Here is a 72,089-nt window from a genome sequence, read left to right as displayed (position 1 = left end):
AAGAAAAGAAAGATGACAACTGCCATGGCCTTGGAGATGCTTCACAACTTGGACAGCAACGATTCTGATGGAGGGGATCTGTCAGAGGTGGAAAGTGACAGCGACCTTTCCTAGGTGAATGAAAATACTTCATCCTCAGAGAGTGAGTCAGAGTCAATACCGAGGGAAAGGAGTCAGCTTTCATCGGAGACTATGGATCCAGATGTTCCATTCACTGACGTACCAGGTGAGCGCCGCTGTCCTGCTCTCCAGCTGTGCTGCGTAATTCTCCACTGTTGTGTCCTGTGCTGCATTCCTCTCCACCGTTATGTGCTGCATCATGCTCCACCAGCGTCGGAAATTAATGGGGGGCAAGGGCAAAAAGAAATCTCCCCAAAGAAATCTCAGAATGCCCCCAAAATAATGATCGAGGGGCAAAAATTGCCCCCAATATTTTGAAAAAAAATAATTTTATATTTACCAGTTTAGGTCAATATCCTAATTCTACATGAAGCCATCATTTATTTATTCATTTATTTTCATTCAAATAGTTTAATTTAAATTTCTGTTTCAATTTCAACGCACAAACAGCGCTTTTGTTCACACTACGATACCTGACAGAGGCGCTGCACCTGCAGTGAAGTACGCTCGGCACCAAGCCAGCAAACGTCATCGATTTGCTTATGGTAAGTAACATTAACGCTAACGTTAGTCTCTCTTGTTTTTGTTATATTCTCGTGTTTTTACACAGAGATATATATATATATATATATATATACTTTTAATTGTAATTGAACAATTAAAAATACGATACTTTTAATTGTTCATGTTCTGAGTTATGTTCAATGAATTCTCTACGGAAAAATACTGGTGTGAATATATGCAATAATTACGATTTACGATGTTATGAAAATTGATGAATGTGTAATTAAACTTGTTAAAATATACATCTTGGTGTTATTTTGTTTTTTAAAAGATATCATAACACATTAAATGCATTTACGTTTCAATGGGGTATTTGTCATGAGAGAGTATAGGGTTTGGAATGAAGCGGTCATTTTGACCGCTTACGGCAGTTCTAGTAGCTATGGAATTCCGGTACTTCTAGTGTTAACCGTTATCTATCAGATATTAGATATCATGAAATATCATGAAATGCTTGGACATGAAAAAGAATGTACTTAAAACAGAGGAAAATGGACCCAAAGCCTAAAAACACACTTTGGGTCGTGGTTATGCATGAGCTGTTACGTGAAATGTGTAGACAGCTGTATTAATTAACATAGAAGCTGTTCACAGGCACATGTGACACAGATGACTGAAAAACGTGGCTGAGATGCTTTCAGCATAGGCGTTAGAGGGGTATACCTAACCAGCATATTAGAAATATGATCTGATGCTGATCCATTAGATGTTAATAGAGATTAACAAAACTAAGTGTCCCTATGTAGCCGGTCTGGCCTAACACTTCATGGATGGAGTAAAATGAGACGAGGATAACTGCTGTCTCGCCAGCTGGAGGGGTTTATTCTCTCAAGCGATCTGCAAAAACACACTGCATGCTCCGGTAGCCTTCAAAAAGTGCTGTACTCGATAAAAAATGGCAACATATAACAAGAAAATTCTATAACATAAAGTCTATGACTTTAATGAAGAGATTTGCACCTCTGTTTAGCATTTTTACAGCCTTTCAACAGACACACTGATGGGAGCACTCGCATAGACTCACCTGTCCTCAGTAGGGCCTCCAGCCAAGTGAGGAGAACAGCACAAATTTTGCAACTTGCCAGATACGTACATTCACTAACATCATTTCCTCATGTTGATATGAAAATCTATTTGCTGTTGCTAAATTGAAGTATATACTGAAACATAATTTCTAGGGGACAGGGTTGGATATGTTCCAGAGTATAGGGGCAATGCTTACAAACCTTAGATTTGGGTTTAGTTTGAGGGATAGGCACTGTTCTGGTGACCGCAGACATCATGGTGGATAGTATGGTTTTAACAGTTCAGTGTACTCTGGGGGCTTTTCTATATGATGCCTTACATAATTTTAAAATCAATACTTAAATGAATTCGAGCCAATGTAACAAAGCTACAATTGCAGTAATGTTAGGGGGCGGTTTAGTGTTTGTTTGAAGTCTGGCAGCAGAATTTTGAAAGGAGCTAGTGTTGATTAATTACAGACTGAGATAAGCCAGAGAAAAATGTGTTTTAGTACTCTAACTGGGAAAATGTGACTTTCTCAGTGTGTTGAGATGAAAGGATGGATCTAATTCTTGCAATATGTCTGAGCTGAAGAAAGCATGACTGGGCCAGTTTTGTGATATGGCTGTTAAAACACAGACATGAGTCAAAATTGAATATTAAATTCTTGCACACCAGCATTACATGGCTAGATAAGGAACCAACTATTTCAGCAATAGGAGTAGGAACACTGATTAATATCTCAGTTTTGTCATTCACAGACATTCAACTGCATCTATTGATATCATGACTATAGCCACGAAGAATCATTAGTCTGCCGAGATTATTAGGATTAAAACACTGGTTCAGATAACTGCATAGTGATCGACTTGGCAAAACAAAACCTCCATGATATGTATGCATGACTCCACCACCTGACAGGAACTCATGTTAGTGTTTTCCTCAAAGGTCAGTGACTGCATGTTGCCATGACTAATATTCCCAATAAAATACCCACTAATAATAGTAATAATTGGATGGATCAAACACTCGCTGGGAAGTAACCATGACAACACAGGGGTTAGGTTTCTGACAGCCCTATGCTACGGGAGCCCAGAGGCTATTTTCACCCTCCATGGAAACTATTAAACACAATCTAGCAGGGCCACTTGCTGCACAGCAACACATTATGAAAGATAGGCAGGTTTGCACAAAGCATCCCAGAGGAGGAGGACACAGAGACTGCTGGACTCCACTTTTCACTACACATACATACAACACCCTGTTGATTACTGTAGCACCGTAGGATAGAAATCACTGACAGAAGAAATACATTTGATGGAAGGTTGTTCACATCCACATGTAACACTACTGTGTCTGATTAAAGGCCTTACTTTTAGAATTCAGCCCATTGTTCAGTCACTTATGATGATTATTATCCATAGTATATAAGTACCTCTTTTAGTTCTGCAAAGTTTTCAACAGTTTTATAGTCAATGGCCTGTACATCTAGAAGCTCTTAAAAAGAGAACTTCTTCTCTAGTTTTAATTCCTCTGTGCTTTAATGAATTTAGGATCCTTAACCTCAGCTACAGCCTTTTGAAATACACTGATGACATGTCTGTGGTGGGACTGTAACCAAAAGGGTGATATACAAGATGCAGAAGATAATATGAAATATGCTGTAGCCCTGCAGAATGTTAGAAAAGTTGTGTCCTAGACATCATGTTCCCAAATTCATATTTGTGTTATGTGGCTCTCTGATCCGCTGGTATACATGAAAACAAGACAAGACGTCCTGTCAGTGGAGTCAGACCTGCAGGTTGTTCTCTCTCCACATCAACAGCAGCTCACACGTCACATTAAAATGCCTGCAGACTTTTTGAGGTTTTGTTTGTTTTTCCTAGGCTGCATCATAATTTTAAGTTAATTTTAATTGAAGAAAATGAAAATATAATTTATTCAATTAAATAACATACATTCTTCAGTTAAATGAAATGCATTTAACATATTCACTTATTTAATTGTATTCATTACTTATTCAAAGTAGAATTATTTATCTATAAATGTGCACAGCAGCTGTTGGCTTTTATTTTGAGTCATTTAGAATGAGTCTATATTATTTAAAGCTATAATATGTTATTATTCCCCATTAAAATGTCAACTGTCAAAAAACAACTAGACCTAAGTTATATATTTTGTTGAGTTGTGTACTCACATTATCCCAAATGTTTCCATCAATCTTCAAACTCAGAGAAATCTGTAATTTAATCAAAGTAACGGACCGTTTCATTTGGTTACCTGTCAATGGCGTCATACCTCCTCTACCAAAGAGTAAACACGCACAAGATGCATACGGCGGCGCTGTGTTTGTCCGCTACAATGGCGTCTACCAAAGAGTAACTTACACACATACAAGATAATACACCGGCGTTGTGGTTGTTCCACAGAAACATGATAAATTGACTTTTATTCAGTTTTAAGCCACATTTTCATGATAAATTTAGGTGGTTTTTAACTATATCTTTTAGCCGGAAGAAGGATTTTAGTCATTGGACGTCTGGATCTTAAATTATCAGAGAAATAAACTGGGCAAATGTTAGCAGCAGCTCGGCTAACAGCCCCTCCAGGAAGTCTGGTGGTCACCAAACATTGTTGGAGAAATATTGATTTTTTAGGTGAAACAGCTTTAATTAGTATTTTTAACGATTTTAATCCGCATGTGCGTTTATTTTTGGAGAGGAGGAGACCTCTGCAGATAATTCGGCTCCTGGGAGAAACCGACAGAACGTCTGGATCGTACGTTGTAAGAGAAATAAACTGAACAAGTGTTAGCAGCAGCTTGGCTAACAGCCCGTGCTGGACCTCTGGTGGTCGCTGTACATTGTCAGAGAAACACTGATTTTTTTATGTAAATGTATTTTCAAATTTATGTAACTCTGTTAAAATAAAACCCCTACACCTCTCAGTTCATGGTTTATTAATCATCTAGAGAATTTCAGGGGGTGTGGGATAAAAAGAAAAAAAAATATGATCATTTATACCTAGAACCACTGAGGAGTCATTTTTACCCCTCATAGAAACCGCTGTATAACGCTGTGCTCAACGCGCCAGTGTGCGTCTTTTGACAAGTAAGCTGCCATATCACAAGCTAAAGCTAGCTAGATTTGATAAACAGAGACAGAGATAACGAGATAGAAATAGATAGATAGATAGATAAATAGATATAAATAGACAGATAGATAAATTTATTTATTTAGGCCATTTATTTGGATTTGGACAAATGGACCGGAGCAGAAGATAGATGACTGTCCATGAAGTTCTGGAAATGCTCCGGGACATGAGTGACGGGGAGGAGGGGAGAGAAATCAATGTCCCGTCATTTTCCTCTGAAGAGGAATCTTCATCTGAAAATGAAGAGCCATCCTGAAAAAGGCCCAGGCTGGTGACAGGAGAGGGACCATCCACCTTGTCCGTCATCACAGCTGCCCTTCGGACGCTGTGGGCCGCATAGGCCTATAACAGGTAAGCTTACAGTCTAGCGAAACACATTCTTCTAGTCAGACCTATTCTATCCTATAATCAGTTTACCTATGTTAGCTAAACTAATTATAAATATTTATATTATTTAGCGTTGGCGCAACCATCACCGGATCCGTGCATGAGACTGGCAAGGACGGGACTGTCTGGACACTTGTACAGCCAGAACCACACCACAAAATATCATGAAAGGAGGACCTGGCCCAACTGCACACTTACCCTCTGAGCGCATTCATGTGCCTGATGGATCGTGTAATGCTGCAGTTGAAGGCTTTCATTGCACTCCTCTTAGCCAGGGGAGTGCATAACAGGGGGAGCATGGACGTGGAGCACTTGTGGTCAAAAGAGTTGGGTCTTCCCTTCTTTAACACCTCCATGTCAAGGAACAGGTACAGAGAAATCATGCGCTCCCTACGGTTTGACAGAAAGGACACAAGGCACATCTGACTGTCAAGTGACAACTTTGCTCTGGTCAGTGAGGTGTGGGATAGGCAAATTGAAAACAGCATCGCTTCATATGAACCAGGGTCAGAAATTACTATTCACTCAATATGCCATATAAACCTGACAAATTCAGCATAAAGTTCTGGCTCGCTGCTGATGTGGAAACTAAATACATGTTGAATGGATATCCCACAACCCAGAGCCTTGGGGAGAGTGTGCTTCTAAAACTGATGGAGCCTTTTTTAGGGAAGTGGAGAAATATAACCACAGATAACTTTTACCTCACTCCCCCTTGCCCACAAACTCCTGGCAAAAAACACCAGCCTGGTTGGCACCATCAACAAAAATAAAAAGGTCACTGTCTCCATCTGCGCACCAGAAAGCTGGACTATACGAGACCAAAGTGATGCAGAGCGACAGGGCAACACTTACTATTTATCAAGAAAAAGAATGTCTGCATCCTTAGCACCATGCACCAATCAGTAGAGATACTTGGTGATGCAAAAAAGAAGCCAGAGACAGTTCACTACGACAACAGGATGAAGGTGTGAAATATTTATATTTATTGATAGACTGTACACATATTCACTCATTCAGAGATCCAGTGTGTATATTTTATTTTATCTTTATTTATTACTAATATTTTTATTCTTTATTCTTATTATTGTGCTTTGATACCACACATTTTTTGTGTGGTATAGTATTTTTCAAAATATCGTATTTTTGTCATTTGAATTAATATTAAATTTGCATGTCACGAGCTTCATATTAAAATTCGTGTGTGCGTGAGAGAGAGACAGAGAGATAGAGAGAGAGAGAGAGCGGTCCGTTTCTTTGTTCCAGGCAAGCAACGTGTTATTCGTTCAAAATGAGTTCTCTTCTTCTGCAATAATTCAAGTATTTAAACGTGTTAATTATTTTGTTGTTGTTATTTGCTTGTCATAGCATAGTTTATTGATGACTTTGTGAATTGTGAACATGTATTTGGACTTTTCGATGTTAAAATAAAGTAATTGTAAATAGTGAGCGCTCCTCCTCCTTTATTCCCAGCAGCATAACTGGAACACATTATCCAAAATTTTTAACTTTTACTTTATGTTCTTCTATAATAATTAAATTATTTAAATGTGTTCATTATTTTGTTATTTGTTTGTTATTCAAAGATATCGTACAATCTAGGCAGGATGGCATTTTCTCCAGAACATATTTGGCAAAGAACATTGGTACATTGCTCAAAATACAGAATGAGTATCAGTATGCATTAGGGTTTAACACAATAGAGGAGATTCATTTTCCTTTTTAATGGTCAACTGCTACAAAATCAGATCATTATAGCTACCAACTGTCAGGGAAGAAACTGGCTGTCATAGTGGGTTTTATATCTTCCCATTCTGCCCTGTCTTACCATTTGTCTTCCCCTCAGCAACACACATTGCCATGCCTAACTCTCAACACCCTTTGCTCTGTTAAAATGTAGCATAATTTAGCCTTTTTACTCACTCAGTGGTGATAATATAATTAACTGTGAGAGGTGGTACACTTTTGTTGTTTGTTCAAATATATTAGGGTTGATTACAAGAAAAGAAAAACAGCTTAATACAAGAGTTCGAAAGGCACATCATGGCTACCTTAAGGATGAGCGTACATGAAGAAATATTGCAATCACTCATCAGTTGCTGCTGTTACAACCAGTAAACAAAACAAAAAAAACAAACAGTAAAAGGCAGGAAAGCTCAGCTCAGGATGATATAGGCAGCTATTTTGAAAGATGACTCACAAAGAGCTCTGTCCATAACAGAAAGGCTGGAAAACATAATTGCTGCTGACTTCCATTGTCTCTGCTGCACAAAAAGAAGGCTGGACTCATTATCCATGTTTTGCGCTCACCTTGGATTTGGTTGTGAAAGATTTCCTTAAAAATGTGACTGATTTACCTGACAACCAGTGGAAATGGAATGCTGCTGGAGCATTCTGTCACAAGAGAGAAAATGGAAAAGCAGCTAAAGATAGCAGAAGGTAGGAACAAGGTGGAACTATGTTTTACATGTTTGAGGGACTCTCTGAACAGAGAGGAGCTGCAACCACTGTCTTCTGTGTTCTAGGAGGGACCTGAATGTGCCTGAGCGCTGATGAATATCCATGCTCGGTCTCGCTATTAATGCTCTCAGAAACCTTGAAGATTTTGTGAAGGGGAGAGCGTGTTTCAGTGTCAGAGTTGAATCCCCAGCTGAAACAGCAACTGCATCCTCTGAGCAAAAAGGCAGCTCTTGCAGCTACCTTCTTGGTTTTTAAATCTTTTATGATCTTACCATAGGTGTAGATTTTGGTATGGACAGGAAGGACACAGATGTTGCTGAATTGTCCTTACTTTTTTTTTTACCAATCTCAAATGATTTCTCTATTTTAACTCCACATATTAACAGTAAGATTAATGTCCAGTTGCCAGGTGTGTGTGTTTTCTGCAAAACATGGGTAATTATGATAAAGAGTGACAGAGCAGGATATGTAGGATAGCTGACCTGATGATCTGGTAACTCTCAAAATCAAGCTGTTTAATCCACTGACGACTAGCTGCAGCTGGGCAGTAGCAGTAGTGGAGCTGGTGATGAATGAACTGTGGTGAATCTGAAGCAATTAGTATTTCCAGTTTAAATGTTTCAAATGTCAAAGAATTGAAAACAACTTCTAGTTAATAAGAATGTTCTGTAATCAATGCAAATATTTACATTTGAAATTAGTGTGAAAAATATTTATTATTTAATTTTATGGTTCTGTCCCATTCTGGCTCTATATTCCTTAGTTGCCATTGTCCACCAGTCCACCAAATGCCCTCAGACTTTTTCCCTGTTTGTTATACTGGACTGAGTGGGAGACGGTCCTTGTGCAGGACATTGAAGTTTACTTTCACACTACAGGTGAAATGTGACTGGGAGTTTAACTTTTGTTTCTGTAGATTTGAGTAATCTGCATTTACAGCCTCTGTGTGCCACTTTTGAACTACATCATTAAATTGTAAATAAGAGGGTTTGCAGGTTATAGTGTACCTGTGTATTTAGGTTATATTCATGTATATTCTTAGATGGTTTATGTATGTTGGTTAATCATGAGGAGGGTTTCTTGGTTTTCTGCTGCTCTGGGTTTTTCTTCCCGTGTCTGTTCTGTCTTTCCCTCCACACCTGCCCTGCATGGGCCTCGTTATCACTGCACTTTTCCCATTGTTTTCCCAAACCTATCAGCTTCTTTCTCATTCTCCTGTTTCATCTCCTCATTCCCCTTGAGTTTCTCCACCCCTTTCACCCTTTTCTCCCACAGTTCACCTAAACTCGTTAGTTTAGTTAGTATTTCAGTCTTGTGTTTCAGTTCAGTCTTGTTGGATCCTTTTTGTTCTGCTCTGCATTGTTTTGTTTGTTCAGTTTTGCCGTGCCTGCATATCCTAAATAAAGAATTATTCTTCAGTTCCTGCTGCTCCTGTGGGTGTCATTAAGACATGAACATTATTTATAAGCTAAATTAGTCATAGCTTGTCCAACTGATCTGTTAGTGAATGTCAGGCATCATTTTGTTATGGAAATCCTATCAGCAGCCGCCTGAGCAGCACAGAGACACACTGGGCTCTTCTTGTTTCTCTATTTTGTGCCTCCTCATCTCCTCTCTCTTCCGTCCTCCTGCCTTCCTCCCATGACCCGGAAATCGATCTCAGCGCATCATTTTTAAGGATGTCTCAATTCCTAAAATGCATCTCAAGGAGAGAGGAGGCTTGCTGGTGAAGCTATGGGCGATGACACACAAGTGTATCCTTTGTGGAGGGTTTTCGACACCAGTGCGGTATAAAAGAGACACGCAGCTGGAATATACAAACCATGGCAGGAGCAGGACTCTACAAATGTAAGTGTTCCTTTTGTGTTCATAAGTTGTATTAGTTGGTAGAGCTGAAATAGATTTTTGTTATTGTGATTTTGTAAATATGTAAATATAATCATTGCATTTCTTATTGAATGACAGTGTGGACAGGTAGAGCCACAGATGCTGTTAGATGGCGCCCCTTTAATAAAGATTTGTGCCTGCCTTTGTTTGTGGCATACATGATACATGACTAGCAGCAACAATAGCAGGAACAGCTGGTGAAGGACAGAAGAAGGACGTCAACACGTGAGCATGGTTCATGGGGTTTCCTGCGGATGAGAAAACACAAAGAACTCCGGGGAAGAAGTCAAGTTAGAAACATGCATTAATGGTAAAAGAATACATACAGATGGAGAAGACGAGAGAGGAGCTCAGTGCATCACTGGAAGTCCCTCGGCAGTCTAGGCCTATAGCAGCATAACTAAGGGCTGGTCCAAGGCGAGCTTGGTCGGTCCTAACTATAAGTTTTATCAAAAAGGAAAGTTTTAAGCCTACTCTTAAACGTTCATGTTGTCATATAGTCAATTGCCCATTATGTAATCTGCAAATGTCATTCCAAAAGTATAGTCTTGTGACCAGATTTTACTTTCTCATTTCTTACAGGGACTGATGATGAAACGCTGAACCTTATCAGGCTAAGGGCAGAAAATGATCACCTGTTTACAGGCAGAAGGCACACAGCCAAAAAAAGCCTAGGAGTGAGTTACTGAATTTCTATGTAGTGCACGATACTGTAATTTGTAACTGTTGTGCTTTCAGCATATGCTATTAATGTTCATTGCAACCTTGAACTGTTTCTATATGTCAGTGTTGACACAGACATTTTTCTGGACTGTAAAAATATGATCTATAGCCTTTATGTATTGGTGCCGACAATTGGTATCTTAATGATGTCTACTGAAACTCGTAAATTCAATAGCAATTGCTATTTACATGTGAGTTGACACCTGTTGTGGCTGTAAACCTATTACTAACCTAAACTACTTGCTGACACATCTCTTGTATCACACAGGGAAATTCTTCAGAAGATGGCCCTTGCACGTCACCCCCACACAAGTGGCAAAAAGTGGGACAACCTAAAACATAAATATAAGGTATGGTTAAAATGTTATTGGTAAATGCTCACTGATATGTGATGTTTCCCCTTGGATTCATGTTTGTCTGTGCAGTATTTTTATGTCTGCTCATTGAACTGTTGGATAACTTTAACCTTGCTTGTGTTCCTGTAGGAGTTGAGATGCCCCGCAGTGGGGACGGGGACTGACAGGGGAGAGGCCACAGCAGCTACATGGCCATATTTTTCCGCTATGCATGAGGCCATCGGTGGGAGGCCATCTATTGATCCTCCCATTGTCATGGACCCAGCAGACACTTTGTCAAGTATGGATGCTGTGGCCTCTGGCAGTGGCTCAACATCCAGTGAGGCTGCCCAGAGCCAGGAGACAGTGGAGGATGAGGAGGCCCTTGAGTCTGACTCAGACAGCCGTTTAGAGGATATTGAGCCATCCACCTCTGCCAGTCGCCCTCCCCGCAAAAAAAGGCGCTTCCAGGTCCTGCAGTTTTTAGAGGAGGAGGCAGCAAAGGAGGAGGAGCGCTTCAACTGAAATCACCAGGCCATGCAAGAAAATACAGAGGTTCATAGACCTTTTTGAAAAGATAGTGAGAAAAAGCTAGTGTTTTGTTCTTTGTGCTTTTTTATTTATTTTTTTTAAAGCTCGATGACTTACTTTGGTTTATGTTCACTTTTCTTCTTGTGATTAAAATCAAGCATGTTGCAAACAAATCAAGCAGCTTTTTTTGGAATTCAAGTCCAGACAAAAAAAATATGTTTAATACCTAAATTCACACTGACATCAGAGGTGATCATGGTCATATTAAAACTGAACATCAGCACATTGACACATTTTCGGATTCTTGAGTCTAATCTCAAATAGTTCTGCCCATAAGAAAAACCTTTACCCTGTGCACAGTAATGCAACATGACTCAATATCAACACTGAACGTAAAACTGCTCATCACAAGACGATGTGATAGCCTATTTTAACATCCCATACAATTTTTAATAATAACCTGTGGGTCTATAAAGGCCTTTGATATTGTAACAGTAAAAAAGGGCTCTAAATAAACTTGCACATGGTTTAATGGGAAATTACATTAATGAAAAAAAGTTATGCATGTGGCCAGTGCTCAGAAGTTCTTTTCTGTCAAAAGAAACATAACATCCAAAGGAAAATAACTGGCCATAAATTAACTAAATCTCACAAATCATGTTCATTCAACTCTACAGGGTTATGGTCAGGACCAGAGAGTTGGTTTGCCAGTCTATCTCGCCGGCCATGTCTACTTCGTTTGCCCCTCACTGGATGGGGTTGAGGCACATCAATCTCCTCAACCTCTTCAGTGGGCTCAAGGATATCTCCTGCAGTGAGACAAATGTTGTGGAGGGGACAGCAAGCAGTGATGACCACAGGAGCAAATGTATGGTTCACCTCCAAGGCCTTAAATAGTAGGCACCTCCATCGCACCATCATTATGCCAAAGGCCCGCTCTATTATGTTGTGGGCTTTGGCATGGTGTTGACTGAAGCGGCTCTGTACCTTCCCATGCACCTGCTCCCGATACGGGGTGATGATGGCTATAGGCTGGTCAGTACAAGGGTAGCCACCATCCCCCACAATGAAATACCCTGAGGGAGGGTACAGAGCCTCTTTGAATAGTCCACTGTTCTTCAGGACACGGGTGTCACGCACCGACCCAGGATATCCCACAAAGGTATTGAGGAACCGGCCCTTCCTATCACACACCACCTACAATTGAATAGTTGGGAAGAGCTTGCAGTTGATGTAATCCTGGACACTGGGTCCAGAAGGGGGTCTTCACACGTATGTGGCACCCGTCAATGGCATCCACATACTTCAGAAAGACAGGGCTGTTTGCCAAGTGCTGGAAGCACTGCCTGATCTCCTCCAGTTCTGAAGCAGCAGGCAGTACAAACAACTCATGGCGGAGAGCAGCAATCTTCCCAGCCCCCTTTTGCACCTGCCTGCAGACAGTCACTTTAGGAACTTGAAAGGCCCAGGACACCACACTGTATGATAAACCGTGTGTGAGCCAGTACACGGTTATCAGTATAGTTATATGGTGTCCCCAGGCCTGTCTCCTCCCAGGTGGCAGACGCCATGTCAAGGCCTCCAGTGATTCACAGCTGAGACGGTAATCATGTAGGAGGTCTTGTTCCCTGTCAAAGTGTATTTGGAGCACGGGAACAGTGCTGTTTAGGCGTTTGTAAATGGGTGCTGATTGATTTTCAGCCTACAGAAAGAAAAAACATTAAAGCATACATGGGTTATATCCTCAAGCCAGCAAACTTTGCATAATAAAATGTGTTGTCAAGATTTAAAATACAATTTTCTATCCTTTAAGGCAAACATGTTGTATGGCTGAGACCTAAATAAAAGTATGTGTCCATATGTGCATTACCTTCCTACCTGTGGTTGGTTATCTTTAATACAAACCAAATAAGCTCCCTCTTTTACAACTAGGCTACATTAAAAAGAAGCAGTCATAAATGCATCATGTTGGAGCAGGGTGGCATAATGCGGTTTTGCCTTCCATTGCTGTGAATAGCGTCTTTCTTTCTCTCTCTCTGTTGTAGCCATAAACATTAATTGTTGGTGTGACGGAAATGGGAGGTATACCTTCTCCTCTATCCTCATGTCTCTCCCTCACCTCCTCCGCTCGCATCTGGGGTAGGAGGGACTAAGACGTGGGGAGAGGAGGCAAGGAAAGGAATCAAGGATGTACAAACTGAGAAATGAGAAGAGGGGACAGACAGGACCGGCTCCAGCCATTTGGTGCCCTAGGCAATATCAGGATTTGGTGCCTCCCCCCCAACATATTACCCCACCAGTATTGCCTCATCCCCACCTGCTCATTCTACGTTAAAATATGGACAACAAACATCACACACCACAATGGTTTCAAGAAAAATATATATTTTTATTTTTATAAATTAAAATTACTTGTCAAACAAATGAATCATGTATCAAAGAATGAATAAATTGTTAAATATTACCAACTACCTTTACCTGTAATATCCAAGACACTGGCACTCGGTTATTCATACATTACACTCAGTAGATGACTCCTTCCATGATGTTATGTGCCTAGAATGTTCTGGACTGTTCTCATGGGTTTTGAGTATTTAACTGCAATTTTTCCAGTCACTGAGTCCATTACTGATTAGTTTGTAGTTTTTTTGTGAGAACAGCCTGCAGCAGAAGCAGTCAAGCCTATTTTTTTTCTTAGAATATACCACCCAGCTTCTCTTGACTTTCTCTCCCTTCACTAATTTTCTGTAAAAGTGGTGGTGATGGGAACTACTCCCATCCTCTCATTTTGTAAATGTAGTCTTATTTTACCTGACATGGCCCTCTGCTGACTGTCTCTGTCCTCACCATATCAGACAGGGCTGCCAGTCAGCAGGATCTACAGGTGCTGCCTTGATAGACTCACATACTTCAGGATATGTTCCAGTTGATGGTGTCTGCAGGTTGTAGAGTAGTGGCAGTGTATGTTGTGTCTGTTGTTCCTTCATCTGCAGGCAAATCTAGTTATTAATCCTTTAGTAAAGACACACAATGATTCATAAATTACAACGCATCAGGCAATAAACACATCTGAAACATAAATTGCAGATAACGGTTGACAGTACTGTTCAATTACATGAGTGAAAAAAGGTCAAGAATCTAGTTTTAAATTATTTTTCATGGGAATAAGTTATTCTAGTTTTAATGTGTCCTGTAGACAACTTGAATAAATATAGATGGTTGCAGTCTAATATTGATTAGTATTTAAGTAAGCTATGTTCTCTTTCTTAATATAGAAATGATATTTATGATTCAATGTATTTTATTGCGCTAGTGTTACCATCATAATGCGTAAAGTATGTAAGAAACCATTTAATAATAAATAATATTGGTATTTGACTTGAAACTTTCTTAAATGGACCCATAGTTCAGTGTAGGTCTACCTCATTTGAGCACTTCCCATGGCTTTCTGTCATTGTGAAGGGTTAGAAAATGGTTAAAGGTTTGGCCGAAGTACTGGCATATAAAAATAGATTCCCTAGCATCATACAGTGCATCCATACTGTTACACCACTCTACTAAGTCCTTTGTGTCATTCTACTGCATATAAAGTAGCACTGTACAAATAAACTTTATTTAATTTGATACCAGTGTGTAACTGTAACACTCAACAACAATAATAAGAATAAGAATAATGATAATAACAACATAGCGGTGTATTATCAATTACACAGAGACCACAAATAATTGGCTGAACTTACCTGCTTCAGAAAGTGGAGTAGATAGGAGATCAGATGTTACTTCTCCAACAGCTGCAAATGTTTCCTGAGTGCATCTGGACAGTTAGCTTACTATGATGTGCTACAGTGCTAAGTGGTGCTGATATTGGTCAGTGAAATTAAAAAAACGCCTTACGTTCTAGGAAAGAGCAGTTATCCAGATAGCTAGCCACCTGCTTACCATACAGATTCATATCCTTCATTCTGTAACGTTATCCGAGTCCAGCAGATACATCATTATCTTACATTAGCTTTATTGCTACTTAGCTAGCAAGCCACTACAAATGAAATGTCTACACACAAAACGTCATTTTATTGCTAACATTAAACAACATACCTCTATATTGGGTTTACTTTTACTTCTCTTTTCTCTGTTTTCTTCCTTACACACCTGAAGGCTTGGACCTTTTTATTATGAAATAAAATGTGAATATTTGCCTCTTAACATCTTCTCACAGACTTAGCCTGTCTGTGACATACATCATTCCTCTTTTTCAGTGTGCACAGTACAAGTGCAGATTAAAGATTGTGAAGAACAGGGGGGCAAAGTGTATTTGTTTCCTTCTTTTTTAACTCAAGGCAGAAAATGAGGAAGGATGCCCAGTGGCGAATTTTTATTTATTTCATTTTTTTCTTTCCTTTTATGGTGGTAACCAAGGTAGTGCCCTAGGCAACTGCCTATATGGCCTATGCCTTTAGCCAGCCCTGCACAGAGCTCTGATGTCAAAGAGACACACAGACAGGTGAGCTGCAGCCTCTCAGGTCAGCTCTGATGTCATAGTGAAAGATCTAACCAGAAGTTCAGGAAAAATACAAATAGAGTTTTTTGAGATTATTTAAAGATAGGTTTGAACATCACTGTGGCTCTGTCAATAAATTCTTCAGTTGTTACCCAAATCAACATACTGAAAGAAGCACAGAGCTGCAGAATCTCAGGTAAGGTTTGAAGATCTTACAACAGATAATTGTTTTAAACAGAATAACACATTACATACATGCTCTTATATATTTATTTTGGTAACTTTTATTGTGAGTCTATGAAATGTCAATTTTAAATCCTAATTTTGGTCTCAGTATTATATCAATACTATAAAATCAAATGGTTAATGTTAATGGGACCCTTTCAGAGTCAAGAATCATGGGGTTTGGGGTACCACAGGGTAGTATCCTGGGTGCACTATTCTTTTTTTAAATTGCTAAATGTACGATAGCTTCTCCTTGATGGGGCAAACTATCCGGGAACCTTTGCAGAACCTTGTGTGGCAAACTGCAGAACATACCTCACCTTCACTGGTGCTAGTTACCTCTCAGCTACCATTATGGTTGTCATGCAGCTCTGACAGTAGAAGCCTGTAGAATAAGCAGATGATGCAAGTCATAAGTTTTTCATCATGTGAAAAATGTCGTTTTGAGGTGGATGTGCCCAGTAGGGAAATGAAGGTGTGTCGAGTTCATGGGTGTCCTGAACATGGTTCACCACTCGGCCTCCATCACATCAGAATCTCCTTTACAGTACAGGTGGTTGATGATGGCTGGCTGCCACAGCTTCAGGTCCTCCACTCCTGCTCCTTCATGCCTGCATCCAAAGCCTCCCTGGATCTGTTTCAGAACAGAAACAATATGTTGAAAGAAAATGTTAGACATAAAAAAACAGCCAACTAAACTACAAACATCAGGATACAAACTTTTACCAATATGCCAGACATTTAAGAAATGGTGTGTTCCTTCTTGACACACTATGACAAAAGATGTGGGATATCAAAGGAACTGAAGGTGTTTACATGATGTTGAGACATCATCAGATGCTGCTGAGCAATCAGCTGGCACACCCGGCATTTATTAGCTATTTCCTGACACCTCTAGCTGCTCCTGAGGATGGTTTCAAAGTTACACAGAAAGCTTGAAACTACCTGTGTCTGTCCTTTTTGAGAGTAACTCTTACTTTAAATAACAGTGCAACGTCATACATACACTATTATGCTGGAGAACATGGTGAAGGTCAATCATTAATAACTGTGTGATATGGAACAAATGCAGCTAACGTTAGATATGAGAGGCCCTCAGAGACACCACCACTCATTACTACAACATCTCCCAAAACCTTATATCACAGCTACATAACACAAATGTTTCAGCTGAGCAAACAGAAAGTCACAAAGTTATGTAACTAGATACCAGGATCCTGCGTTAGATAACAGAACTTAATTAACGTCATGCTGTGTCAAATGGTAACCGCGTTTACAAAATAGGATGCTAACAATGTTAGCCAGCTGTTAACTAACGTTAGCATTATCCCTCGTCAGCTAGCAGGTTAGGTGTGCTGCCTAACAACAATCAAAACTCCACATATCAAAACAGGAGGAAGCTCTGCATGGTTCTGATGGCTCATGTGACAGGTGCTCTTCAGTAGGGCAGGTGAAAACACACAAAAAAGCAGAATCCAGGAAGTCTTGCTGAATATTAGGCCTTAAGTTGCGCAGACAGCCATGGAAAAAAAAAACGAAACTCCATCTTCAAGTGAAATAATGCATTTATTCTTTGAGCATAGGCAATCAAACAGACCAATGCGTTACCGACTCTACATCTTCATCAGGGTCTGATGACCTGAAAAACTTCCTGGGTTCTGCTTTTTTAACAATAAAAACTCGTCAGACATAACTTCTTAATTCAAGCCAGCGTCCTGACTGATTTGGAGGTTAAAAATATTAGAAACAAGAACTTACCAGAACAGTTCATGTCTTCTTGAGCTGAGTCTCTCCGGTCGGCACTGAGCTGCTGCTTAAGGCGGAGCTGATGAGGCAGCTGTGTTTACCGGAGGAACCGCACTGGCTATCAGCCTCACACAGTCCTGGTTTGACGTCCCATCATGAACTTCATCATATCACAAATAACATAACCCTCCTGTCTAAAATGGGCCTGCACACAACTGTGTTCTTCCGTTACAGAGGCAGCAGTGAAGACTTCACCTGCACAAAACTCAGCCGGGCACAAAGACTAGCTGCTGCTTTTCTTGCTAGGAAAGTGGACATCAGGTCCCGAAAGGCTGGATTTTGTGCATCCTGAACAACCACAATTATTCACAGTGATGAAAAATGATAAAATGCAAAACAAAACTAGAAACAAACAAAAAAAAGAAATACAAATTCACTTAATGACGACTGCTCAGACTCATTCGTACTTAGTACAGCACAGTGTACTGCAGCTGGGACAGGGAGAGGGATTCCCTCTAGTGACGTAATATGACGCATTGTTGAAAAAAAGCTTGTTTTAAGGGTGCTGCTCAAAGTGCTAACTTTTCAGACTGAATTTCTACCTTTATGTTTCGTTAAACTAATCAAATCACACATTAACCTTTCACTGGATAATTTTCATGATAAATATACTGTAAATCCAGTAAAAACTCCAACCTGCAAGTTGCTCTTTAAGTCTGGGCAGAGACAGTGTTAGATTGTGTGTTGTTAGTTTTAGCTTTATAAGCTTTATTGCTCTTGTGTTGTTGTGAATTGACGGACCACCGAGTCCCTTTGCTCTGCTATATTCCGAGGAGTTTTGAAGTTTCCTGCCTGTTTAGTTGTGTTCACCACGCTATACTGTTTTTGTGTTTGGCCCACTTGGGACTGCTGTGTTTGTGCCACCGGGAGTGAGAAAGTAAGTTGCTTTATCGATCAGAAATCAGACAACGCACATTACAGAACGCCACCCGTACACATGCTCTCTGTGGACAAAGCAACCGTTTCTCCCCCCAACGCCTGAGACACACAGCCTGCATGAACCTCAGCAGTGCGTTTGCGTCGCTGAACTGCTGCGTCATGCACGCTTGCAGCGTTCACACAGACAGCGTTGCTGCTGCAGCGCTTCTGCTGCCAGCTCTATCTTTCTACATAGAGTTTGCCTTTGATAATGGCCATCAATTATAGAATATTTCATATCATTTAATGATAAATTTCATTTATGGTGGGGTTTGGTTGGGGATACTTCTGTGTCAACCACATACACTCCTCAAAAAGGATGTTTTTAAAAATTTTTTTTATTGATTATAGTGCTGAAGCTCCGTGTGTCACTGACTCTCCATACTGGAGTTCCCCGTCAGAGAGGCTCCCTGCCCTGGCGTGCACCACGCAGGCTGACCCGCAGTGGTGACACTTCATGTCTGTGACATATTCTACAGATATAGACATTGAAACTACAGTGAAGGGTGTAATGTTGCTAGTATGATATCATATGACTGTCAACAGATGGTTTTCCCTGTTTATTTCTGCTGAGAACCGCGCACGTCACGCGGAGAAAATAGGTGAGACCTTGAATCTCTAGATGACGTGATGTCATCTCGTGACGCAGCAGCCTGTGTGGCTGCTCTAACCTGTTCATATAGGGGTTGCAAATCAGGTTATATTAAGATGTTCACACCAAACACTGAGACCAGAGAGATGAGCAGACAACCAACAGGAGTTTATTTCATTACACACGAACATACAGAACTCAGAAAGTCATCAATGCAGCAGCCCCTTTCAGCTCACACCCAACCCCTATTTATACCAAAATGGACGTGACTTTTGGCATTTTCGTGAACCAAATGATCACTTGGACCTTGACCAATGGGAGTAGATGTCTCTGGACCATTTAGACATTTCCTAATTTCTGCTGTGTGTGTGTGTGTGTGTGTGTGTGTGTGTGGTGTACTTTGCTCCCCCCTTACCTAATATTTCCAGATGTCTCCTGTTTGTCTGGTGGCCTAACGCTTTTTGGGTGGGTCAATGACCGGCATAGGTCAAGTCGATCTGGTAAGAGTTTTCTTTTCCCAGGGATTGCAACCAGAACTTTCGAAAACAATCTCCTTTAAAGGAGTTGTTTTCACCTATCCATTGGTGTTGTGCAACCCTTATTGTTTTATATATTACTTAGTACAATTCCACAAGCTCATCATATTTTCGCTCCTACATTAACATGGGCACCGAAATGAAAAGCAAAAGGTTCCGCAATGCACACGCGCTGCTCACGCAGCCTGTGTGTCCCAGGCGTAATGCATGAGAACTGCAAGGAGAAGGAGAGGGAGTGAGGAAGATGCAGGTGAGAGATATGGCCCACAACCAGGTTAGTATAGTTTACATTAATACAGAGAGAATGAGGATACAGCCATTTCATACAGGAGAGCAGCATGGCTTTACCTATGTACGCAGAGGTTCATATGAGGCAGTTGTCACTGTATAGAGACTCCAATCTGCAGTGTAGTTCATACACTTCACTGATAAACTGAAAATTAGACAGAGTTACCATCATATTATATGATGTAGGCCTGCTAGGATAATTTATATCTAATGACTTTGGCCAAAGAACCTCACACAAGGCAGAAAGCCAAAACAAAAGAAAGGGGCGGCGCTGGCCCAAAAAAGACTGAGAACCACTGTTCTAAGCTCACCTTGTTTTTGCTGACTCTCTCTGGCTTTGGGCATATGATGTGGAGGTACATTCTTGCAGGGATGTCAGACTGACACCTGTGCTTCTGGCATACTGGCATCATCTGGGTACTGAAAAAAAGTTTCTTCAAATATAGAAGACAGATATATCTAATTAAAATATGATGTAGCTATCAGTAAAGCTGGCTGGATTAGGATCTTTATCATGCATAATTTTTCTTGTCATTGTGACAGCAATCAATTTGCAGTGATCAAGAGTATAGATTTTATAAAATAATATAATATAGTATATGGTATGTGTGTCTCTCAAAGATGAGCAACAACAGTTTAGAGTAATTTCATATTGTTTCCATAGTTCTACAATATAGCGATAGAAAGCACAGGTTTAAATCCCCCCCCCCCCTTCATACAGAACAAGATTTGCATTCACATGGGTAGCAAATCACCTGGAGACAATGTTGCACACTCCTCCATTGCAATAGACAGCAAATCTTAAATATGGAAACTATGATTTGAAACTAAAAGATTCTATTAAAGCAACAACCAAATATTTGAAAAGCCCTAAAGGTTGTGTGATAAGACATCAACATTTGACATGTCTTGTTTTTTCAGTTGCTAAACTTTGTGTGTGCTGTGTCTAACGCTGTGGTATGTGTGCTTACAGCACATGATTGAACCACACAGAGGAATATATCCTATAGTCCTATATCAGTTGTCTGTAACATGTAAACAGAGTGTGTGAGTAGCATGAACATTTGGCAATGTCCCTTTTCTCCATTTTGCACTATACACAAACACATGGGGTTTCTCCATTAGGGCTTTCACAGATTTGGTTGCTTTAGCAGAATCTTTTAGTTTGAAATTATAGTTACTGTATTTTAGACTTGCCGTATATTGCAATGGAGAAGTGTGCGAGATTGTCTCCAGGTGATGTACTACCGTTGTGAGTGCTGGTCTGGTTCTGCATGGAGGGGTTGGATTTAAACCTGCGCTGTCTGTCTACCCCTTTATTGTAGAATTATGGAAACAATATGTAACTACCCGTTTTTCCCCTTTAATTTTTGAACAGTGGATTGACATTTATTTCAGTTGACAGGGAGTACCTGACAGTTTTCCATTGTTGAAAACCTGATGAGGACACTCGAGTTAACAGAATTCTCATCTATACTGATTGACATTGAATACAAAATAGAGGCTGGCTTGAAAAATCGCGGAATTATCCTCTCAACCAATTGTGTATTCCCGAAACTGGTCAATAAGTAGGGAAACCTGCAATGGCCCAAACAAAAACCACATGCAGTGGTCATAAATATTTATATCCAATGACAGATCATTCATAACCATTTAAAAAACAATCATACACACATACCTTCCATGTCCTCTTGTGAACACTCCTCCGTGTCAACAGTCTCTAAAATGGTAATTGACACAATATGAATGAGTTGGAAAGCTGAAACTGTTGTGATCAATCTGACAATTAAGAGTATACAACAGTACTACATAAAGAGCTGGACTGATTATGTAAATAACTATCGTAAAACTATTACCACTACACAACTTGCCGTCTTCATCGGTATTTTAATTACGGTCAAATGGGTCAATGATGTGATGCTAATTTTTTTGTGTGTCCATATGGTTAAGTTAAATTTAAAAGGCTTAAAATTTGAACACGTGAACTCACATGAACGCACATGAACGCGCAACCAGACCAGCTATCAAAACAGAGAACAGAGAGGCTCAGATAACATAGAGGGAGTGTGATGTAATTCTCTGCTTTGGTCGCCATTAAGGCCTTTACACACTGGGGGTGTGACAAATAAACAACACGAAAATGTGAGATGCTCACCTGTGAATAGTTCACATCAAAACTATTCACACTGGCAGCGATATGAATTTGCGACAGAAACACAAATTTGTGAGAGAATTTGTGACAGCTCATTCTGCTGTCAGTCAGCCCGGTGAAGACAGTTTGTCTGGTCGCTGTGCTCTAAGCTCCCCAGGAGCTGCAGCTGACAGACAGCTGCTTCTGTGGACAGAGTCACTGAACGCAGGTCGGAGTCAGAGTGGATTGAATGGATATAATGCTCTCCTCTTCTTTTGTCGAGTGACGAGAAGGAGGACAAGGACAAGATGATGTTGACATCATTCAGTGATGAAGATGATGATCTCTGACCTGTGTTCTGGGGAGCTGAGAGCACAGCGGCCGGACAAACTGCCTTCACCAGACTGACTCACAGCAGAAAGTTACTGAACCAAAATAGTTTGCATGTCGGCTCCACGGGAAGAAATCCACAGTGTATATGTATAAATACATGATGATGATGCATATGATACATGAATCAATGTATTGATTCCCACTATAGCGAGTGAGCATACCTGCCTGCCTGCAGTGAAACAGGCAAGCTCACAGACAGACTGGGAGGTGATGAATCAATGTAGATACAGTAAATATGTTCAAAACACATACAGCGGGATATTCAACACCCCATGTGGGCCTTCACAAGAAACAGCTGTCTGTGTAGATTACGCTTCGTGATTGGTTGATGCTTTATTCACTGGGTGAAAACTCAAAATTATACTTTTTTCACCTTGTAATATTCACATTCTATATGAAAGTACACATCAAAAACAAGTTTAAAAAAACATTGCACAAAAAAACTGCCCCCGGTGTGTAAAGGCCTTTACTCTCCTATATCTTTATATGACAAATTAGTTGTTTGCTGACATGTCATATATTGCACCAATATAATAAGACTTAATACCCCTTACATATTTCATCCAGGCTCTTCCCTTTGTATTCTCCTAGCCATCCCTGTCCCAACGCCAGGACAACTTTGCTTATTTTAGCTAGCTGGAGGGTGCCCTCTGGAAGGCGGTACTGCTTTTTGTGGTCACTGATGTTATGCGCAAAGAAATCTGCCAACTGGTCAAGTTCTGTAGTCTTGAGATTCAGAACGGTTGAGAGGGTAGCGATGTGTTTCCTGAGTTTCGTTGAGGTTAGTGCTTTGGGATTTTTGATGTCATGACATTCATTCACAAACTGCTTTATGCAGTTGGAACCCCTGAGGTAATGGACAGAATGCGGCAATGCAAACAAGTATCCATTTTCATTCAGCAACCCACATTCTTCTCACTTCTCAGTCAGAGTATCAAGCGATTCCCTCATGAGAGGGGTGAGGAGAACAGTAACTTTCCTTCCTCTCTTTCTTACTATGGCTATCCATACAAAATGTTTGCAAAGCATCTGCTCAAGTGCTGTAAGGGCCGAGTTGACATCTTCATGCATTTCTGACGTGTCCTTTGATAAGTACGCAAACAAGATCCGTTCTGGATACCTCTCCTGCTCTCCCGTGGTTAAAGAGAATTATTTGCATCAGGTTCACTTTAGCAAGGTTTTTCTACTTTAAAGGCAAAGGCTTTTCTTTTAGGACATTCAAGTGTTGCTGCTGTTCCTCAGACAAATAGCAGTGAAGATTTTGGACATCGTGCGTGAATGGAAGGAGTTGAGGAGAATTCCATTTGGTCTGGTCAAGTTAAGTTAGCACTTGGCTTGCAATGTCAAATTTCCAACTTTCTTGATATAGCTCTGTAAATTCCTCAGCATCTTGGGCAACTGGCATCTTTAATCTTCAATCCTTCGGACTTAATGAACATGGCCAAAGAATGCAAACTGTGTCCCACTTTACGAGCAAGAGATGGATGTTGATATTTGCCAGTTTCATCACTGAATCCAGCTAGGCATCTTGCAGCAGTGACAACATGACTGTACTTTTCAGGTTTTATGAGTTCTTTGATAGTCTTCACAGGTGTAACTTTTGTTGCTTCCAGTGCCAGTCTGCCAAGCTCTCTCAGTTTTTTTCGAATATATTGCAGTGTTCAATGCTTACTTTTTTCCCAAGGAGTACATGTGCTCCTAAATGAAAAAATTTAGGAGCACACAAAGAAATTTAAGAGCACACTGAAAAATATCCAAGTAACAGTTTATTAAAGAAAACAATTCATTACATACATATTTACAATTTATTACATACATATTTAAGCTCTGTGTGTGTGTGTAAATCAAAATTTATGTTGTCTTATTCTTCAAGATACATCATTCAGTCTGACTTGATGTTGGCAATGGATTCATTTTTAGCAGGACAATGAGCTTACAAAAGTAGGCCCATGCCTACTACACGCAAAGGATATCGGTCGTCCAGCTGCTTTTATAGTTTGGCCGTCGTTAGCGTTGTTAGCATCACTAGCATTAGCCGCCGTGTTAGCGTGAGCCACCTCAGTTGAACCTTGCAAATCAACTTCGCCAGATTCCTCTTTCACCTCTTCTCTTTTTCGCCCAAAATAAAAATTAAGGGGCTTCATTTTTAGTGATGATGTTAATTATTGTACCAAATACTTCTTCAGCACGAGCACAAGTCTGTCCCTGACTGACTGAGTTACTGTGGTTACTGCCTTGTCGGCCAAGCGTCTCCACCTCCTGTATCCGTTGTTTCAACGTAAAAGTCCTCTAGCGTTTCATATAGTCTTATGGTTGTAATTTGTACTCGCACAGTGTGTGAGTAAATTATTTTTCCAGTTGGCACATATCTATTTTTAGGGGCAAATGTGAATGAAATACTCGCACAGTGGAGCCCTGCATTGGTGTTGGCTGATTAGCTTCTCATTCAACCAAACTCTAGAATACAGCGGTTTTCCTTAATAGCAACTGTAACCTTGTCTTGATTCATAACACTTAAGAACTTCCAGTATGCTTCGCTAATCCAACTGGAGCAGGTTCAGCAAAAGCACACAATGCTTGGACTCTTTTTTTTTTTCACCTGCTTTAGATGTATTACTCTGAGGCTTGAATTTGCAGACCTGAAAATGTCGCCACATAACTCTTTTTGTGAACAATCCATAGCAGTAAAAACAATGCATAAATTCTTGTCCATCAGTTTTTTTCTTCGGTTCCACTTCCATGGGATGAGTTTGCCTCTCGCTCTGCAAAACTTCAGTGTTATGTTCAAAGTCCTACCTCCAAAAATCAATACCAGACTCACTAACAAGAGCACCAGACAAACACAAACATTGAAAAAAAAAGTAACACTTCCTGATCATCATCAAATACTAAACTATACCAATCAAGTTGACTACAAAATTAGAATAAGAATTTTATTCACAAATCAAAATTCCAGTGAAAATGCAAATGCCTACACTCGTAGGATTCATAATCTAACCCCAGGATAAACAAATGGAAATTTTGTAAAAGTATTTTTTTCTTTAAAAGTGCAAATAACGTTTGAATAGTGCAAATGTACCTATAACGGTACAATATTGATGGTATGAAAATTTCAGCCTTAATGCATCGTCTATATGCATGTCTGGCACTCTAGTTAGTGAACATGGTGTTGAGTTTGGCTGGTGCTATCCTGTAAGTGATGACATGAAGGAGGTAAAAAGAGGCTTACAGGATGGCTACAGCTTCTCCTCAGCCTTTGTGAAGCCATTTCAGACATAGAAGTGGAAGGGCCCTTTGTGCTGTCATCACTTGAATCGCAGAGAGCATCAGAAAACTGTCGAGGTTATGATTATCCATTTTTGTTCACAGTCTATTAAAACCAATTACAGGGGAAAGATTTGGAGTGAAATTGCCCATCAACTAGATATTGGTATTAAGAGTGTCTTAGGCATACCAGAATGCTTTTTGTCCTTCTCAGCCTTGGAACTACTTCATCATCTGATTGCACACTGGAATGGTCTTTTACAGAATCCTCATCATCGGTTTGGTCCACTATACTTGCATGTGAATTGTGCAGAGGATCAGAAAAATCTGATGCTCTATTCATCTGCAAAAAGGGAATCATATCAAGGTATGGTTATCCATTTTTGTTTACATTCTATAAAAATCAATCACAGAGGAAGGATTTTTGAATCAGTTGCCTATCAACATGTTACTGGCGTTCTACAACTAACTGTAACTAACTACAGTCCTCATTGGTTTCATAACTTTTGGAATAATCCACCAGGGAAGACCCTCGGACAGTAAACACCTAAATATAATTAAACACAAAATAATCAGTACGCTGATAGTAATCATGTATGTGGAGGTATTAGCTAGTTATAAAAGTTAGCTCATGTGAAAACTGTTTCTGAATTAGCATATAACTTCAAGTGAAATGCATGGCACGTTCTTTTCTAGATGTCTCAACAACTTTAACATATAATGGGCTGCAATGGATCATGTTCAAAATACCCTTTTTAAACATGCAACAGCTGGGGAAGTGTAAAGGTATACCTGTAACAATTACATTTAGATACTGACAGGTGTTGCCTTAATGATATCACTTAGAGTGAAATCCATACAGAAAGGCCCCATGAGGCAAGACTCGAAACGTATGAGTGTGTGACGTTAACTGGCTCCTACCACATCACCCAATGAGTAATCTTGACTGAAAAGCTGAATCAGAAGAGCAATGTAAACAACTTCATATCTTGGTAATAGAACTACATGGTGAACAGGTCAACATAAATAGTTAGTGACAACAGTGTCTACATTACTCCATTACCTGTGTGCTAGAATCATCTCTCTTTGAATCCTCATGGGAACTATGATCTATAGGGAACGTCTCGGTCTCTACTGCCACAGCAGGAGCCTGCTTGCTTTTCAACTGTAATTCAGATAAAAAACAAGAACTTATATTGATCAGATCATATATCTCTGAGATCAAATGAAATCCACAGATACACAGATAATCAAATTAATATAAAAACTGGAGAAATACAAAAGTAACTGTACTAATCGGCACATTTTTACACACTTTAAATTCTCAAAAAAACTTGTATACCTAATCTAACCAACTCAGTAGGGCTCTGCATTATGATGATATATATCACATGACAAGGAAAAATGTTGTAAATCACACTCTTTACGGTGATATTTTTCATCATTTGGAGTCTGTCCATCTTTTGTGTGGATTACATTGATAAATTACTCTTTTTGGCTTTTTACTTGCAAATCTTTCATTGCACTTACAGTAACATAATGAGTGTAGTCGTCATCAACTCTCCACCACTGTGCTACACACTTGAAGGGCTCAGCTCTGCCTGCACTGAGAAAGAGGCGACTATAAATGACAGCAAAATGCAGTAGAGACTTTATTTATGTTATTTACCTAATTTATGTGCACACGTTTCATTTCAGCTCAGTTGATAGTCTCTGTGTCTTGCTGTTACTTATGGTTGTGCTAGTCTCCTCTGCTCTCCGTGGTTCACTGCACGCGGGGCCGAGCCCTCCATGTGTGCAGCGCAGAATTGGAGAGATGGTGAACCAGGTGAAGTGCTTGAGTTGATGACAACAACACTCTTTACGTTATTGTAAGTGCAATAAAAGCTTCACGAGTAAAAAGCCAAGAAGAGTAATTTAATTTAATCCACGCAAAGGATTTACAGAAAATTTATCAGGACACATATCATCTTCGGGATATGAGATCTTGGTCATATCGCACAGCCCTACAACTCCCCTTTTTACACCATGGCCATTTTGAATCACCATAGTTGTAATCGATTTCAACTCCTATTTCTATTTTCTTCACAGCAAACAGGCACAAATGTAGTGACTTTTTTCATGATGCAGTTTGGAGATTTGTGGTTGTCATTCACTAATCTTCCAAGGGATCCATCTTCTTTGGATGCATCAATACTGAAAAGTATAAGAAAACTACGCATTCAACTTAAACTGTACTACTTAAATATGTAATTTCATAAAGTGTATACATCTTAACAGTTTTACTGTAAGAGCCATTTAAAATACATAGCACATCAACTCTATCTGTATGATGTGTGATAGGAGAACATCCTGATAAAGATAAAACTCTTTCCATTAGCCTAAAATGTCAAGACTTTTCAGTGATGGCTAAAGTTACAAACCAAATCTGATTCACTGGAATTAACTTTTGCAGTTGTTCCTGCTTTCATTCATTCATCAACTATTCAAAAGGTCTTAATTAGAATTTCTCTGATCTCTACGAAACATGTATCTTTACATGCTCACCACCAGTGACGTTTCCGCCATTCAAATTCAAACAGAAATGTACTCTCTCTCTCTGAGTAGTGTCTGGACCGGCATTCTTCCAGTGATTTGAGTTCACCCTGTACTCCAAGACAAAAGAACCTTGTTCGACAGGCTGGGTAGCGAACACTTCTCTTCCTATGAGGACATATAATTAAATATACATTTTAATTAGAAGAAACATTGAGTTGTCTTAACCTGTCACATACAGCATGATCCACCGCTTGTAAATTAAATGTGGTATAATCATAACAAAATGATGTTATAGCCTCCTGCCTTTAAAACCAACATATGTTGGAGCTAAAGATTCAGTGCAGTGTTTTCTCTGGAACAAGAGATTTACCGTGGGGGCAGTGTGTACTGGGGTGGGGTGGGGGCGGGGGTTCCCAGCCGAGTCACGAAGGCATTGGATTTATACACTAGAAGATTTTGAAAAGACTTAAAAGACTTAAGTCTGACACCCTCTCAAAGTCACTGAGTTTAGTTACCGAGTAAGATTTTGCAAACAGACACTACACGCTGATTTTTCCTGTTATTTACTCATGTTCATATAACAACTTTTTCCTCTTTTTTTTTTTTTTTTTTTTTTTTTTACAAATTAAGTTTTTGGGGGTTGATGTTTCTCAAATCATATTAGCTAAGACAATCACATTTCAAAGGTGCTGTCCTGTACTCGAAAAATGCCTTAAATTTGCAGGGAAAACTAGTTATTTTTACAACATTAAAACAGCTACACAGTTTATACAGAAACCACATTCAACCATTAACTGGACACAGCGCTTTCAGCTGCTGACCATTTACAGCATACTGCCATTAGAAACTGAGTACAGTTAGCTGATAATCATCCTGTGTTTTGACAGTCCACTGGCCCAAAAACATGGAATTCGTCCCAGTATGCCTGATGGCCAGTACACCTCTGGCTGTAACCCACTGTTGTGGCTGTAAAACAGTGGATAACAGTGGATGTTTTGAGCGTCACACAAACTTAGAGGTTGAGGTCTGAAAATTGTGACTGCAAGTTTCAGTTTTGTTAACCTGTTGGCTGTTTTCGATCATTAATAAGCCAGGAGCGGAGGAGGAGGCGGAGGTGGTTTTCGTTTCAACGCTCTCTTCACTGGAGGATTCAATGTGTGTTTTCGTTTGTTAATCTGTTTCTGATCATTAGGAAGTCTGGATACTATTTGCTATTTACTTAAACATTTTTTTATGTTAAATATTTTTCATGTAGGCCTATTGGTCTCTTTTATTCCGTCTGTTATACAGTAAACGTTTGTTGTATTGATATATTTTTTAAATGTGTCACAGACACTCATTCATTCTAAATAATACATTTTAATCTTGTCAGTTAGCGAGCGTCAGCTATTGGTCAGGAAAAAAAAAAAATCAAAACGAGCATCCCTATCCACAATAAATCAAACCACTAACGTCAGACAGCCTTATCATACTTTAGCAGTTATCTCGTGTTTCTGCAGTGTTGCAATGGTGGCAAAGATTTTGGCGTGGCAGCCCACCACTGCAAAATGTTACCAGTGGAAACACTGCAGTGTAGTAACACAACGTGGACACTTTCATAGCCTTTCTGGAAATGCCAATACAGCCTTTTATCATTTTCCAACTACAAATATAGTCATTTATAATTCATATAGACAGGATATAACACAGGCAATATGCCATTGAAAGAAATGTAGAGCACTTTAGTTTATTTCTCTTACGTTTACTGCAAACATTCATGACTGAAGCCAGGCTTATGTAGAGTTGTTTTTTGCCAACAGATCTCTGATTCTGACAAGTAGGCTAAATATTTGTGTATTGGCACAATTTTGCACTTGTGTAATATGCTGCCCCCCAAAGGACCTGCTGCCCCGTACCTTTGTTACTGTCATTAACTCTTTCCATAAACCCCGGCTTGTCCATCAAAGACAGAATGTGTGATGTTGCATCATCAGCAGGCCGTATCCCTCTCTGCCTTTTGAACATCTCTCTGTGAAAATAATTTTTAAATCATTACACAGGTATCCAACATGAGAAAACAAACTCATTGATAACTTATCAAATGATTTCAATGAGTCGTTTTTATATTCAGTGGTTTATGATCTTTGTGGAGTAGTCACCAGAACCCCAGGTATATCCAAGATGGCGCAGATCATAGATATAAAACACTAAATATATCTATGGGGTGGACTGACTGACCTGCTGGAGGGTTATTCCAGAAAGTGGGTTTAGTGAAAACTGAGCTTGTTAACCCTGAGATGAGAGAAATTCTGTTTTTCAAGTTCCAGAAAGAGAGGTAATTTAAACTCTGGGTCAGTTACCATGGTAACTGTGAACTTTACCTCCTCACCGGCAGGTTTTCTTCAAAAAATCCCGAGTTTCTTTCTGTCTCCTCCCTCTTACAGAGCCAGGCACGCTGTTTCATTTCCTTATTCATTCAGTCCATATCAAAACTTGTATTGAAGAATATTAATTAGGTTTACTGTCAGAATCAAAGTCCTGATTGGATATTAGTTTGTTACTCCAGGACTATCTAAATGCACAGTCATGCACAGTCATTTCTTTCCCCCACTCTGACTCAGGCTCTTTTTTTAAAGATAACTGTAACCGTCCACATACACATGGATTAATATCTCTACATCCACTGGATTTAAATGGAGGCTCTGCTTTTTAATTAGCCTACCTGTTGACATGATGAATCATAGTATTGGAGCTCTATTGATGATGGCTTTTTTTATTTAGCACTTACAGCTTAACCCAGAGTGAACAGATGCAGGATTGATTGAACTTAGATCAGTTGTTCTGGAATCAAAAAGCTTGGATAAGCCGCCACAGGTTTAATCAACTCCAAATTCAGGGTTTATGCCAGGCTAGAAAACAGCCATCATCAATGGAGCTCCGATACTAAGATTCACCACGGCAACAGATAAATTAAAGGCAGAGCCTTAAAAAAAAGAGCCTGAGTCAGAGCGGAAAAAGTGTCAGTGAGTTAACACAATAAAGTTTTATTCAGTGTAGTTCATTAATTCATCATTTACTAGACTTACATTTCCTTAATGATGATAAAGTGGAATCAGACTGTGTATCAGGCTGCAGTTACATTCCATTTTAAATATATTTGTTCAGCTTTAATCTGATGGATAAAACACAGCAAGCAGCAACTGAAGATGAAAAATATAGTTAAAGATTTAAAATATATGTAGTTTAAAGACATAGAGACATGACTGTAGCTCACAGTCTGATCAGTAATAATGTGTTTGATGATTTGTACTTGAAAAGGCGTCGAGGTTAAAATACAGTAGATTTTAAATGTTCAGACATCTATTTGGATCTTGGCTCAACAGCATTCAGTGATCCTGCTCACTCAGAAATATTAACATATAATCTCCAACATTTATGTTCCATCAGATAGAGATAGAGATAATTATTCATTGATCCCACGTGTCTAAAGCTTCATACAGATTGTTTAAATTTAAACTGAGATTACACATCTCAGTGTAATCAGTGTAATCTCAGTGTTACACTGAGCAATGCAATAAACATTTCAGGTCAGGAGGTGCGCTAACAAACTGACAGCTGTCTTGTGTGCACAGAGTCACAGTGTTATAACAGAAGGACATACAGAGGTTTGATTCTGAGCTGAGGCCGAATTCATGCTGTGTAGTATTTGAATGTGGGAGCAAAAACCACTGTTCAAAGAAATAATTGATGCACATAAAAGTGGTGACTTTAGAAAGTCCTGAGTAACAAACTAATATCCAACCAGGATTTAGATTCTGACAGACAGTAAACCTCCACTAATTAACGCGCTTTGATATGGACTGAATGAATGAGGAAATGAAACAGTGTGTCTGGTTCTGTAAGAGGAAGGAAAAAGAGAAAAACTCAGGGTTTGTTGAAGAAAACCTGCCAGTGAGCAGGTTAGCTTCACAGAGTCAGTTACCATGGTAACTGACCCAACTAAAAATAAACACACAAAGGGCTGCTTATTAGGCCTTTCACCTCACGCAAGATTGTAGACAAATCGTCTAAATTTTTGGCCCTGTTTACACCTGGCATTAACATGCGTCTCAGGTGATCCGATCACAGGTGGACATCTCTAAATACAGGTGTGACCGCACCCAAGAGATCCGATCACTCAGACCACATTCGGAGGTGGTCTGGGCAACATGTGACCACATTCATTTAGCAGTGTAAATGCAAGTGTCCTGGGCCACACTCCTCTATTTTCCTGCAGACTAGGCACAAGAATTGCATTGCTGCCTCCTGGTCCAAAGCTGTGTTGACTAGTTTGATAACAAGATAAAGATAGGCATTATTTTGTTTTTCCGTTTTTCATGTGAATTAAAAAAACATAATCCAACTTATTTGTCCTGTTTTCCTCTTCAAATAGGTAATGGGAGTAGAAATTAAACCAAAACCAGAAAATAACTTGTTTTTTGCTTGTCTGTCTAAAAAAAATATTTCAAAAGCTAAATGTTGCTGAATAGTTTTCTCTGTCCTGTCAAGTTGATAACTACAGTTTTTAGTTTTGTTGCTCAACATAATGTGCTCAGGCAACTGCTTTACTCCAAACAGTATAATCCTGGACTGTGTGTGTAACAGCTGACTTATTGGATGTGTAGAAGAAAACAGAACATTAATTAACATTAGATCCTGACCGATCCTGTTGGCGTGTTGGAGATTTAAATAATCAATTAACTTACGCTGACTGTGTCTTGTGCGTAAATGCGCACAGCGTCTCTCAATGGGGAGACACAGCTGCGGGGAGATCGCTGCATATAACATTAGTATTTGTTACATATATATATCAGTGGAGGTTGCTCCTCTATTTATCTATAGAGGGAGATCAAAATATTAAAGAAGAATATTTGGTTGAAATAAACCACTATCAAATTTCAGTATTATTTATAAAATATTTTTTCTCTTCTTTGGAAAGAATCCATTATTGAAATTCTGATTAAAATACTTCAACAGCGTCGCCTGCAGGGCGGGAGGAGAAAGGGCAGTCTGTGTGAAGTGGTGGTGGGAGGCAGTGGGGGGGTGTGGGGGACAGAGGAGGACGAGCTCCTGCTGTCCTCAGGATGGGATTTCTTTCCTCAATTTAATGAACTTCACTTTTTTTCATGCTAATGTATGATTGGCCAAGACACATAAAATGATGCTCCAAGGGAGGACGCCCTCCCTAACCAATCAACAACCAGAATGCAATATTGACATTGCATCGGTCCAGTGATAGTTTCTATATTTCATCTTCAGTTCTCTACCACTGTAACATAGGTGAGTGTGACAGACTGGTAAGAGAAGAAGACCGTAAGATAATGATAAATTAGGTTTCACTTCTTTTATGGAGCAGTAGATAGCTGCTTCCATTAGCCAATGCAACAGTTAGCTTGATGTAGCAGCCCTGAAGGACTGTTAAGGACTGTTAAACTAATGGGAGAATGGATTTGGACTGTGCGGCGCAGCAGCAGCAGCAGGATGCCTTCAGGGAGCGGCTGGAGAGAGAACCAACTGAAGGAACAACCAGGAGAGTTAGCTTGTTTGTCATTGTTGCTAATAATAGACTTGTTAACCAACATCCACAAAGTTCTGTTAACTAACAAACTAGATGACCAACAGCCATAAATGGACGTTATGACATGGATACTTCATCTCCATGAAAGAAAGAAGAAGACATCACATAACGTGAATCAGAAACAGCTTCTCTCTCTCTGTCTCTTTCATCGTTAATTTCATCTCTGATGGTTAAATGTCTCTCTGTGTGGCTGTTGTGTGAATTCATCTCCTTAACACAAATGCAGCAGAGATCATATAATGTGCTGTGGGTAGTTTGCTTGTTGAAGTTATAGTGAGCTGTCTGGTCTCACTCATTCATTTGGAATTGATCCAGTTTTTAATTGAGTGGTTGTTCAGTCAGCTGTTGATGTTGTGTGATTAGTGAATGAGTGTGCAGGAGGTTTGGCTGCATGTTGTGACATTTTCTTCAGCTGTATATTGAGTAATAAGCTTAAAGTTATCAGAATAACAAGTGTTAACATGTCAGCTTTGTAGACTATATCTTGTATGTTGTGTATATAGATAAGAGAGTGTAAGTCATGTATTTGATAAATGCGTTAATACTTTCTGATGTGAACCTACACTTTTAGATCTGTGAATGTTTTTAGTGTTCAATCTTACTAGTATTTAGCAGTGATCTGAACCTGTATCACATTATAAGCTTTGTGCTACTTTATATATTTCTGTAAAATACATAGGAAACACGTGTAAATCCTGTGATATATTGTCTGTTTTTGATGAGAACATAAATCTGTTGTCACAATAGAACAATACTATAAATTTGAATTTCACTTTGTTGGTAAAATGACACATTCTGAACCACTCCATGGCTAAAATTAGCACTTCTTTGTTTAGTAACAATACGTATAAATGTCTTTAAAGAAGCAGCCTTTTCACCATTCAGGGGCTTTTGTTTTTGATAGCAAATTGTTTTATTGGCACATAAAATTGCCCCCCACCTATCCGATTTCATCGGGTGGGGGACAATGATATAGTATGATGCAGTTTGTTGTAAGATTCCATGGTTGATTTTCCTCCTGTCCTCCCCAATTTTTGGAGTCAGCAGCTGCCACTGAGATATATGTGTGTATATATATATATATATATATAGATATATGTACATTCCGATGCAGTGCTAGAGCAAATCAATAGAACGGGCTGATTTTCGTGAGGGGATTGTATATTTGTTTATCCTGTTATCAAACAAGTTTAACACAGCTTTGGACGGAGGATACACAGACCCCCAGTCCTCCCACTGGTTAAAATCAAAAGAATTTGGTATTTGCAAACAGAAATGATGTAGGTGTTTAGTTGCATATAGAGCAGGGAAGTGAGATCCAATCGCAAGTGGTCACTCAAGATGCATGTGGAGACGCATGTTAACATCAGGGGTCCATTTCACAAAGCAGGTTCAACAAACTCTGAGTCTAATCCTGAACTCTGAGTTGATCTACTCTGAGATAGAAAACTCTGAGTGTCCCGTTTCAGAACAGCTGATTTGAGTCAGTTTAATCAACTCAGAGTAGTTTCACCTCAAGCGCGTGCACCACAACTATAAAAAGCCAGCATCAATGGAACCCAAATTCGACGAGGTCACCATTGCAACGGGGAAGAGGAGGGCTGCGTTTTTCACCCCACTAGAATTAGAAATCTTAATGCGCTCATACGGCGAGTTTGAACACGTTTTCGAAAAGAAGTGCAACACTGCTTTAGCTGCAAAAGAGAGGGAGACGGCGTGGGAGAACATCGCTGCTCGGGTCAATGCGTAAGTTTAAATGTAGTCCTTTGCAATCACAATAATATTACAGGGGAAAACTGCTTGAATGGTCGCCTATTAATTTATTTCATTTAGGTGCAATCCCGCCAGGGAGAAGTGCACTTGGCAGCAGTTTAGGATAAAATATAAAAACATTGTTCAAACAGGTGAAACCTCGGCATAATCTCATGGGGGTACCTCATTTTGATCATGTTTTACATTGTAAAGTAAATATTAAGTGGCTGTTTGACTGTGCAGTTGTTTTATCCCCAACATAATGCTGTTTTCACACACATAAATGTCTTCTCATCTATGTCCTGTTAAATAATTAAGCCTATTTAAACTAACACAGACTTCTACTCAGCCAACAGAAAGAAGGCAGACACCTGTAAAACGGGCTGTGGCCCAGCACTGCCACCTCTAACAGAGGCAGAGGAGCTGGCCCTAAGCCAGAATTTAGGAAGGCCAGTGGCTGAGGGAATCCCTGGAGAGAGCTCATCCTCTGAGCCCACCCCCCAAGACACAAGTGCCTTTATAAAATGTAATATGCCTAGGCCTTTTTTTTTTTTTTTGAGCCTATTCATACACATTTATTTGCCTTTCATGTCCTTTTTTCTTTTGTCCCAACAGATTCTGATGGTGCTATCTGCCTGGTGGAGCCCCCTCACACCACAACAGACCTTGTAACTGTAAGTAGGCAATACTCCAAAGATTTTGCCAAATGGTAGTTTAAGTATACTGAAACATACCACTCATCTAGAATGAAGATGTCTGATGACTTTGCAGAGGGGGATCCAGAAAGGTGTATAGGGGTAACATCTTGATATGTTACTGATCTCTCTTCCCATTCACATTTCTTACCATTCTGGTGGAATATAGAGTGACATTTAGCCTACACTGAAGTATTAACACATTCTCATCCTTTTTAACAGAGCATTGCTGGGCAGCAGCAGGAGGGTCCCTCAACTTCCACTGCACAGATTGACACAGTGAAATAGATGTTCAGTAAACACCAGAGGTTCATTCTGTGGAATTCATGTGCAACTGTATAATTTAATGTCCTCCTTATGTATTCCCAGTTACCAGTAAAAGAAGTTTACAAAATATACCTGCTGAAAAAAATACAGAAAGCCGATAAAGAAATGCTATACTTGGACCGCAAGATTAGGAGGGCAGATGAAATAATTGAAATACTGGAGCACAAGTTAGAGGTGGGTGCATGGTCACAGGTGAATTATGTTAATTATGTTAACTATTGGAACGTTAACTAAACTAGCTTTTGTATTTGTAGGAAATAAAGAAGACCAAATGAAACATGTATTATGTCATAACTGCTGTGATGGTGGTGATGATGGTGACTTAAACTCTAAAGTGATTATGGCATATGGTGTCTCTGACTGCTCTGCCATCCTGGATCCAGGGTCAGGGTAAGGGGTCAGCAGCCTAGGTTGGCATAGGTAACCCCTGTCACCCAGCAGAAGGCCATCAAACTGTAATGTATAGTGGATACATTAGAGTGTTTTAAAGGAGGGAGACAAGTGAATTATATTGTGCAAATCTTTAGGCTATGCTTACCATGTTGCAGTCTGTTGCTCAGGTTAGACTTGCGATATATCCCCGAGTCATGAACAGACCCAGGCCACTTGGCCTCCACATTGGAAATGATGTATGCAGCATCACATATGATCCTGACAGTACAGAGAATTACAGATGTTGGTTGAACTATGATGCAGTCTTTTTTGAAACAGTAGTCAATCTACATGTACCTGCACATTTATGCTGTGAATGGACTTCCTATTCACATAATCAGCTTAATTTGTGAGGGAGCCGTGATCGGAATGTGTGTGCCATCTATGCAGCCAATCACACTGGGAAATCCTATAAGAAATTAAAATTACCAATCCCAGTCTGAGGTTGCAGCACAGTGTCATTAACAGAATATAATTTAAAATTAATTTAACAGATCTCTACATCATTCACCTGCAATCCTGTGGAACTCCTCCTTGATGGCTCTGACAGGTTTATGTCCAGGGAAAACAACAAAGATGGGTAAAAGCGGTTTCAGGGCAAGGCACGCTTTTCTGACCGCCCTGCATACAGTTGCCTTACTCAAGTGGTCAGCATCTCCGACATTGTACAAAAAACTTCCATTTGAAAAGAAACACAGAGTTTCCCTCATTTCAGGGTTAACAGACAAAGCAGGTTTAGTGAAAACTAAACCTGCTTTGTGAAACGGACCCCAGGTGTGAACAGACATAATTAGAGCTGTCCACTTGTGATCGGATCACCCGAGACGCCAGGTGTAAACACGGTCTTAGAGTGTAACATTTGCACTTGCGTGCATCAGCTGTGCAAAAGCATGTGTGTAAACTTGATGTAGTAATACAAAAACTATGTTCATAAAGTAAGAAAGGAAATGAGAACATTATAGTGCTTTTTATCCAGAAAAACTGCAGCTCCCTCAATCTATAGCTGACATTTAGCAGCTGGCGATCTGTGCTAACATTAGCAGCTAGCGATGTGCTACAATTGCAAGAAACTGGGTACCAAAGGAGAAACAATATTAAATGAACAAAGTCATATTCAAATAAAATTAACCCACCTGTTGCTCACATGAACATGTTCCAGCGTTAGTACACAGAGGAAGCACTCCGAGTCTGTGTCAATGCCATGGATGTATTATAAGAGCTGGATACCGGACTAAAAACGGCGCCCATTCAGTCCGATAAGAATTGCTCGCCTGGCGCATACGCCAAAAAAAGTTTCTAGCTTCCGGGTTTGCTTCTGTGTTGCCCACAAGCTCCCGCTCGGCCCATAGATTTTACATTGTGATGACGTCACAGATATTTAAATCACTTTTCTCGGCTCAAGGAAAGTTTGACAAACATAAAACCTCCATGAATCAAAAGTTCATAATAGAAAGAGTCATAATTGACGTTGTTTGCAGTTCGAGGGGTTCTGTCAACAGTTTTACAGGCATCTCTTTTACAATGGTGGTCTATGGAGAAAATCCTTTTTGGGCCGCAGGGGGATTTTTCGCTGCATGAACCAGTTGTCAATCACTGACTAATCATTTGTGTAGGAGAAGTGGGAGGTTTGACACAAAGCAGCATGTTAGTCTTCCTACTGTGGAGATTTTGAGACAGGCTAAAAGCTATTAATATGTCAAGTTTTTCAGTTTTAATATTTTTTCAGGCAAGGGGATTTACTGCTGGCTCTGATGTCTCTCGCAGCATTTTGATATATATATTGATACATGATAAATGTGTATATATATATATATATATATATATATATATATATGTATACACACACACACATACATATACATATACATATATATATATATATGTGTGTGTGTGTATATATATACATATATATATATATATGTATATACATACACGGCATGATTTCATTGGACAAAACAACAGGGCTGCCTTTGGGGCTCTATATGTACAGATATCACCATATTTCAATAAATATAAATGTATTAAAATCATCTACCATCTACCATCATAAATCCACCTGGCACTTGAGGTTTAAGGCAATGTCTCATTGGCTAAAATGTTACACACTTCCTGTAGTGTGTATCTGTGGCAATACAGCAGACCCAGGCATAGGGGGAAATAGAGAGCAAAAATTTCACCCACACTTTTCACACGTTTCCATACTTTATCACCTTGTGGGGCAAGTGGAAAAAAAGGAAGAGGCACATCAGGGGAGGCTCTAGAACTAGTTTAAATTGAAATCGGTATTGGGCCCACCATTTTGGGCCTCACAAGGGCATTGGTGTGTTCCCTGTGACTTGGCCCCACGAAGTAATAAATACAAGTGCACACACACACACACGCGCTCCCGCTTGCATGTGTTTTCACTGTACATAGATGTATGTTTATTATATATATTATTATTATTATATATAATTATATTATCATCATTATTATTATTATTATATAGATATAATAATAATATATATTATATATATATATATATTATTATATTTTGTTTTGGTAGAATTAGATTTTAGGATATTAATTTATTGATCAAAGCATCGGCTAACCTTGTTTACTTTAGGTAAATTTTTTATGAGACTACTTTATTGTCTGGTTATTGGTCCCAGTTTCAGGATGGTACCCCGTTATTATTAATTCATATTAATAATTGTATTCATTTTTATGAATAATTCATTCTTATCACTAATAACTAGCTGTGCTCCTCTAGATCCAACAGTTGGTGCCCCCATGTGAAGCTCTCTAACACCTTAGTCAACATGTTAAGACATCTATTTTATATAAAGAACTGTTAGGATTCAAACAGTTGCATATTTTAAGTTTAGTTTTACATGTTGTTTGAAACATGTTTCTTGCTGTGCAAAGACACAATAGGACATATAGGACATATGCTTCAAAGACAAAGTGGCATGTGACAATCACCAAAGCAATGTTGTCCAACTATCTAAAAGTAATATAGCTGGGGCAGATACCTTAGTCTGTACTTGACAGTACAGGCAGTCAACTCATGAAATTGTAAGTTATTGTATGTCTCTCCATTTCCAAGATTTTATTTACAGTAACAGTCAGCCAAGTCACATGGAAAGGATTATTAAATGTAGAATATGTACAGCATTGGGTCAAAAGTTTGGACACACCTTCTCATTTAAGTAAACGGGAAGGTGTGTCCAAACCTTTGACGGTACTTTATATATGTGTGGGGACACTATCTGGACAGGCGCTCTCAATTTGGTGAGCTCCACAAAGTTTTATTAATCTTCGTTGTATTGAGGTAGAGGAAGCATCTCAGAGACAGACAGCAGAGAGGGAGGAGGAGAGTATGAGTTTTCTTAATTTGGTTTAAGAAATACTCCAAGCATATTTTATTGCTATTTTGGCCTTTGTTGATCATTGGCAGCAGAGAGTGATAGGAAACATGGGAAGATAAGGAGAGGGGGATGACATGTGAAAAAGGTATCTCTTAAATAGAACCAGGGAAGTTGCAGTTACATGGGATGCGTCCAGATGGCCAGGATGACCTGTGTATCTCACAGTATTAGAAGTGAAATGGGACACAGGTCAGTCTTTCTCTGTTGTCATGTACTGTGGTTAGTGAGGGTGAAACACTCTGGTTGTCATGTCTTGTGTGCTTATTTGGGATAGTACCCTTTCAAAAGTTGCTGGTTCTTTAATCCGGTCAAGTTGCCACAATGTTCTACGCACGCAAAATTATGCAGTGAAAGTCACTTTGCTCCAGTAAGAATGCTCCAAAGTGACTCCAGCCTTCCAAAGGCAATTTCTGTCCCGGTAGCACTTGAGTAGACATTGAATGATTCTTGCTGTGGTGTTATGCTGTGAGAGTGGATATAACCCTTCATTAACCAGTCCAGCATGGGACAGGCCAGGATGCCAAGAAGAAAGAAATCTATAGCCTTACCCTCAATTTCCCCTAGTTCCTGCAATAGGATGTGATATGCATTAGGTAAATCCCCCATTTGTGCACAAGCATAGAGAAAAGAGAAGAGAGGGAGAGGAAGATGAGGGGGAGTGAAGGAGAGAGATGAAGATCTGTGTGTGTGTGTGTGTGTGTGTGTGTGTGTGTGTGTGTGTGTGTGTGTGTGTGTGTGTGAGGTAGAGAGAGAGAGAATGAAAGAGAAATTGGAAAATGAAAAGGGAAAAGGGGCAGTGGGGTCACAGACAGAGTGTGAATGAAGGGAAGAGATGAGTTCAAATAAGAGAAAGAGGAGGGAGAGAAGGATGAAGGAGAAAATAAGTAGCTACACAAGAAAGGGTGAAAAGCATGCATAGAGAGGGGAATGTGGAGAGAGGGAAAACAGGAAATAGAGAGAAAAGGGGTGAAAACTTGTGGGAGTTGGTGCAGCTTCTCGAACAGCTTGGATTGTTTTGGTACATTTGCTCTGTGTGTGCTCTCTGGTACTTATGTTCCAAGATGCAAAGAATATTTTGCAATTGATTTCAAAAACATGAGGTCTAGCCTTTTGTGTTTACAGCATTCAGTGTAGCTGGAGCCAGAAATAGTAGTTAATTGAATGTAACTCGTTCTATGAGTATGCGCATAGCTCTCTAATGGGCTTTGCTATCAGGCTTCACTTTTGGTTTACCTCAACATGCTTAGAGAGATCTTTGCACTCACTACCCAAACAGGTAGTAGCATGTATGCCCTACTTAAAGGCGGTTCACCCACCACTCTGCTCTCTTCTGAGCCCAGCAACTGACAACAGGTGTCAGCTGGGCATGCAGTTAGAGGGTCACACACACTACATACACATAGAACTGTTTACACCCTGGTTACTACTGTTTCTATTTTGTACATGCTTCGCCCGCTACCAGTCTTCATTATTGGAGGTGAAAGCCATTAATAACGTGATGTGCTTCCAGCTGGGCCCAAATTTCTGCATACAACCACTCAGACCTAACTGCTAAATCCAAACCGGACAGTACCTGCAGAGACGTTACAACAAGAACCGACTGAAACATACAACCTGACGTCATATCCCTGAGATACAAAATGACAACACAAAAGTACAGATGAGAGACTGAGGCAGCCTAAAAATCTGTGCAATGCCACTATTCCTGGCTGTGATCACTGCCACAAGCACCCCCCAGCTGAGTGAGGCGTGATGACAGAGAGGGCAGGTCACTGTGCATTTTTATCTGTTTGTGAACAAGCTGCCATCTAACCAACACCAGAATGCTCGACTGACACAACATCTGCCCACCCAACTTAAGAGCTCTTCCCCAGGAATCCTGCCTTCCCTGGGAGACCCGGGCATGTGCCAGCCTCTAATGGAACAAAAAGAGACCTCCAGCCCAACAGAAGACTCTGGAGCCAATGTGGGCTACACACATGGTCCTCCACAGTCCTGACTGGCATCACATGGGCTCTGCTCCGGAGGCCATTGCAATAGTGACGCAACAAAACCAGCCATGACCATCAACCAGCACCAGCCGACTGAAACAGTCTGGAGAGATCATCGAGTAGCAGTATTTCATCGAAGCTGGAAGCCAGTAATCTTCCTCTTTGTATTGGTACCAGAGCTAGTTAGCCACCACTGCCCCCCTCCGCAGCGACCAGGCAATGTAAAGAAGCAAGCAAGATATAAAAATAGGTAACAAGAAACTTCGACAGGACTTGCTTGAAGACACCTCAGTGACAGTGGCCTGAGGGGGGGCCAAAGGTTTCATTGAGTGCTGTTTCTGTCTCCACTTGTATACAGGAAACGTCAAAATGTAATGGATAGATTCATGCTCCACAGAGGGTGTAGCATTTCCATTTTAAGTACTTAATGAGCCTTTCTCTTGCAAAACCCTCACACAAAATTTCTTTAGCCCTACTATTGGTTAGGCTTGTGGAATTACTAAAAGCCACATTTTTCATATATGTCACTTCCATTTTAACCAATGCACCTGTCTACATCTGCTGCATAATATTTCACAGTACACTTACCCTTTACATGCCTAACTGCAACCTGCAGTGCTCTCAGAATAAGTTTTATTATTGCCATCATGGTCAGAATTTAGTAAAGGTGGCAAGGAACTTGGGGAATCTGGCTGCCTTAAAACTGGGGAAAACACCATGACATTCTTGTTTGAACCTCCTTGAACACAGTGATGAGTTATGGCACTTCCTCTCATTTATTAACTAGAAGATTGAAAACATTGAGATGTACTGTATAATGAAAAGTCCTAATGGAAGTTTCTGCCAATCAGGAGAGATTACAAAGGCAGCATTGTTATGTAATTCTGGCGAATATTAAAGTACTCAAAAGGCGCCACGGGCATATCGTGATGTACATGCACAGCAGCCACAACAGAAGCTGCAGCTCACTTTGGAGTAAATGGATTTTTCTCTTGGAGCTCCCCTGAATACCATATTATATTACAACCTAATCTCCCCTGGAAGGCCCTGTGACAGAGGATGATTTAATGCACAGCAAACAAAGCTACCACCCAGAAATTAAACACAATCAAACACAGAAGGCGAGGACTGCTGATAGGGGTATCCTCATTACAGTGTTATAAGCATTGTGGGGAAATGAATGTCAGCAGAGTTTGAACCATGAAGGTGATGAGTTTAAAACAAAAAAATGACTTTTTCACCTTGTTAGGTAAAATGATAACACTTCACTCTTACCATCACTACACTTTCTGGTGTAGATTTTTTTTTTAATGCATTGGCCATTTTATTAGTTTTAGAAGATTAATAAAAATTACCAGCACAGTAAAGTGCAGCTCGGTTTGCTGTGAGTCACTGGAACGATGTAGAGATGCACCGATCCACTGTTTTCAGTTCTGATCCAATTCTGATACCTGAACTTGGGTTTCTGCCAATACCTATACCAGAGCTCTTTTTTCGTTAATATTATTATTGTATTATTATTATTATTGTTGTTGGAATTATGTGTAAGGTTACATGAGGCAGTAGTAAACTACACTGCACTTCTTATTAAAATTACTACACGGAACTTTTAACTTTTTTAGTTATGAAACAGTCTCAATGTAATACTGATGCCTCTATCCCAGTAAGCATATATATGTCGCAGTGATGTCTGCACAAGGTCGCGACATCTACAGTTGATCACGGGCATTTTGAAGCGTCGTCTATTGATTGTCTGAACATATTACTGTGTGATGAAAACCTATATGTTGCAACAACGTAAAATTGATGTAGTGTCATATAGTGTAACAGCTCTACACATGCGTAGCACCATCCCACCATTTTATGGATCGGTACATTAGAAAGACAGCAAGAGAGTGCACAGCAGAGACATAAAATTACATTTTATGCTACATACAACCACGGATGGCCTGGGACTAAAAAATGGCCCCAGGCTGTTTTATGTGGGGTGGTGCATAATCAAGCTGAGAGGCTGAGCTAGCCAAACTCGACTATCAAGGTACCATGTGTGTTATTTGTGAGAGCGAAAAGAGTCATTTGCACTCATGGCAGCTACCATTCCTTATATTATACATTTTGCATTAATGTTTGGAGTATGTGTGTTTGTGTGTATGCAGATGGGAAGTAGGAGAGTCTGCTGGACCAAAGAAGACAGTCAACCATGCAGAAACTGCAAGAGGTAGGTTGACTGTAAAATTCAGTCACACATGTTATTCACAGGTCTGAAATATGTCTTCAAAAACACATTTTCCTGTGTTCAATTTCATGTCATTATTCTAAAAAAAATTTTTCAAAATCTCCCTTCTTCTATGCAGGAATGATCATAATACCTGGATACCAGAAACTGATGCGAGCAATTTTTAAATCTTTATGGTCATTGTTTTTGCTGCTCCTTTAATGTTCAATAGAATATTTAATGTTAAATACTCTCTTTTTTTGTCTTTCCAGAACTCTGATGTAGCAGCTTCGGTTGCTGATGCTAGAACATCGGGTTCTTTTCCTCCAGCAGGCTTCTTCAGTCATGTGGTAAAATCTTTCATCTGTAAACACACTTAATTATGTGATTACAACACATTAGCTCTGTTAACATATTTTACACCTTGTCATTGTTTGTCATGATCGCAAATGTAACTGTAGTGTGTGTTTCTGGGTTCATGGCTAATCCATGTTCTTCTGAAGATACTGATGGTGCTGCTGGTCGGTAACTTTGAGGGAGCTGTGTCTGAACGATGGTCGCTGAGGTCATCCTGCTTTCTATCAGTGGAGTAGAGGAGCTGCTCAAGAAACTCAGCAAAAATACTTAAGCAAGCAAAAGAACAGCATTTCAATGGTGAGAAAATGGATGTTACTAATGATATAGCTACTCTAGATGGCATTACCCTGGCCTCCAGCACCACGGAAAGGAATCTGGGAGTTATCTTTGATCAGGATATGTCCTTTAACTCCCACATAAATCAAATTTCAAGGACTGCCTTTTTTCACTTACGTAATATTGCAAAAATCAGGCACATCCTGTCCCTAAAAGATGCAGAAAAACTAGTCCACGCATTTCTTACTTCTAAGCTGGATTATTGCAATTCCTTATTATCAGGCTGCCCTAACAAGTCTCTAAAGACTCTCCAGCTGGTCCAGAATGCAGCTGCACATGTACTAACAAAAACTAGATAAAGAGATCATATTTCTCCCATTTTAGCTTCGCTACATTGGCTTCCTGTAACATCTAGGATAGAATTTAAAATCCTTCTCCTAACTTACAAAGCCCTTAATAGTCAGGCACCATCATATCTTGAAGAGCTCATAATACCGTATTATCCCACTAGAACACTGCGCTCCCAGTATGCAGGCTTACTGGTGATTCCTACAGTCTTTAAAAGTAGAATGGGAGGCAGAGCCTTCAGCTATCAGGCTCCTCTCCTGTGGAACCATCTTCCAGATTCGGTCCGGGGTGCAGACACCCTCTCTACGTTTAAGAGTAGGCTTAAAACTTTCCTTTTTGATAAAGTTTATAGTTAGGGCCGACCAGGCTCACCTTGGATCAGCCCTTAGTTATGCTGCTATAGGCCTAGACTGCTGGGGGACTTCCCATGATGTACTGAGCTCCTCTCTCCTCCTCCTCCTCTCCATCTGTATGCATTCATGTACCATCAGTGCATGTCACTAACTTGGCTTCTTCCCTGGAGTTTTTTGTGCTTTCTCATCCCGCAGGAAACCCTGGGATGCAGGCCGAGCCTTCGCGGTCCTTCGCAGTCCTGATGGCATCCTTCCCTGGCTATTGCTACTTATACTTATTGTTATTGTTATGATTGTTGTTCTTCTGTCCCCCTCCCCCTTTCCCTCTTTCTTTCTCTCTCTCAACCCAACCGGTCAAAGCAGATGGCCGCCCACCAAGAGCCGGGGTCTGCTTGAGGTTTCTACCCGTTAAAGGGGAGTTTTTCCTTACTGCTGTCGCCAAGTGCTTGCTCATGGGGGAATTGTTGGGTCTCTGTAAATTAAAGAGTACGGTCTTGACCTGCTCTATGTGAAAAGTGCCTTGAGATGACTTCTGTTGTGATTTGGCGCTATATAAATAAAAATTGATTGATTGATTGATTGATATTTGTTTATGTTTAATGAATGAATGAATGAAATTAATTAATCTACAACTCCAGCTTATATCATTAGTGGTGACCCAGAACTGGAGGGACATTGTGCAAAGCTGTGAGCTAGACAATTGGAAGGAGGCTCTCGCTGCTCTGCTGACTTATACTCACCCTGAAGACTTTTGCCCGTCTATGCAGTAAGCTGCTCACAAGTGAAGTAGCACATTGATCATGCTGCGACTTGCCTTACTTCCATTTTATCAGTACCTTTTCTACTTGCTGAATAACATTTCTGTCTGAGCTCATCCCCCCTGCTCTCACATTAACCCCCCTGCTGTTTTCAACATTTTTAAATCTGTAATTCTAATATTTTTTCTCTCTGGATTGTAATAAACATATATGTTTGTGCTCCATTTTGACTCCACAGCCAGGGATTATGATGCTGAGAGACAGGCTGTTCCACACTCAGGACGTTAGCTGTTAACGTTTCCTGGGTGTCGTCGTTTGCTAGCTTTCTGCTGTGTTGTCTTGATGAAATCATTTGATCAGTGACTCAAAGTTGCAAATAAAATGTATGTTGAGACTCTACAATCAAAGTCCTACCAAGCACTAAAGTTTTAGGCTGGATATTAACTAACAACTGGAATTGAATCAATTCCAGTCATTAGTCAATATCCATATAAGTGAAAAGCTGGAGTCATGGATAGTAATGTACTTGTTATGAAATAAAAAATACATTTAAACTTTAAAAAACATTTTTAAAATTAGTTTTTTCAATAATATTTTCATTAACATTTTGTTACTGTGTTTTGAAAACATCCAAATTTGAATGTTTTTGTTCCAGCTCTATTCTAGCACATCTGATCTAATTATGGTCTTAATGCTGACTGGTTGAGCAGCAGAAACAGATCTACCTGAACAGGGCAGGCATCAAAGTGTGTGGCCCTTAGTTGGATCAAGTGTGCAAGAATAGAGCTGAAGTCCATGCCATTTAATCCTATATTCAAGTTTTCAGTTTTATCCATATCAGAATAAATGCATGAAATTCTTCCTTAAAAAATCCAATCATTGTCTCAAACACATTTAAAAAAAAGATTGGAAGCAAAAAGAACAGAGAATTATTTTACCCTCTGGCAGATTATTTTCACAGTGTGAAAAAAGATTGTACCTTTTTTATTTTAAGACTAAAGATGGACATGGGCAGTGAAGATGATAAAAAATATAATATAAAATATAATTTTTTGGTTATTTGAGAGATAACACTTTGCATTTTAAATAGGAAAGTTTCTTTTTGTCAAACCCTGTTTTAATAGAAATAGAATGTCCTTTAGCTGATTTGATAGTCTCCATGTGTTTTTGCTGGTTTGGGTCAGATCACATTTAGCTGTTCACAGGTTTGTTTTTTGTCCCCAGCTCTTCCACCTCTCATGGGTCCCACTCCACCCTTGGACTGAACATGCCCTCAACTGTATGCTGGAAGAGAAACATTCATTTAATACTACTCTTTGTTTTCCCTGACAGCATATCTGTGAGTTTGATGATGTGTTCTTCATCCCTTGGTGTCCTCAACCTGCAACACGTTTTCATTGTCATTGTTCATTGTTGGTGTAGTGGTTTATGTTGGTTGATTTTTTTTTTTTTTTGAACCACTGACTCATGAAGCCAATACTCTCAACTGCTTTGGGCTCCATTCTCCTCTCCCAGAATGTACAGAAAAAAGGAGACAGCAATCACCGTCCACCAATAAAGAAGAATAGCCCGCGGTGCTTGTCATCTCACTCTGAATTATTGCTTTGCGAGAGGCAGGGCCTAGGAATGGCACTGTTAGAGTATGCCAGTCTGTCTGTTTAAACTTTAATCAGCTACAAGATTATCTTAATAACTTCTGGCCAGATTGTTGTGAAGTCTGCTGTGGATATTCATGGTCCCCAGAGGATGAATTAAACCTCTGACCTTTCCTCTAATGCTGCCATCAGGCCAAAATTGTCAGTCTAAGGCATGTAGAGCTGACCTGGTGTGTGAATTCCTTTCAATTGTAAGTTTACTGTGGTTCAACGATGAGACTGAGCCAGGATCATTCATGCCTTTCTCTCTGGTGAAGCCTCTCCTTTCTCCTCCTACCTCCCACTTCATCCCATTCATTCAATCACTGTATGCGTTCAGACCTTCTATCGTGCCTCTTCTCATTAATAAATGGTACTCTTCCTCATTGTCTGTCTTGCTCGGCTCGCAGGCACCCACTGCCACCCCAACTCCACCTACTGCCAGAGGGCTCAGGACTCTCTAACCCTCTGTTTATTGTCCCACAAACAACTGAGTGTTTAAGATGTGCCTTAAACACACTGTATGCTTTATAGGGAAACATTGGGGAGTTTTTCCTTGGGTCTTGAACAGTTATTTACTTGAAACCATATGAAAAGTTTAGAGGGAAAATATTTTTTGGCAGAACTGCTAACAACATCTGACACATGGCAAGGAGTCCCACATAGACATTGATTTATTTATTTATTCATTTATTTATTTATCATGTTTTTTTTTTACATTTTAATCTGAACAGTAATAAGTAAGGCTGTCAGATAAATGTAGTGGAGTAAAAAGTTCAATATGTTCCTCTGAATTGTAGTGGAGTGGAAGAATAAAGTAGCATACTTAAGTGGAAATACTCAAGTAAAGTACAAATACCTCAAAAGTGGTGGAAGTATTAAAATCCTTTACTTAAGGTAAAACAAAAACAAAACAAAAAAATCAGTACCACAATGTAAAAATAATTCATTACAAGTAAAAGTTCTGCATTTAAAATGAAGTAAAGGTGTAGAAGTATTATCAGCTACATTTACTTAAAGTACTTAAAGTAAAAGTACTCATTTTACAGAAAATTGGGCTGTGACTGATATATTAAATACATTTTTAAAAGTACATTGTTAAAACTGATGCTTCCATGCATTAGCAGCTTTTTTTGTTGTAGGTGGTTGTAACCACTGGTTTAATCTTTAATAATGTAGTATAATTTATAAACTCATCATAATGTTTGTTAACACTAGGAGCCACTGTTTAATTCAGCACCTATTTTCTAGGTAAATGTGGACTTACTTCAGTAAAAATGTAACTTAAATGACTAGTTAACAAGTGATCCATCACCAATCATCGTTATGTTAACTTGTTATTTTCAATTAGGTTTGGTGTCATCGTTACTCACTTCTTTGAAAAGGCAAGGGTTCTCGATGGTTGTCGAGCTTCCTCCGTTCACTTTGTCAGATATGTTCCGACGGCATCGCTGCATCTTTGGGTCGCATTAGTGGCGTGTCTTATGTGCTTTCTGCTCCAGCAGAGTTGGCCTGTACTTCGGCCGGAGGTTGGCAGCTAGGAGTGTGTGGCCTCAGAGCCGTGCGTACTACACACGTTGCGTTGGACTCCTGAGGTAGGCTGGCTCATTTCTGTCTGGCGCTTACGTGCTTTTTGTTTGGCTGCACAGAAAATGTGACTTTGGTTTCTGATTGCTGTTAGCAGTCATCGAGCTGCCTCTCTTGGCGGCGTCACCTGGGAAGCTGCGCCTTCACTTACTGGTATGTGTGAACTCACTGTTTTAATTCATCCAATTGTAATTCGGAGTAATAATTTCAGTCTATAGTTTACCGCAGGTGGCTCCACTTCTGAAGCGGGCTGCTGCGCTACTGCTGTTCTGTTGATGTTCTGTCGCTGTTCTGTCTGGGGGTTCTCCCGTGTGTGTATGTGTGTGTGTGTGTGTGCGTGCCCGCTGCTGCGCATGCATGGAGTAACTTCCTGGACAAGAGTTGAGTGAAGGATTTAAAGCTGCACCAGGAAAAAACTGACTCATCAGCTAACCTATTAATCTTTGATTATTATTTTTTTTCTCTTGTTTTGGTTTGGGTTATTGGGTTCACTGTGTGTGTGTGCAAGTGATATTTAGAGCACGATCAATCTTGGTGGTGACCTTTTGGGACCAGTGTTGTGTGGTGTCGGGGCAGTTTTGCTATTTATTTATTTTTGCCCCGTTGCCTTAACTGAATGTTTGCTTCTTTTTTTTCTTTTACTAGGACAGGAGCTATGGGTCAGTGGCGAGTGGCTGACTGATCCCTGCGTGGTGGTCCCTTCACGTCCTGTACAGTAGTGCACTTTGGGGTGTCAATCAATGATGTGTGGGCTTTCACATGTGATGTGTGCAGTATCCGGATCCTTCCCTCTTCCCCTTAGTTAGCTACCTCCGCCTGGTGAGCCCTCAGCCCTGTGAGTCTATACACTTTACCAGCAAACTTAAAAATTAAAAAGGCCCTTAGGGATCGTGCAATATCTTGCCACTAATTTTCCTATCAGTCACTTGTATCACCATCAAGAGATTTTTCTGTAAGCTGTGAATTTTAAAGTGTTGTTAATGAACTTCTTTTTGTATACTTTATTTTTGGAATCACGTCGGTCTCTGGTGTTACTCTTACCTGTGTGACCAATTTTAGAGTGGCGGTCCTTTTTAATAAATTTCCTAGGGGTGAAATGCCCATAGATGGTGTTGTCGGACACTTAACTAACAAAAGTAAAATCTAACCCTCGTAGTCTTGCCACACTACCATTGACAGAAAATGGCCCCATTCACCAGTAGCAGCTAATACCATGACGCTAACTAACTAACTCAGGACTAACTCCTCATATGGCACACTGGCTACCCAGCATTTTCCTTGCCAATGTACAGTCTCTGGTGAACATGGATGAACTGCGACTGCAGATCACCACTCAAAAGGATTATGAACTGCAATTTCATGATTTTTATGGAAACATGGCTTAACAGCAGCATCCCTGATAGTGCCATTGAGCTACTGGTCTGCTACATCCTCAGGGCAGATACAACAGCTACTGACTCCAGAGGTGCATGGGGGACTCTGCATTTATGTTAACAAGCTTGGTGCACGGACAATGCCATTATCGAGAGGCACTGCTCTGCTAACCTTGAATACCTCATAGTTAAATGTAGACCTTCCTATCTGCCCAGAGAGATTACATCTACTGTTGTGACTGCAGCATACATAGGGATGCTAATGCTAATGCTGCCATTAGCAAACAACAGACTGCACACCCAGCTGAAGCCATGGCACTCTAGTTCTTATATCATCTGCATCTGTGCGGCCCATAGAGCATACACACTAGTGACTTTCGCCGGCCAAGTCGGCTACTTCCAGTTTAGCCCTCCAGCTAACTTGAATGGGGATAAAACAATTCAATCATGTGGCTCTTCTAGGCTTTTGAAATGTGATCGGACCGAATGGATATAATTCTGATAGTGAGACAAGTCATTTCACGGGGGTTGTGACGCTCAAAAAAATTTATCCGCTGATTTACAGACATCTCTTTCACAATGTAAGTCTATGGGAAAAAGTCTTTTTGGGCCAGTGTGCATCATGTGACATTGTCGTTACACGGTTTAGCCACAATTGAGTGCTACATAGTTCATTTTCTTTTCACATATTTTCAGCAATTAATTTATAACATGTATAATGTGTTTCAAAAGAAATCTCTGGTTTTCCTTTACACGGACTTGATTATTTCACTTGTACACAAGAATTATTTAAAAGGGAAACTTGTCAGGAAAATGTGAGTATATTTATGCTCAGAGAGATTTGGGATCATTTTTTGGATAATGATTTCCTCTAGTCCCATCCTCTAGACAAAGCTGACACTTTCAGTGTCACTAAGAGTATGGATGTAAAAAGAGTGAGATCATTGGTATGTTATTTATTGTGTTCTGCTCGTGAGAATTTTGAGTTTCAGTTCTGTGGAAATGAGACCAGAGTGAGACGAAATAAATAAACCAAGTTTGTGTTTCAGCTCTTAATGTGTCAATTTACAGACACAAAATGTCCTTCCCGATTTCCTTGTTACTTTAAAAAAATTCCTCCCTTTTCTTGGCTTTAAAACTGGTGTTGTGGGTTGAGTAAGAAGGCGTCCATCAGGCTGGGCCTTCCCTCTGTGCTTGACTGAAGGAGGAAGGAGGAGGTGGAGACAGGGGGAGAGGGGTCCCCCTGTCAGTTTCTGCCAGCATTTCTTCTCCTCAGTCCACAAGCGTATCTGCATTAAAGAAGCTATCAGTGACACCCTGACACCAGGCAGCACCTCAGTTACAGCTCCCTCAGCCCTGCAGTAGATAGCCCCGGACCTACAGAGTAGAAGGGATGGGGAGTGGGTGGAGGCAGAGGAATGAAAAGGAGAATCCCAGGCTTATCACCAACTCCACACTGAAGAAAGAGGCTAATCCATTACTGCTGGAATGATGGTGCCACTGTCACAATATGTCTTGGGAATCCAGGCAGACAAATCCTACAGTCTGCACTCACTGAACATGGATACACCTAGTTGTGTGGGGTGAGACAGATAGTTTGGTTCACTGATACAGTGGGCAGATGCTGTGTTTTTATTATCCACAGCCCTGACTCATGAGTGTTCTTTAGCTTCCATGGTAAAATGCCAAGGTATAAAGTAATATCTCTTTGATTGTTTTCAATAATAAGAATCTCTGTATTAGCTCTATTCCAGTGTAGGCAAACATTTATACATTGTCATCTACACAGTGGATCAGAAATCAGAAAATTGATCACGCAATAATTCCCAGGAGCAGATATTGTAGGCAAAATAAATGACAGTGGCAGTAAACATGTTGCTGTTCAAAATATGTTTAAAATGTGGACTTCTGTTTCTGGCAGGACAGGACATCATTTCCCTCACATTATTTCTAGTGAAGTGGGTTGTGCACTGAGGTAGATCTATGGCTATCTTTGGCTGATCATTTGAATATGCTACATAAAGGTTTAAGGAACAAAGTTATCCAAGAGCTAAGAGAAGCTAAATCTCGTTTTTATCTCAGTATATTGGATGAGGCGAAAGGCAACAGTAAATTGATCTCAAAAAACATCGATAATCTCACAAGGAGGGACCCAAAATTTTTAGGAGATTTTAAAAGTACAGGGAAAGTTAATTGAAGATCATTTTACTGTTGCTTTGGTCTTTAATAATTTTTTTCTTGAGTCTGTATATGAGATAGGGGAAAAAATTACAGAAAAGAAACTGGATATTGGTCCTATAGATGCTACAGGTCAGGTTTTCGAGCTGGTAGAGACTAATGAGTTACAAGTAAACAAAATCATCAGCTCCTTAAAAAGCTCCAAAAGTAGAGATGCTTTCTAATTTGACACTGTGTTTGTCAAATCACACAAAGGTATTTTAACTCCCCCTATTGCTCATTTAATTAACTTGTCTTTTAAACACAGCTGCTTTCCTGATGACTGGAAATGTGCCATTGTCACGCCTATTTTTAAATCTGGAGATCGCCTTGAAGCCAGTAACTACAGACCAATAAGAATACTGCCAGTACTCTTAAAGGTTGCTGAGAAAGTTGTCATTAAACAACTTACAACATTTCTTAATACAAGCAATTTTGGTCTACATTGTATGCAATTTGGCTTTAGAGCAAATCATTCCACCGAAACTGCTACCTTGCACCTAATAGAGCAAATTAAATCAAGACTTGACAAAGGAGGAGTAGTTGGTGCTGTATTTTTAGATCTGCATAAAGCATTTGACGCAGTCAATCATGATGTTTTAATATCGAAACTCTCTAAATTTAACTTCTCATCTAGAGCACTGGCATGGATGTCTTCATATTTATCCAATAGGATACAATGTGTTAAAGGTGGTGACACACTGTCCAATAACATGAAGTGCACAATCGGTGTTCCACAAGGGTCAGTGTTAGGTCCCCTATTATTTAGCTTATATATTAATGATCTCCCTCAACAGTGCCATGATGTAGAACTACAAATGTATGCAGATGACACTGTTGTGTACACACATGCAAAAACAGCTGAGTTAACTGCTGCTAAGCTAACAATTGCATCGGAAAGGATCACACATTGGCTTGATCATCCATGTCTGAGTCTGAGACAAAAGGTATGTTTTTCTCTAAAACTATGGTACAACCTCCTAATGCTGATATTTTCATCAAAGGTGAAAAAATTGACATAGTTACTGATTTTAAATATCTTGGTGTGACACTGGATCCAATTTTTTAAGAAACAAGTTTAAAAAACGGTTAAAACCATAAAGTACAACTTAGCAAATTTTAAACATATTAGAAACTGTCTCTCTTTGGACGCAGCCAAGATATTTATGCATGCTATGATTCTTTCCCATATGTCTTATTGCATCACATGTTGGGGGCAGGCTGGAGAAACAGCCATAAAACCTCTTGAGTCCTTATACAAATAAACTCTAAAAATTCTAGACAAAAAGCCAATGCATTTCCATTACTGTAGGGTACTAGAGAAATACAATATACTGAGCTTTGACAATTTTAGATTATTCTCAAATTTGTGCCTAGTTTATAAAATTTTAAATGGTTTGGCCCCTCCTCCACCATGTGACTTTGTGTATACTCGCTCAGTAAGTTCTACTATATCCTCCGGAATATCCTCTATACAAGATTGTACCATACCATTTCATCACACTGCATTTGGGCAGTCAGCTGTGAAAGCCACAACTCAGTGGAATGCCCTACCTGATGATATGAAGAACTGTCGTTCTATAAATACATTCAAGGCCAAACTAAAAACATTACTAAAGACCAATCAGCTGTGTGACCACTGAGTCTAGTTTGCATTGTTAGTTTCTGAATGACATTGTGGGTGTATGTGATGTGCTGTTGTGTGTAGCTTTGTATTTTGTGTTTAGTATGGTGTGTTCTGTGTGTTTTTTTTTTGTTGTTTTTTTTTTGGGGGGGGGGGGGGGGTTGTTTTGTTTTTTGTTTTGTTTTGTTTTGTTTGTTTGTTTTTGTTTGGGGGGGTTTTTTGTTGTTTTTTTTGTTTGTTTTTTGGCTTTGTACTGTTTGTTGTTATGGTGTTGTATGTTTTGATTGTGGGGGACTACGGATGCAAATTAGCTTCGAGCTAATTCCGGTGCAGTGCATCTTTAATGTTTAAAACTGCACACTGTCCCAATCAATAAATCAAATCAAATCAATCAATTAGAAGAGAGGGGCATTGAGCAGACACAAAACAGCCCAAGCTGAGTGAAACAGAGGAGCTGCATCCATGGTTTGAACAGCTGTAACTAGGTGCCTTTTGACCATAAAAACATGCAAATGTTTGCAAATGGACCACAAAAATGAAAATATAATACTTGGAAAGGGGCATAATATGACCTCTTTAAATAATTTCGCTATCCAATAAGTCCGGTGATTTAGTTCTGAAACTCCTGAGAAAGTTCAGTCAGTGTGTCACTGCTGAAGGCCACCTGTAGGACACCATTCATCTTGGGAAATATGTGGGGCTTAACTTTACATGCAGTACTTCATCAAATGACGGATCCCCGCCAGTGAAAAATGGGTGCTGACAGGTTGTTTAGGCACTGAATTAGCATCCACATTTGTCTACTCACTGGTGCAGGTCACAGAAAAAACTATCTTTATGAATGACGGCTTGATTCAAACTTTTTCTCTTCCTGGCAGCATCCTAAAGTAACAATTGCTTTGTTCGGCCATTCTACAAACGTGAGGGTAACTAAAAGTGGGGAATACCCTTTGGACCAAAGGCCCGTAGTCCAATGGCCTGTTATCCTGAAAACAAATGCCCACTGCTCCAAAGGCCCATTGCTCCGAAAATACACACTCTGGAGTTGGAGTTCAGTGACTGCTGGCCTTACTACTTTCTAGACTCTGTTAACATATTACTTAATTTAACATAACTTATAAATAACTTATAAGTCATAACATACTGTAAATCATAACATATGACTTTGTATGACTCCTAAAGAAGTCTTTTCATTTCAGCTAATATTAAACTTTAACTTGTCTTGTGTGAACTAAGTTAAACATGAAACATGATGCCAAATTCATTAGAAGAACTAAGTGAATTGTGAAAAGTCTGTTTGATCATTTAATTTACATTTTAAATGTAAATGCAGAGCCGAGCTTACTGGTAAACATGTTCTACTGAGTGAAACATGACGCCAAATATAGCAGAAGACCTCAGTAATATATAACAGTCTGATTTGTCAGGTAATAAACATTATCCATGTCTGATAACCAATGGTGCACTACCATTATTTATGGTCAGGATAAAAAGTAATGATGTTTTATGGTGTGACAAAGCTATGGCTAAGGTCTGATTAGGTTTAGGCACAAAAAACACTTAGGTTTAGGGAAAGATCATGGGTTAGGGTTGCAAGGGAGAGTCTGTATTTTCTCAGCAACAGGCCTTTGGAGCAGTGGATGTTTGTTTTCGGGATAACGGACTGTCGGACTATGGGCTTTCATCCAATGGGACATTTTTCTAATTATTGGGGTTTTGGAATAATGGGCTGTCAGACCAATGGCATGGCACCCTAAAAGCATGGTAGCTCCTGCTCCTCTGCTCTATGCAGTGTTGCTGTACACTGACTGACAGATGAGCTGCTGACAGTTTTACAAAATGTAGCTACTGCCATTCAGGAACGAAATTGTCAAGTGATAAACAAGATCCACACACAACAAATGTTTTGTTTTCCATAGACAAGATATAGAACATGAGAAAACGATTTAAATTTTATCCATTCATCATCTTCAACCTTATGTATGTATGGGAGAAGTGTTTTGGTTAAGTACAGCCTGTTTATTTGGTAATGCCAGTAAGATATGAGGCTGCAGTGTTCTGGGTTTAGCTTCACTGCTGTGCTGTTCACATTCATCTGTGATGAGATGAATTATTGGCATTTATGGCTTTTGCATACTTGCAGGTGTTGTGCTGCTGCCAGCTTAGTCTGCTAAATGTTGCTGAATCTCTTTCATCCGAGTAATACCTTTGAGTGTTCCTGTATGAGCTGAATTGGTTCTGGGAATATTTTCCACTGGTGGTTTGGAGTTGTTTTGGGGTTTTCTATTAGCTCTTTCATGCTATTTAGCCGGAGAGGTCACCAGAGATACTTACTCAGACTAGGTTTATGGGTGTTCATATCATAATAGAATTACAGCTGAACTGAGCTAATGTGGTTAGCTTTGAGAACAGAGCAGGCCTGGTTTGCATAAGAGCAACATGTGTCTCTAGTTACATTTTCCTTTGCATCAACCTACTATTTGTGTCTTGCTGTATGTTCATCTGAAAGTCATGAGTATTGAGTTAGATCTAAGATGAGAAAGGCTTTGCTAGAATTCAAGGACAATTGCAACATGCTGTTGCATTGATTCAGGATGGCGGAAGCAATCATTTTGTTTCGGGGGATTAGCTCTCTCAGTAGAATCCCCGTCACTGCTTGCATTCTTTGAGAGCAGAGCAGAGCCTTTTCCACCAAATCTAACTGTATAACCATTTGCTATAAAAGGTCGATTTCTTGAAATGTCTCTGACTGAAATAAAATACAAGTCAGAGCAATTTTATCATAGACATCTCAAATAAGATGCAGATTTCAACCCATCCTGATTGTTGCACTGTCCTGTCTGTTTCTTCACCATGCATGCTGATCCTGTCCTTGTTTAGTTATTTAGCTGGAAATATGTCTGAATCAAACATTGCTGGCACAACAGATCAGCATGGGCCTAGACAAATCATGAAGGGACGCACAGGTTTCATAACCATTAGTACACCTTGTGCTGCTTGCAATAACAAAAAAAAAATTTAAATGGAAAAAAAAAACTTTTAATAGTTATAACTATAAATATTGACAAATGGGGTTTAACATGACTGAAGTGGAAGTATTACCTTTCTCAGCCACCTGTGGGGGGTGCTTAGTCGTCCTCGATGTTTTGGTGCTACGAGGTAACTATATGTGTTACACTGGCTGCCCACGGCCTTAGTTTGAAAGGTATAGTGTGCACATGTTAGAGCCAATCAGGTCAGATGCAAGGTGATACAAATTGGCACACTACTTTTATATCAATGTACTGTAAGAAAGCATTAAGAGTAAAGACACCAAGAAAGTTCAATATAGGAATGAGTAAGGTTTAGCTTACAGTCAAAACACTGCTTTGCCTGTTCTCTGCTATGTCCATTCTCCAGATATGGTCATCCGATTTCCCTGTGGGTGCTCAAAATTGTTGAATCGGCACCTATGTTGGCTCTTTAAGGGCAGATAGTCTGTAATGGTTTTGTGTGTGTGTGTCAGATGCAGTCGGGTTGTTTGGTAATTTTAGTCAATGACTCGATTAGTTGGTTGATCATTTAGTCTTTTTTTTTTAAACAAAAATGTCAAAGATTCTCTGCAGCTTCTGGAATGCCAGCATTTTATACTTTTCTGTTTCATATCATTATAAACTGAACATCCTTTTTGTTTGGATTGTTGGTCAGACAAAATAAGACATCTGAAGACGTCACCTTGAAGATTTGCAGCCCTCTCAGGGTCTGCCTTTGTCCTTGGCAGTGGCAGCAGCATACCACATGGTGATGAGGGAGGTGAGGATGGACTCAGTGATGGCGGTGTAGAAGTACACCATCACTGACACTGGCAGGTTGAACTTGTTCAGCTACCGTATCCTCTACTGAGCCTTCTTGGTGAGGCTGCTGATGTTCTGCTCCCACTTGAGGTCCTGGGTGATGATGGTTCCCAGGAAGTGGAAGGACTCCACATTGTCGACTGGGGAGTCACACAGGGTGATAGGGGCAGGTGGGGCAGGATTCATTCTGAAGTCAACAACCATGTCCACTGTCTTTAGAGCGTTAAGCTCCGAGTTGTTTTGGCTGCACTGAGTCACCAGATGGTCAGTCTCCCACCTCATCTGACATTTTATAGACTAAGTCATTAACTGAGAAAATAATTGGCAGATTAATTGAATTTATTAATTACAGCCCTATTAAATTTGATTTAAAAAAGTGTACAGTGTGCAAACTAATTTCCCTCCTGGGACATCTATCTATAGATACGGATAAATATGGTCAGTTTTTTCCTTTTGACTTAAACCTGCAGTGCAGAACTTATATAAATTAACATCAGTTACATTTGAGCCCTTGCAAAACAAGTTCACACAATGCTGATTAAGCCTATCTCTGCCAGATAACTCTCTCTGTATTTCACAGTATACAGAGTTTTAAATCTCACATTGGGTGGGACATTCCCACACTGGCTGTTTGAATATGCACCCAGAGACTTCCGCCAGCCGAGCGGCTAACTCCAACTTGAATGGGGATATCATTTAATTGTGTGGCTTCACTAGACTTTCCAAATGTTATCCAACAGAATAGATCAAATTCTGATAGTGAAACAAATCATTTCACGGGGGTTGTGTGACACGCAAAACAACGTTTTTATAGCCACAACTAGGGTGAGCAGATGTCCCGAAAAATTACAAGCAGTTGTCTCGAATCCCGAATCCTGGCCTGTTTGTCCCAAAAATTAACCATTAAGATAATAATAATAGATAATATGAACAAGCTAAAAATGAGAGCTGCCTGTATGCTGTGAGACTTGACATGACTTGACTTGAGACTTGAAGGCAAAAATGTTGAGAAGACTTGACTTGGTGACACAGTAATATTGAAAAATGCTGCACTGAAGAGCACTGCCAAATCGTCATGAATAATTAATAACATAACAGAGATACGCGCAAAAAACTGCTGCTGTCACCTGAATAAAATATAGAAGACTAAATTCAAATGAGAGAAGCCTTTCATTAAATTATCACTTAGGCTAGTCTACATGAATTAGTAGCTCAATAGTTTTTTTACTCTGAATCCGTGAAAATATTCTGATTAAATCACTTAGGCTATAGGCTATAATCTCTGCTTTTAGTTATTTAAAAATGTCCTGTTTGTTTTTGTAGAATATGTAAAAGTATTATTGATGTGTTTTTACTTGTCTATTGCACTGATTAGGCTTTCATAAAAAATGGATTTTGTCATTTGAACTATTTTAAAGCAGATGATGGAAAGTGCAGCCACCACTGCAGGGGGAATTCGTGATGAAAAATATCTTAAAAAATGTGTTTGTAAGCTCCTACAGGTTAATGACAATCACAGCAGCCAAAGAGACATTTAAAATGACTGTAACATACCTGTCATCTGTGTGTAATGGTTCATGCATCTTGTAAACACAGCCAGGACACTGTGCTTCATATCATCCTCAGTGCCAACCCATCTATCTCTCTATTTTATCCATCTGTACAAACTGATCTATTAGTAACAAATTATTGAATATTATTCAATGCATCTTAATCTTTCTGATGTTAAAAATGAAGCCACCCATTTGAGTCATTGGCTCAGTTGTTTCAACATGAAAATGCCATAAAATTTAACAGTACTAGATATAAACATTGTGAATCATCTGAACTATGGAATACTAGATTTGTTTGCAATGAGGTATTATTGAGCTTAGATAGTGACTTTCTGAGGTAAACATTACTATTGCTGCTCTAGAAACAATATGTAGTTATTTTTGAGATATATATGACTTGTAATCCTGTTCTGAATTTCTTTTTTAAAGTGAAATAGAAGTTGCAGTCGTGAAAACAGGGGAAGTGTAACTGCAGGCAGCCACAGATCTGACATGTGCGTCATGCAGACCAATGGACCAAATAACCAAATGAAATGGCTATGGCATAGCCTATGACATAAGCACATCAACAGTGTTTTTGTAATTACTCTCACTGCCAGAAGGGGGCAACAAAAGTCCTGAACTCACGCCAGCTTTCCAAAAATGCCTTTTGGTTTTGGCTACAACTGAAATGACAGAGAGAATCTGAGAGACTCTTACTGTGCTCTCAGCATCACTCATCACTGTAAGAAATGGCAGGGTGCACAAGTGTGTTGTTGTCATTTCATTAGGAAACATCAACACTTGACAATGGGCCAACGGACGAAACCACGTCAATGATGACACAGTGGGGGAAAAAAGACGTCTGATTTGTTTTTCTGTCAGACCCAGATCTGATCTGTTCTAATCAGTCTGAAGAGAAAAAGGCAGCACAGGGTCCAATCTGTTCAATTTCAATCTGGACCACATAGGTATGTACTATAAAATCAGATCCTGCAGCATGCAACCTACAGGTGACTTGTATCTGAATACTCAAATGAGAATTTGTTAGTGTTACCATGACAATATGCAGATCTTCCATCTGAGATGCTAGTCATATTTTTGGCAGTCACAGCAGATAGTGTGAGCCAACATCAGCACAGAAGACAACAATCAAAAGAAAACCAAACAGCCAAGTTGACTAGAGAAATGACTCAATTTGGTCAAAATAAGGAACTTGCTGTACCCAGGATACATTTCTTTTTACCTCGTTATGTATATTTTCTACATAACTGTCAGTCCATAATACATACACTATCCTAGTACAGCCAGCCAAAGCATCTGATATGGACAAGAACAAATTCTTGAGTCAGGTTGGGGATGGACAAAGGTGCTGGTGGACAGGTCTGATGCAGTTACTTCAAGTACAGGATTTGCAACAACAACCCTTGTTTTCCTTAATTTAGAATAATTTTTTCAATACCTTGTAACATGGCTGTATATCTGCCTAAAACAGGCCATCATTGAAAACTATGTGAGCATGCAAGAAGGAGACTAGTGAGGGAGGACAACAAGAGACCTCTGACAACTCTGAAGGAGTTCCAAGCTTCAGAGACTGAGACTAAGGAGACTTTGCACAGTTGGTGAAGTTGCAGCTTTATGGGAGAGAAGAAGAGCCAGGGTTTAAAAACCAAATCTTACAGACTATAAATATTTGCATCAGTGCACATTAGAGCTGCTACGATTAATTGATCAGACAATAAATTAATCTGTAACTGATTGATAATTGTATAGTTGTTTTAGTCATTTAAGTAAAAATTCCAAACATTTTTCTAGTTGCAGCTTCTCAAATGTGATGATTCGAGGACTTGCTGTGTCATACATGATAGAAAATCTTTGGATTTTGGACTGTTGATTGGACAAAACAGGACAATTGAAGATGTCACCATGAAATTATAATGGATATTTTTCATTATTACAAAATGATTAAGCAGCAGATTAATTAAAATAATCATTAATTACAGCACTAGTGCACATGTAATGTCTTTATTATTTGTTGTTAATCATCAAGATATCATACATGTGTTTCGGCAATGATAGGATTCAAACCACCATCTACATATTATCATATTTACCTTCTTTCACTGGTTCAATTACATCTCTGGATAAAAAGCATGAAGGCTTGCAGGATGAATTGAGCACAAGTGACAAGGAAACAAAAGACATACAGATAGCATTCAGCTTTTCATTTACAGTCTTAAAGCCGTGGTCACCACAAAGTGACATTCGTTCATCCATGTGAAATAGATCTGGAAGGTTGGTGACGTAGTGACTACTCTCAGGGCTAGTTTATGAACTGCTGAAGCGCTGGTCAGTCACAATCTCACTATTTCCCCTCTACTCCTCTGTTTACATTCTTCTGGCATTTGTTCACCATTGGATACCACTTTGTTCAATAAAAAGTTATTGAAAAGGGAACATAGAGCTCTATAGAGTTAAGATCAGTTCCTATGTGTTGTGACTTGTTTTAATTAAATAATTAAATAAGGCAATTCATGTCAGTTTAAACAATATATCAAGAAATGTTAAACAAAATACTATTTACAGTATTTACAGTAAATGTATCAAATTACAGGAAACCTGGTAATGGTAATTATTCAATGTTACTGTGGAGAATATACAGCAAATATCTTGTTTGTTGCTACATACAGAGAAGTTTCAAGGAAATAACCTGCCCTATGTTTTGTTGCTAGTTTTAGTGATGAAAAATATGTATATTCAAGATGTCAGTTGCAAGGTCTCCCATTTCTATAAAACTGCAGAATCTTAGAGAATAAAATATTCAGTGTGAACAACACTCGTTCTGATCATCAAATGAGGCTTCCACTACACAACACCATGGGACAATAACTTCACACAGTTTATTCAAAAGACATATCAACTCCTGTCTCATAATTGTCTGCAAACCATTGTTCTTCTGTGGAACAGTTTTTACTCCAACAGAGGAGGATAAATAAAAATGAATGGTGTAACACAGCAAATACTCCTGGTGTGTCCAGACCTCGTGTCAGTAAAATGTGAACACTCAGACCCATGTTAAGAGTTAGTAGTGACACTCCTGTGTCACTACTTTGATCTTTGAGAAATACTAAAAGTGGGTTTTCTTGTGAGGAGGCATTGTACAGATAAATTAAAGCTGAGTTTCGTGGAATTTTCCTGTGAGGGTTAATGGCCTAAAACCGTCTTGGCCAGCCAGGCTGTCAGAGCAGTTCAGCAGACAGCCCAAGTCTACCAGAGCAATACGCCGGAGGCCATTTTGGGTGTCACTGAGGCCATTTTGTGTGTCTCATTTTGACAGAGCTGTAATATATCACCCTGCTGTGTAATCTGTCTCCTCTGTCCACTCTAATTGTGTCTCCAGTGGCTGGAGATCACAGCCCTGCCAGAAGATTGACCTTGCCAGCTGGCTGAAGACAGCGCCCCCGCCGGATATGGAGGACCCGGGGCCACAGTCACACTGTGGAGGTTTACACAGTCAGAGCATGGGAAGTGTGAGCGATTAATTCACCCGCCAGATTTCCTTAGATTAAAAATAGAAATATTAATTCCAAGCTCATGCAATGTAAATTCGAATTAATTAAAATTGTATATCATTCAGCAAATAATTGGATCTCAATCATCTGTGTAATGCGAGGCGTTTGATTAATCTGCTGAAGAAAACATCCGAAAGTGATCAGACCTTTTTTTTTTCTCTCTCTCTCTCTTTCTGAGTAGATGGAGTACCATCAGACTGGAATAAATGTCTGTGAAGTGGGAAGGAACCCAAGCACATGTTTTGGATATAGAGATGGGCGAGATATGGATGTGAATGGATTTTTATCACCATCCAGGCTGTGCCAGTAGAGCAAGGGAGCGTGAGCAGAGATAATTCACATCCAGACCTGGAAGGTTTACTGTGTAGCGAAGGAGAAGCGTGCATGACTCAAGGGCCCTGACATAGTGGGGGAGAGTGAGCAGGGGGGAGGAGGGGGAGGGTGAAAGAGGCGATGCTTGACCTTAGCTGAAGGGACGAGCCCCTAGGGGTCAGTCATTCTGCTGATTTCTTCCATTTGGAGAAACATCGCAGTGAGGCGAGATGATCCCGCTGTGCAGCAGGGACCAAACAAATGCACACATGTCACCGAGACAAGCAGCTTGCTGTCGCTGTCTCACACCATAACTTTCTTCCTCCTGCCTTGTTTTTTCTCTGCTCTGCTCTGTAGCATTACAGCCCAGTCACATAAAGCTAAGACAGGTTCCTAACTACCTGATTAAGGACAGACTTGTAAATATACAGATAGACATTTACATTTGTGGTGTCAGACTATTTTACAGAATAGCACTGAAACAGCTCATTTTGTGAAAATGTAAACTCTAAGCGTGGACTGTGCAGTACCCGGCATGCGATCGAGAAGGCTGCTGTAGGAGAGGAAAGCAGGAAAAGCTGAGCGTGACAGTTCTTAATTAAAACTTTTACAGTGTCTGCATGTCGGTTATCTGCTTCTTAGTGTTTTTTGGAAGAGAAAGTGTTTAGTTCGGGGGCCCAAGACTTTGCCCAATGTTATGTTTGCTACATGCATTGACATAAAGTAGCAAACATACAACCGACATAGTAATGTCTTATGTTTTATGCATGATTCCATTGTGGAGTCTCTCCTTATATCCAGCAGGCCTTTTTATAAACATAAGTCTAATGTGTACAATGCTAAACCGGGTTGGAATGACTATGTAAAAGAGCTCCATGCTGAGGCTAGAACGGCTTTTAAAGCATGGGTAGAATCGGGTAGAAATGAACATGGTCCCATATTTGAACATAAGAAACGTGCAAATGCTCATTTTAAATATGCCCTTTGATTTATTAAAAGGTATGAGAATACAATGAGATCTGATTCACTTGCGAGGAAGTTGCAAAATAATAGTCCTAATGATTTCTGGAAAGAAGTCAGAATGAATGAACAATTGTAAAACGTCGCTACCATCAAATATTGATGGAGTAAGTGGCTCAGAAAAAAATTCTCAGTTGTGACAGAAACATTACTATGATCTGTTCAACTGTGTTAAAAGCAACTCGTTTAGTGTGGGCAACACAGACAATAATGAGGAGGTGATTGTCACCCCACAAGACGTCCAAGACATTGTCATGAAGCTAGGAGATAATAAGGATGGATAATATAACTGCTGAACATTTAAAACATGCTAGTAAAAAACTCTACCCTTTGCTTGCTATTTGTTTTACTGGGTTATTAGTCCATGATATTCTACCTGACTCTATTTTATCTGTTATACTAGTGTCTGTCATTAAAGATAAAGCTGGTAAACTAAACAGCTGGGAGAATTACAGGCCTATAGCCTTGGCCAGCATTTTATCCAAAGTGAAGACAAGAACGCTACTAAATAGGCTGGAACAGTACATCCTGACTTCTGACAACCAGTTTGGCTTTAAACGTAAACATGGCACTGATATGTGCATTTTTGCTGTAAAGGAGGTTTTAGATAAATACAATAGGCAAAATTCCACAATTTTTATGTGTTTTATTGATGCTTCTAAAGCCTTTGACCATAAAATCATGAAAAACTATTTAATAAATTACATGAAAGAGGTGTTCCTAGATTTCTAAATTGAATCCTGGTTTTTTGGTACGCTCATCAGATGATGCAAATTAGATGGGGAAATTCCGTATCTGCTCCGTTCCATGTGAATAATGGAGTTCGAAAAGGCAGTATTATGTCTCCTTTCCTTTTTAACATCTATATGGATGATCTGTCACTGCAGTTGAAAAGCTGTGGAACAGGGTGTATAGTTGGCAATTCTATCATTAACCACCTCATGTACGTGGTTGATTTGGTGATTTTCTGTCCATGTAGTGCTAGTCTTCAACAGTTATTGAGGCTATGTTCACAATATGGTATAGATTTTGACATCAAATATAATGCAACTAAGAGTAATATTATGTGTTCGGTGAATGTGAAGATCTCTCTTTTTAAAGCTTTTTGTACTCTACTATATGCAGCCCACCTGTGGTGTTGCTACAGAAAAGGCAGCATACAGAGACTCACAGTGGCTTATAATGACAGTATGAGGCTGCTGCTTAAAGCTCCAAATGTTTGTTAATGTTGGAGTACCTACCTGCTCTGCTGTAATATGAAATCTTATATATAGATGTATGTGCAGGTTATCTGATTCTGCTAACGGTATTGTTTCAGCTTTGACCAAACCTGTACTGAGTTCCGTCAGGTTCTCATCTAGACTGTGGAACCATTGGCGTTATAGCCTAAATGCAATTGCCTGATTATTGTGGAATGCCTTTTGTTTTTTGAGATTGTTTATTAATTTATTTTGTTTTGTTTTGTTTTGTTTTGTTTGTTTTTGTTTTTATACTTTACACTTTGTATTTTATTGTGCTATGGACCCTCCATGAGTGGTGTCCTTAATAAAATTTAAATTGAATTGAATTGAATTGAAATGAAAAACATGTAGGTGATATAGGAATTTAACACTTTATGTTCTGGACAACACTGCTATCTGTACACAAGCTTGTAGAAATGCCTCGCAAGTACAGCTTGACACAAATACACTTTCATTAAAGATATTTCCCTTTAGTTTATTTCAACTAAAAAATAAGCTGGTCAAGTTACTCTTCTAATAGAATTAATGTTATTTAGTGACAGTTGATATGATCTGCCGCCAGCAACGTTGTCATTTTAACCAGCGAAAGTGACGGTCAGAAAATAATAAGCTGCTAGCTTAGTGTTTAGTGCATTGACAACTGACAAACAAACATCTTCTCCATCAGAGCCTCATCAGAGAAATATAAGTTGTGTATAAGTTGTAGAAAAAAATATGAAAATATTAAACATTATAGTTATGTTAAAGTAAGCTCACTGTAAAGTTACTAAACTATACCACAAGTAATTGCGCTTTAGTGCTCTGGATTTTTTATTTTATCTTATTTAATTTAGATTTGTCTTTTTAATGATTGAGTAGCTCTACTTGTGTTACCCAGGCTCTTTACTTTGATTTTTCACACAACAATATGACACATCTCCTGGTGCTTTTATGACACAGAATAGAAGTCAAGAGTTTCCACCAGAAAAGTTGTCAGGCCCGGCAGTAGTGGTGGGGGTTACCGCTGATACACAGTGTTCAGGCACTGATTACATTACTGATTACATTACTTGCCATTTTACTTTTTTTTATAGAAATAAAACCCATTTAGTTCATTTTCATGTATTAGTTCCCATGTTCATCAAATAAGTATTTGTAAAATACTACGCGTGTTATCAATACTTAGTCAGACAACAGACGCTGCAGTTATAAAATGAAAGTGTCTGCTCCGTGACCATCTGTAGCAGCAGCAGCAGAGTGGCAGCAAAGAGTAGTGTAGTGAGATGTCTGTCCTCCCTCCTGCTCTCTGCTGTAAACACACATAGCTGTCAGCGAGGAGCTGCTCTCATGTTTCCTCGGGTCTCAGTGTTTGTTTTTGGTAGAAACTCTCCCGGTCTCTGCCTGTTCAGCCTGCTCTTGGTGTGTCTCTCTCTGGATGGCAGGCGGGTAGCTCCGGTTCTGGTTCTAAGTGGCGGTCGTCCTCTGGCTCGTCCCCGTGTCTGTGTGTGCTGCAGACTAGTGTCACTGCAGTCTCATTGTCACACACACACAACCATGCCCTCTCTCTCGACTGCACACTCAATAAGCACTGAGCTATTCCTTAAATGAGTTACACTACTTGTATAACACATTTTAGTGTACTAAACATCTTAAAATACGTTTTTTTAAAAATTCCCAGATGCTTAGGCCCAGCAGGGGGTCAACTCAGGCCCAGCGGGCTGCCTGGCTTGCAATACACTGGCAGAAACCCTGGAAGTCATAATCAATAGCTACAGTCTACTGTCTCTCCCGCTCCGTCCCTCACTAAAATGACCTGCATTGGTTATTGAAGACAGTCATTTATGTCTACCATTAACAATTATGTGGTGATCTTGATGAATAATTCTCTGCAAAGAAAGATGTTAGAAGTGAATTTATCAGTGAACCAATGTCTATTTGTTGTGAATATGGTAAAAAGGCAGGTTGAGATATTTACAGCTAAGTCCTATTAAATGGCTATTGAAGCTGTTGTGAACAGGTAATTTCAAAGGGGTAACATATGGGTGATGCCAGGGCATCCTGCGTAGGGAGGCTATAATTCCCTGGATTTTCATGGTCCTGAGTCTCTTATGCTCCTTCTATTCTATCTCGTCTAGTTTCATGGTGGTACAGTGGTGGAAAAGGGCGACACTGTTCAGGACCTACTTGTGTGCTGTATGGAGTTGAAAATTTAATCAACAAAAGGTTCTCCCTCCTCACAAATCCACTGAACCAGTGCTCGAAGTGGGCCAGTGCTCACCAGTACGCAGTACTGGCACCTCTGCATTTTACTCTTTTGGTGTAGTGTGACTTTTTTTGCACACTGGCACTTCTCACAAGCTGCTGGTACTTGATTGTGAAAAAAACAGACTCAGACCATGTCTGGATGTGTCAGAGATGACCCCCCCACCACTGCCAAGGTGTTCTCGTCTTACACAGCAAACAGCACAAAGTAGAAGAGGAGGGGGGTGGACATTTCTTTTCATTTGATAACGTTAAAAGTAAAGTTAGGCTTTGCTGTCAGTTTCCCAACTCATTTTTAAAAAAGACGAGAGAAAAAGAGGGAGAGGGGGCTAAAGAGTGAATGACAAGATGGAGCTGGTAAGAAAACAGTGAATCAGATCAATAAAAAAATATCTAATTGTTTCACAGCGGTTTCTTTCTAGAGCACAAATAAACACACCCACACCCCCGCACACCACCGTACAACCCCAACACCTGATTTGGTCTGAATACGGCCTCAATCCACCCTTGTTTTTTCCCTCCCCGGCCTGTATTTGGGGCCGGCCTTTATTTGTTTGTGTCAACCACATCCCGACCATTATTGGAGGCTTTTAATTGAATACCTGCCACTATTAGAGAAAATATGGTATATAGCTTCTATCAATTTATCTGATGCCTTTAGAGTTACTGCCTCCTCATGTTCCGCAGTTCAAAAGCAAAAATGAAAGGGGGACTTAATTGAAGGAAGGGTGAAGCACACATTCGCCCCTCCACTTTCCCATGAGGTGTCTCCCTTGTTCCTGCAGTGGCCTACGGGTGCAGCATGCCACTTGTGCCGAGCTCTGTCTCCTTCCCTCTGCCTCACTCACAGCTCCTGTGGGATGTTGGCTCTTCTCCCGGCTTTTACACTCTCCTTATTCACAACCAGGCTGTAGACTGGCGTCTTCCCTTCGTTCTTAGGTTGCATTCTGTGAACACCAAGTCTCATCTACCCTGCTCTGTCACGGCTTCCGTAAGATCACACCGCACACCTGCCCTGCACACCTGTTAATTAGCTGTCAGGAGACAGGCGGAAAACACCCCTACAGAGCCCACTGCACCAGTCACAACACGCTGAACCCAAGTGTCTCTCTAGGTCACTGTAAAACCCTGTGAAAGCCTAGAGTTCCCACCCAAAACAGCGCCACCACCAGGACCAGCCATCACATACATCCCCTTACACACACACACCATCACCCTGTGACAACTCCATGCCTTCTTTAATACCATTCTCATAACAAACATACATAGTAAAGCTTCAAGAATGGCAAATTGTTACTATGTGGTTCATTTTCTCCAACACTTGGTATTTTGGTGTGTAATGATTATTGCAACCATTAGAGGCCACTACTGGAGCTTTAGACATAAATTTGTCTTATTAACTAGAAAACACGTAATTCATATTTCCACAGTGTTTGTACCTTATTTCATTGTATTTTTATGATTGATGATTATTTATATATTATATGACTGTGTTCATAGTAAGTAAGCATGAAACACCATGTCATCAATAGCAACAAAGTCCACCCTGCCCATTCTCTTAAAGGATTTTTACTATGTAAAAACAGTAAGACAAAACATAGTTCACTGCCTGCAGCTGCAGAGTGTTTGGTACCTGAACCTTTTGTGTAGGGTGAATGAAGAATGCCTTGTTTCATACAGACAGGTGACAAATTAAAGGAAAAACTGGTACAGGTCTGAATGCTTGACCCCTACTGTGAGGGGATCTGGTGGCTCTGTTATGCTTTTGGGGGCATTTTGCTGGCATGGTTTGGATCCACTTGTCCCCTTAGAGGGAAGAGTCACTGCTAATCCATACAAAGTTGTTCTGAGTGATCACCTTTATCCTATAATGAAACATTTCTATCCTGATGGATAGAAGAGTTCCAGAGATTTGTAGAATCAATGCCAAGGCTGATGAACACCAAAAGATATTCCTCATTTAGTGTTTTGATGAGAGTGCTGTCTAACACATCAGTCCAAAATCTCCCATAAGTGTTCAATAGTGTTGAGATCTAATGACTGTGAAGGCCATAGCATATGATCATTTTCGTACTCATCAAACCATTCAGCGACCCCTCGTGCCCTTTGGATGGTAGCATTGTCATCCTGGAAGAGACCATCAGGATAGAAATTTTGGCATAAATTGACCAGATGTGTTGGGATAACGATGCATGCTCATCTGAGCTCTCTCAGTTTTTTGGTAAAAGTTTCTCTCAGTAGCACTGAGAATAGGTGTTAAGAGGAAACTCTTATCTAGAAACCTTAAAACAAGCTTACATTAGTGATAGCTGTTGATGGAGGGTGTCAGAGAGTTCGATCCTGTGACATCCTGAGCACAAGCCTGCTTTTCTAACCTCTTTTTTTCCAATGCAGGTAGAATTTATTAGGAACCTTATGGTGCTGGTGGGGGAGGGATGCGTCTGCCTTGGACTCCTCAACCACTCCCACCCCCACCTCAGCCCCTGACACAAACACCACATCAGCACCAATTTCTGTCACTTAACTCGCTCCAGATCAGGAGCGATTACTGTGGGTGCCACCTGGATGGGTGAGCCTAGGCGCTGGGGCGGCGCTGGGCCTCAGCTGCTCCCCTAATCTGCAATGACACCTCATTTTAGGAGCTTTCGCCTCCTAAGCCACAGTGGGAGCATGCCGCTGAGAAACTTAATCTAATCACTGAAGGACGGGGAGATATTACCCTCTGTTTTTCTCTGCTATATGTCCATTCTCCGATGTGGAATGAAATGAAAAATAGCACAATCTAAAGGTTTGCTCACATGTAGCGTTTGGCTCCGTATGTGCAATTTTTTTGTAGATTTGTGGTGCCCATGTAATCTGGCAAAACATTGTAACTGCTGTTTACAAAGCCCTCGCTGAATGGTTTTCATATGAGATAAAACTGCATGTGCTCTGTAGTTGTGCTGAATTTGTTTTTCTCTCTCACACCTACACACACACACACACACACACACACGGAAACCTAATTATCAGGACAGAGCAGACAATAAAAGTGTGAGT

General features: G+C 39.8%; 3 long non-coding RNA genes across 4 annotated transcripts; 2 read left to right on the top strand and 1 right to left on the bottom strand.

Annotated features, from left to right (window-relative positions):
• Positions 1 to 11,211: 11,211 nt before the first annotated feature.
• On the bottom strand, positions 11,212 to 18,764 carry LOC137191987 (uncharacterized). 2 transcript variants are annotated; one of them, XR_010930481.1, is made up of 4 exons: positions 17,647 to 17,736; positions 14,906 to 16,522; positions 13,977 to 14,164; positions 11,212 to 12,867 (listed from the first exon to the last, which is right to left on the bottom strand). It is a non-coding gene; the product is annotated as an uncharacterized lncRNA (long non-coding RNA). The 2 variants fall into 2 exon arrangements; XR_010930480.1 differs by having other exon boundaries at positions 11,212 to 14,164; positions 17,647 to 18,764.
• A 25,572-nt stretch (positions 18,765 to 44,336) lies between these two features.
• Positions 44,337 to 47,363, top strand: LOC137190624 (uncharacterized). Its single transcript, XR_010930263.1, has 3 exons — positions 44,337 to 44,775; positions 45,045 to 45,122; positions 45,276 to 47,363. It is a non-coding gene; the product is annotated as an uncharacterized lncRNA (long non-coding RNA).
• Positions 47,364 to 47,594: 231 nt separating this feature from the next.
• LOC137190623 (uncharacterized) lies at positions 47,595 to 51,178 on the top strand. The gene is made up of 3 exons (XR_010930262.1): positions 47,595 to 50,093; positions 50,183 to 50,238; positions 50,731 to 51,178. It is a non-coding gene; the product is annotated as an uncharacterized lncRNA (long non-coding RNA).
• Positions 51,179 to 72,089: the final 20,911 nt, after the last annotated feature.

This window comes from Thunnus thynnus, chromosome 10 (assembly GCF_963924715.1).
Source record: "Thunnus thynnus chromosome 10, fThuThy2.1, whole genome shotgun sequence".
NCBI classification, from domain to species: domain Eukaryota; kingdom Metazoa; phylum Chordata; class Actinopteri; order Scombriformes; family Scombridae; genus Thunnus; species Thunnus thynnus.
The sequence above is the reverse complement of the archived record's forward strand: the minus strand, read 5'-3'. Positions and strand labels throughout refer to the sequence as shown.